The 72,089-nt window shown below is 35.7% G+C and overlaps 3 protein-coding genes across 3 annotated transcripts; 2 read left to right on the top strand and 1 right to left on the bottom strand.

The window, feature by feature from the left end:
* Window positions 1–33,176: 33,176 nt before the first annotated feature.
* On the top strand, window positions 33,177–39,541 carry LOC132617121 (uncharacterized). The gene is made up of 9 exons (XM_060332043.1): window positions 33,177–33,387; window positions 35,345–35,475; window positions 35,568–35,625; window positions 35,721–35,855; window positions 35,998–36,600; window positions 36,678–36,821; window positions 36,894–37,004; window positions 37,512–37,553; window positions 38,648–39,541. Exons 1-9 carry the CDS (start codon window positions 33,307–33,309, stop codon window positions 39,263–39,265), a joined length of 1,923 nt encoding a protein of 640 aa, XP_060188026.1. The 5' UTR covers window positions 33,177–33,306; the 3' UTR covers window positions 39,266–39,541.
* Window positions 39,542–58,612: 19,071 nt separating this feature from the next.
* Window positions 58,613–62,231, top strand: LOC132618338 (heavy metal-associated isoprenylated plant protein 21-like). The gene is made up of 3 exons (XM_060333403.1): window positions 58,613–58,820; window positions 59,012–59,087; window positions 61,624–62,231. Exons 1-3 carry the CDS (start codon window positions 58,746–58,748, stop codon window positions 61,914–61,916), a joined length of 444 nt encoding a protein of 147 aa, XP_060189386.1. The 5' UTR covers window positions 58,613–58,745; the 3' UTR covers window positions 61,917–62,231.
* A 5,226-nt stretch (window positions 62,232–67,457) lies between these two features.
* Window positions 67,458–68,902, bottom strand: LOC132620381 (uncharacterized). The gene is made up of 2 exons (XM_060335044.1): window positions 68,481–68,902; window positions 67,458–68,401 (listed from the first exon to the last, which is right to left on the bottom strand). The coding sequence occupies exons 1-2, from the start codon at window positions 68,631–68,633 to the stop codon at window positions 67,793–67,795; spliced, it is 762 nt and encodes a 253-aa protein (XP_060191027.1). The 5' UTR covers window positions 68,634–68,902; the 3' UTR covers window positions 67,458–67,792.
* Window positions 68,903–72,089: the final 3,187 nt, after the last annotated feature.

Here is a 72,089-nt window from a genome sequence, read left to right as displayed (position 1 = left end):
GTATATAAAGAAAATATTACCCTAACAGCCCATTTTTCCTCCAAACTCAGATTTTAGAGAGAGGAAGTGAGAGAGAAGGGAAATTAGAGAGAGAAAGTAGAAAATCAACCAAGTTTAAGGCCCCGAATGCCAAAGCTCGTAAAGGAAAAAGTGTAGTACAAGTCGTTGTCGTCATTTTAAGCCCAAGATCGGACTTGGGGGTGTTGATTTCGTGGTGACTACCCAAAAGGTAATATTTCTACTCCCCAATCATTTATAGTTATGAATTGATGAATTCTTGGGGTTTGTTGAAGATGATTATATGAACTATGTTAGAATTGTTGGATTGATGACTTGGGATTGTTGTATTCATATGGATTATGAAGAATGATGTTAATTGCATCTAATTGGGATTGTAGAAATGACTAGAAGTAAAAGAATGGGGATTTGGTGAAGAAAACACCATTAATGAGGGTTATAGAGCTTCATGCCCACTAAGTGTTTGATAAAATGCTTAGATGAACAAAACATGGATATTGTTGCTAATATAGAATCCCTATGACTTGTATGCTATAGATTGAAGTTGAAGGTGGTGAAGGACATTGTGATACGCCCAAAAGCGGAAGGTTAAGGTATGTAGAACTTCCATCCACATGTGGGAACTTCTATGTTCTTCCCCATGATCCGTTTAGTAAATTCTATGAGTTCAACTCCTAGGGCATTAAACCCAATGTATTGGTAGCCCGTAATTATGTATGTATGTATGTACATGAATTCCGTATATATGTTCGTTATTGTGTTCCTAAACCTCAATTTCGGACATTAGGAATCCTAGCTTAATCCATGAATCATGAATTCTTCCTCATGTGTTCTCATGATGTTTATATGAAATTGTAAAATGTTATTTTACAAATTACAAGCATGTTTTCAAGTCAACTACAAACGTATGATTATGCATTATGGTATTTCTCATGATCAAGTTTACAAGTTATTTCATGAAAATATGTTTACAAGTCCTTTCGTGAAATCATGATTTCAAGACAAGTACAAGTTAATTCACGAAAGTCATGGGCTTCTTAGCCAACTATATTATTTTCATGTTCGGGAGTTGTAATAATACCGAGAAGGCTCAGATAGCCTGAAACTACGTATGCCAACGTAGGATAAGAATCGCTCCGCCCAGTAGGACGATTCCTTCATATGTTCCCCATTGAGGGATTTGGATCCATTCATGTTATGTTCATGTCTCGTGCCCCGGCAAGGTACGAGATGGCTTAGCTGATCGGGCAGAGATCAGACTCCACGCTCCTCCCCGTGGTGGTTTATGTCGGTATTACAGATTATTACAGATTATTACAGATTATTACAGATTACTATAGACTATCTCATGCTTCCAGTACTCAGTTTCAGTTTTAAATTTCATGATTTTGTACTCATGCTCATGCTCATGTTCATGTCCAAGTTTTCAGTTTCAGTTCTTACTATGTTATTCCATGTTCCATGTTGTTTCTTCCGGTTGCTTTACATACCAGTACATTCAATGTGCTGACGTCCCCTTTTTATTGCCCGGGGGCCTGCATTTCACGATGCAGGTACTAACATACAGGACGACACATCTGCTCAGTAGGACAGCATCCGTATCAGCTTATTGGTGAGCCCCATCTCGTTCGGGGTTTAGTCAACTTTTATCTTATGATTAGTTATGCATCTAAAGGTATGCTGGGGGCCTTGTCCCAGTAAGTATGTTTTTCAGTCAGACTCATGATAGAGGTTTCATAGACTAGAACAGACAGTTATGTCATGTCAGATAATCGAAGTCGCATAGCCATTTTGGCTCACTCATGTTTAAACAAGTACTTTATTAAGTATTATGACTTATTATGTTTTATAAAGGCTCATCATGCATTCACGTTATATTCCGCTTATGTTATGCATCATGATGATTCAGCAAGTCATGTGGTTCGCTCGGTCACATGTAGTCAGGCACCGAGTGCCGTGTTACGTCCAGGCCATGGTTCGGGGCGTGACAAAGCTTGGTATCAGAGCCTAGGTTCAAGTGTCTTAGGGAGTTTATGAAACCGTGTCCAGTGGGGTCACTTTTATATGTGTGTGCGCGCCACACATATAAACAGTTGACCACCAAGACATTTAGGATTGTCTCATTTCTTTCTACTCTAGATCGTGCCATGAATCTTAGAGCAATAAGAAACTTCTCTTCCTCTCGAATTACGTACGTTTCGAATGCGCAGGAGATGAACAGAAAATTCAAGGTCCAAGCAAGGATGTTTACCCATAGGGGGTACAATTGTGCAGTACTTACTGGTAACGAATGAGACTTCAAGTGCTATTGAAAGTGGAATACAATGTAAGTTGCCCGAGAAGGGGTGTAGTGGAATGAATGGTATGTTGAATGATAATGATGTTCTTGAGAAAGGTAAATCATGGAGGATCTCAAGGGAGTGGTGGTAGACGGTTTTCTACCGGAGCTCATCAGGACCCACTCTATCTGCAGTTAAAGATTGAAAGGGAAAATAAACAGGAAAGTGTAACAGGTACAGTTTGAGTTGGACATATGAGGTAAGTTCATCATTTTTTTTATACTGTTATTGAAATTGGGAGCCCTGTGTGGCTACGATATGATATGATATATGTATATATGCTGGCCTTGTGAGGCATTGTTGGTATTCTCTGCGTGCAGGTTTTGGGATAGTAAGAAATACAGAGGAAACTCTGCCAAAATTTTCCTAGAAATAGAAGGAGAATAAGGTATAAGTTCGTAATATGTCTGGAAAAGCCATGTAAATAGTAATGATAAAATTTGACTAAGTTACGAGTGCGGCTAACCTTGAGAAATATAATTTGATTCCCTATTCAGATGAACACCTTGAGTGGGTGACAGTTCGGATACATCCGAATGTGTGTTAGAAACCAAGGGCTTAAGTTAAGTTCAGAGTAGAGTGATTAGTGGAAGAAGAAATCAGCTAAGCCGTAAAAGAGCAAACTACGGAAGAATAACCTTTAAGAGTTGTCAAAAAGGGGTTGTCCTAATATTTACAGTATGAGCAGAGTTAAGTCGTTAAGATGGAGTATGCAAATTATGAATACAGTAGCAACCCATTCATGTAAGTAAATTTAGTTTTTCCCCATGAGGAATTGCTCGGATATGAGTTAAAAAAAAAAAAAAAAATCATCAGTGTTGTAGAGTACAAAGAAATTACAGAAGATAAGGAATGTTAATTGGAATCCCATCAGAAGAGAAGAATTTATAAGTATAAGACGTTAGCCTTGGTCTAAGGGGGAGATGCATAAATCGCCAGTAAGTCCAGCGAGATAATTGAAGACCTGAATGGTTAGTATGAGATATGAAGAACCTCAGTTCAGTTAAGTGGGCATAATGAGATAGTCTCCATAAGGAATATGCCTCATCTTAGAGGAAACCTGAAGTGAGTAGAATGATCGTCGAACGAATCGTGTCAAGTTCAATTACTATCGATTAGGCGATCACACAAAAGCTATGAGATCATGCCCAGTTATGTGTCATAAAGGTAGTGCCATTGCACAAGACTCTAATCTCTAAGGTGCTCGTAAAAGACTTAGCGTACAACCGTACTATGAGTATTTTAGGAAGTATCTCAAAAAAAAAAAAAAATCAAGTATGGGAAGTACAACTCATGATTTAGGAAGACAAGAGAACTAAGGTGAAAGAATTTCAGTACTTCTCCAAGCTAGGAATTCGACTTTCAGACTCTGAAGTGGGTGGAGTTATTGCCCAGAACATGGCATTCCTACTTGGTCATTTAAGTTAGAGAGAAACTGTTTGGTGATTCCTACTTGCTGCAGATGAAAGAGGGGATTCACGAATAGAAAGCCTTAACTTTTGAACAGGAGGGAGATAATGGTACCTTGAGATATCGAGGCAAATTATGCGTTCCAGATGTTGATGGGCTCAGAGAGCGAATCATGTTAGAAGCTCATAGCTCCAGGTATTCCATTTACCCAGGTTCCACTAAGGTGTATCATGATATCAAGGAGTTTACTGGTGGAACGATATGAAGAAGGATGTCGCAGATTTTATGGCTAAGTGCCCGAATTGTCAGCAGGTGAAAGCCGAACACCAGAGGCCTGGTGGCTTGGCTCAGAATGCTGATATTCCTGTATGAAAATGGGAAATGATCAATATGGGCTTTGTATCAGGTCCACCTCATTCAGCTAAGAGGCATGATTTAATTTCGGTGATTGTGAACAGACTTACGAAGTCAGCACACTTCTTGCCAGTTAAGACCACAGATTGAACAAGAAGATTATGCCAAGTCATATGTTAATGAAATTCCAGATTGTATGGGACCCTAGTGTCCATTATTTCAGATTTTGGTGCTCAGTCACAGCGAACTTCTGAAAATCCTTTCAGAAAGGATTTGGGTACGGAGGTGAACCTTAGCACAGCTTTTCATCCTCAGACAAATGGTCAGACAGATACGCTATTCAGATCCCATGTTATGATATTCATGTTAGTTCAATACTCAGATACTTATGTCAGCTTAGTACTCAGGTATCAGTCCAGTACTCACGTATTCATGCCAGCTCAGTATTCAGCTAATCCAGTATTCAGTTAGCTCAGTATTCAGTCAGCCAGTCTTCAGTCAGTTCAATAGACATTCAATTTAGTATCTCAACAGTTTAGTAGTCATGTATTCATTCAGTTCAGTAACCATGTGTCCTTGATTTCGATGGTAATTGGGATGACCACCTGCCTCTTATTGAGTTTACCTACAAAAATAACTACCATGCTAGTATTGGGATGGCTCCATTTGAAGCTCTGTATGGGCGAAGGTGTAGATCACCAATTGGTTGGTTAGAAGTGGGTGAAGCAGAGTTGTTAAGATCAGATTTGGCTTACCAAGTTATAGAGAAAGTCAAGTTGATACAAAAGCGTTTGAAAATGACGCAGAATTTCCAGAAATTTTACACAAATGTGAGATAGAAGAGATTTATGATGAAGCACCAAGAATTGGAGGTATGTAAGCTTTCTTTTCATGCTTTTGGTCGTGTGTGGCCAATTTATAATGCTATTGTGATGTAGCCCTGTGAGGCAATGATATTATGGGCTGTTGTGACAGGTTGGTAGTGTCATATTACAGGGGAAACTCTGGCGAAATTTTTGTAGAATCCCGAACGTTTATCATTCGAGGACGAATGATCCCAAGGGGGAGATATTGTAACACCTCGTAGCTTCGGGCTAAGATTTGTATCATAAGATGGGGGTATAATAAACCCAATTTGAGTAGTGTATAAATGATGTTTGAAACCCAATCAATACATGAGAAGAGTCTTTGGGCAAAGCAAAGTTGAAAACCACTCTACGGGGCATGTTTGCAAGTGAGTTTATAGAAGGTCTTACTTCCAACGACCATAGCCCCATTATTAATTTGGAATTTGGGAAAACTTCCTTGATGAAAGTTGTATCCCTTTGAAATATATTTCCAACGGTATATTATGGGGGTCAAACGGACATCCGTGCAAAGAGTTATGCCCATTTTACTGAAGACTGTTCGTTGGAAATTCTGCCAGCGTAACGTGACGTTACGGACCGTAACACGTGTTACGGGCCGTAACAGTGGACCGTAACGCATCGAAAATTTCCAGAACCTCACTGGAAATTTTCACCAAGATACGGTACCAAGTTACGGTCCGTATCTCGTGTTACGGGACCGTAACAGTGACCGTATCTTGGTCCGTATGTACGTTTCGGGTCACCTGACTTCGGGAGGCCATAACCCTATCGTAAGTTGAGAATTTGGGAAAACTCAAAGAATGACAGTTGTAGATAATTGAAATACCTTTCCAACCATAGGTTGTGGGTTCACAGGAGACGTCGGGATAAGGAGATATGGACGTTTTAAGACAGATAGGTCCCAACCCGTTTTCAAGTTGGGTCAACCCATTTTCCCCTTGGTATATAAAGAAAATATTACCCTAACAGCCCATATTTCCTCCAAAACTCAGATTTTAGAGAGAGGAAGTGAGAGAGAAGGGAAATTAGAGAGAGAAAGTAGAAAATCAACCAAGTTTAAGGCCCCGAATGCCAAAGCTCGTAAAGGAAAAAGTGTAGTACAAGTCGTTGTCGTCATTTTAAGCCCAAGATCGGACTTGGGGGTGTTGATTTCGTGGTGACTACCCAAAAGGTAATATTTCTACTCCCCAATCATTTATAGTTATGAATTGATGAATTCTTGGGGTTTGTTGAAGATGATTATATGAACTATGTTAGAATTGTTGGATTGATGACTTGGGATTGTTGTATTCATATGGATTATGAAGAATGATGTTAATTGCATCTAATTGGGATTGTAGAAATGACTAGAAGTAAAAGAATGGGGATTTGGTGAAGAAAACACCATTAATGAGGGTTATAGAGCTTCATGCCCACTAAGTGTTTGATAAAATGCTTAGATGAACAAAATATGGATATTGTTGCTAATATAGAATCCCTATGACTTGTATGCTATAGATTGAAGTTGAAGGTGGTGAAGGACATTGTGATATGCCCAAAAGCGGAAGGTTAAGGTATGTAGAACTTCCATCCACATGTGGGAACTTCTATGTTCTTCCCCATGATCCGTTTAGTAAATTCTATGAGTTCAACTCCTAGGGCATTAAACCCAATGTATTGGTAGCCCGTAATTATGTATGTATGTATGTACATGAATTTCGTATATATGTTCGTTATTGTGTTCCTAAACCTCAATTTCGGACATTAGGAATCCTAGCTTAATCCATGAATCATGAATTCTTCCTCATGTGTTCTCATGATGTTTATATGAAATTGTAAAATGTTATTTTACAAATTACAAGCATGTTTTCAAGTCAACTACAAACGTATGATTATGCATTATGGTATTTCTCATGATCAAGTTTACAAGTTATTTCATGAAAATATGTTTACAAGTCCTTTCGTGAAATCATGATTTCAAGACAAGTACAAGTTAATTCACGAAAGTCATGGGCTTCTTAGCCAACTATATTATTTTCATGTTCGGGAGTTGTAATAATACCGAGAAGGCTCAGATAGCCTGAAACTACGTATGCCAACGTAGGATAAGAATCGCTCCGCCCAGTAGGACGATTCCTTCATATGTTCCCCATTGAGGGATTTGGATCCATTCATGTTATGTTCATGTCTCGTGCCCCGGCAAGGTACGAGATGGCTTAGCTGATCGGTCAGAGATCAGACTCCACGCTCCTCCCCGTGGTGGTTTATGTCGGTATTACAGATTATTACAGATTATTACAGATTACTATAGACTATCTCATGCTTCCAGTACTCAGTTTCAGTTTTAAATTTCATGATTTTGTACTCATGCTCATGCTCATGTTCATGTCCAAGTTTTCAGTTTCAGTTCTTACTATGTTATTCCATGTTCCATGTTGTTTCTTCCGGTTGCTTTACATACCAGTACATTCAATGTGCTGACGTCCCCTTTTTATTGCCCGGGGGCCTGCATTTCACGATGCAGGTACTAACATACAGGACGACACATCTGCTCAGTAGGACAGCATCCGTATCAGCTTATTGGTGAGCCCCATCTCGTTCGGGGTTTAGTCAACTTTTATCTTATGATTAGTTATGCATCTAAAGGTATGCTGGGGGCCTTGTCCCAGTAAGTATGTTTTTCAGTCAGACTCATGATAGAGGTTTCATAGACTAGAACAGACAGTTATGTCATGTCAGATAATCGAAGTCGCATAGCCATTTTGGCTCACTCATGTTTAAACAAGTACTTTATTAAGTATTATGACTTATTATGTTTTATAAAGGCTCATCATGCATTCACGTTATATTCCGCTTATGTTATGCATCATGATGATTCAGCAAGTCATGTGGTTCGCTCGGTCACATGTAGTCAGGCACCGAGTGCCGTGTTACGTCCAGGCCATGGTTCGGGGCGTGACAGTAGGTTAGCTTGGTTTGTTTTCATTTGATTTAGACTGTAATTCTCTTCCTCATCTTAGTTGCCTTTTCAGTTCTGTGTATTTTAAATCCAATAGTTAGATTAGTTTAAATCTGTATATTAAGCTACTGGTTGTGTAGTATAATTTTCTCTTCTTAGTTCTTTCATTATTTCCTCTTGATTTTGGTATTTAGCTGAAATCTCAGTTTTTGTTCGTTGCTGGCTAAAAATAAGATATGAACTTGGCATGATTAGATTTCGTGAATAAGCATATTTATTGTCTTTAATTCATAAATAAATAAAAAAAAGCAGGCCCGAGTATGGAGATTTTTTACCATTTTTATTACCTGTTTGAGTTGCAATAAAAATAAGGGAATTTGCTTTTGTTATAATCTGTATTAGTTAAAAGAAGAAGCTGATCTTGACTTGTCTTGTCCCTTATTGGTTGCCATCACCCATCTAAATATGTAAAAGTTTGTAATATCCATTCCACATCGATTATATCAGTAAGTTAAAAACATTTGAATGAATAGCATGAGATTGAGATGTTCAGCCTACGTGTTTTCATTATAAACTATTTTTTTCTGTCAAAACCATATATGAATGTGTTATGTTCTAGCCTCTGTGAATGCTATTATTTTTTTTTAAAACCCGAACCTGAGCTTCCTTTATTAATGAAACATGTTTGTGATCATTTTCTTTCACCTCAAGGTACCCCTCTTTTGGGTTCATTCTCCATTTCTCTCAAAGTTAAAGTGTCTATTTGAAAACATTCGACCAAGTACTGCTTCTTTTAGTGTTCTTAATCTGTCCTAATTGCTTCTTTTGTTGTTTATATTTAAATCAGTTTATGTAGGGATAGAGGTTGTTGCTACTTGTGTGATGTTAACTTTCTGTTTACAAGGTATAAAAGAGGTTGGAACAAAAGGGAAATGTCTTTCACCCAATTCTTTTTTTTTTCCTTAAAGAAAGGTTTTGTTTTATTGAAGTTTTGTTACCATTACCATCTGGTATTGTTTGAAAGACCAGTAGCCTTTTCCAGTTTTCATCCTTGAGTGTAATAGCTAGATTATTATATATCACTGTGTATTTAGCATTATTTTGTTGATGACCCTGATGCATGCGTGACTTTCTTGAATATCGTGGTTTTATTTACATATACCAATTTCTTCATCCCCCTCTTCTTTAAATGACTTTGAGATTTTCAAACTCAAAAAAAAAAAATGTTTTGGAGTTGCTGGTGAACTCAAAAAAATCGACTGCTTCTACTTGTCCCCTTCCTACCTGATTTTTCTGTGGCATGGTATACTCTCAAGTATACATGATATATAAACCTTAGTGCACACCCATGTATACACGGGTCGTATATTCGTGCATACCTTTCAAGTACGCCAGGTACGCTGAATATTAGACGCTATCTCATCTGTCCAAGCATGTTTTTTGTAGTTCGCTGCCACTGCCGGACAGACTTCTTTACTTTAGCATATATTGTGTTAGGTAGTTTTTGTGAAATTCATTGCTATTGCTGTGTAGATGGTATTTTCCTTGGTGCATTATATAGCTGTTCTTGGAGGCCCACTGCACAGCTGGGCAAATTTGCGTGCATTATTATGATATAAACGCTCTAATGTTGTTGAAGCAGTAATGTCATATATACCTGTGTATACATGAAGTATACTTAAAATATACATATTATGTATCATTTAATGATCTATTTTTGAGTTTATATTTTACCTTATTCATCGAGTGTATACTGATTCTTTTTTTTTCCATTTTCTTTATGCATGAACATCGCATCCGAGTCCGAGGGACTTGTCTCCTTTTTTCGCATTCGGTGTTAGGCTAAAAGCCCAACGAAATCCCCCTCGCATCAGCTCTGTCCGCGGAAAATAAAATTCTGGGCCGAAGCCCAAACGAAAAAAACAGCAGCAGCAGTCCTTAAAAGAGGCTGGGCCCATTCAGCTTATTGGCTCTTCTATTTTATTTTTTTGCACTTAATTTGTATTGCATGATTAACTCTTTATTTTGTTTTGTTTTCCTAACTTATATGAATTCTAGTAAATTTAGTGGGGTTTAGTTTTAGTCGCGAGTAGTTAATTTAAGGAAGATTAACAATTAATTCCATAAGCTTTATTCTCTTTTTTTCATGTTTTATTTGGAATAATTAATTTGCAAAAAATAGCATGACTATATATCTTAAATAAAGAAAAAAATCATATTTTAATGTTATTATCACATACATTTCAAAAGGTTAATAATATGCAAATATAAACTCAGGTATATTTTATAAACCTCGTTTTCAAGATTCGTTCGACTATATATATATTTTTTTAGCCGAGCAAGGTTAAATAAGTTAGTAAAAAAGAAAAAAAGAAAACTCACTTCTTTTGTATCCTATTTATAAAGATAAGTTTAGATTTTCATCCATATGACATAATTTTATCCAAAGATTCAAATTTGATAAGCCCTTTTCTTGAAAACTATCACATTATATGCAAACCATCACATTTTATACAAATCTTATGTTAAACAACAGTTTATTTAAAAGTTGAGCCATATTTATAAGTTTTCTTTAAATGACAGTTTTATCTTAACAATGCTTGTAAGTTTTATTTCATGCAAATTATCACATTTCCTATAAATCTTATTAAATATTATCTTTCATTTAAGGCTTTATCAATATTTTGATGTCTTATTTAATTTTTAGAATCTTCTTTTACGCACGTTATTATGTTTTCTACAAGTATTATTTCAAACAATATCATTATTACTTCCATTTAAAGTCTTAGCGATATTAATAAGTCCTATTTTAAAAATGGCATTTCAAGTTTTCTTTTATATTATATTTTTGTAAATCTTATTTTCACTAATATTATTTTCCTTTTAAAAATTTTAGCAACACTTGCGAACCATTTTAAAATATAAACATTACATTTACATCTTAATTAATTAACCTAAGTTTGGTCGGATAACCGTAAGTTAACGGATTCTAAAGGATGCCTAACCCCTTCGCTTTAGGATAATATAGAGCCCTTACCTAGAATCATATTGGTTAAGCAGACTATTAATAGAGGTTTAGTTTTAACTTTACCTTAGTTAACATTTAGGTGTCCTAATTCACCGTTAAATTAATTAGGTGGCGACTCCTTAAAACAAAATAAAATAGGAATCACCAATACGTCATACTCTTAATTTAACCCCGGGTTAAAATGGGGTGCGACAGCTTGGCGACTCCGCTGGGGACTTTAGGTTCTTAACCATAACAACTTAGGTTAATAGTTAATTTGTTGGATATTTTGTTTGTTTTTTTTTTTTTTTTTTTGCCTTTATTATTGCTTTTCCTTATATGCTTTTGGTTGTTTTTATTTTATTCCTTATGTAAATTTTCTATGTAATATGTATGTTATTGCTTTCCTTAAATTGGCATTCCGCTCATATTTCTTCCACTCCTGGAAAACTCACACATATTCACACACTTAAAGCGGCTTCGCAGTTTGCGCCCGTGCACTACTAAATTACCCCTTTAGTTGGATTGGTCTTTTGGATTTAGTCGATCGGCGGTGCAGTCGACGGCCACGGACTTTCCACTTCCAAGTTGTCCGCTTGGGGGAGCCTTGTGTCATAGGAAAACCATTCTTAGTCTACCTAGGGTAGAGCGAAACCAAAACCTTGTAAGGACATGCATCATTTTAAACCTAGGAAGCTTAATACCCTTGGTGTATTAAGTTCATTAGTCAACCTTACCAAATGTCCAAATGAGTCTATGACTCTAAGTGACACTACTCACTATCTATGTGCATTATTTGAAGGACAAATATGTGGAATATGTGGACCTAATACTCTATAGATAAATATTTCAAGGAAACTGACATTTTGTTGCAGGTTGCCGTGGAGCATTAATTAATGCCGGAGGTTGAAGACAACCAAAGGAAATTAGTGAAGTTGAAGTATTAGATATCTTAGGTTGATTTTGAGATGTATTATTGGCATGTAATAATTTTTATTCTTGCAAATTACTTTTAGGAGGAGTTGTGGAATGATACATAAAAGACATGTTTGTCCTTCAAATATTCGTTAGGCCTACCTCTGGCATAAAGAGGTCCCTTGCATTATAAAACGCGATGTATTATGTGCAATAATGTGTTTATATGCAATAATATGTCCTTACCGTATACTGACTCATTTTCTTTTTTCTTTTTCTTGTTTTATCTTTTTTCTTTTTAAAATTTATTTTCAAAATAAAAGGTTGACTTGTGCTAAAGGGGAACTGGCGGAGCATCCATATTTCACATGGTCTAGAGCCAAGAAATCAGACTCTGACTCATCACTAATCATCTGGTTAACTAAAAAGACTCGTTCTAAAATGAAGCAAAGTTTGATCAATGCAACCACTTCATCTGAGCCATCTCTTAGTTTACCGATCACGAGTGATCCCACATCTTCTAATGAACCAGAAACACATTTGGAGATCATTGCTCGTCTGGAGCGACGAGTTGCTGAATTAAGTCACATGGTACTTCACAACCGGTCATTTTCTCAAACGCCACCACATATGACTCCATCTCATGGGGTTCGTCAGACTTTGCCTATGCCACCTCCATTCCCAAATTTAGACGAATTTAACCAAGCAAATTATTTTACCACCTCCCAGCCGGTTCGTTCCGAACCCCTCACTCAAAATGCTCCCCTTTTATTTACAGCCACCTCTTCAAAAGCTCAGTTCATACCGCCGACACATGATGTTACCAATACGCATCAAGTTCCACCCATATATACTTACACCACAGCTCCACCCATGACACAAATCCAAGGACAATGTCGCACAGATGTTGATCATTATGTCGAAGTCGAGAACGAGGCACGGTCAGTTAATGACAAAATGATAAACAGAAAGCTCAAAAGTTTGGAAGATGCCATGAGAAGTTTGCGTGGACTGGGTAGTAATCAAAGAGTGAGATATGAAGAATTATGTGCATTCCCTGAGGTAGAATTGCCACCAGGTTACAAGATTCCGAAATTTGAGAAGTTTGATGGGTCGGGAAACCCTTTCTTTCATTTGAAAGTCTATTGTGAAAAGTTGATTGGCGTAGGAAAGAATGAAGGGATAAGAGTCAAACTATTCAATCAAAGTTTGAGTGGGAAAGCCTTGGAATGGTATTCCAAGCAAGATACAACCAAATGACGTACTTGGGATGATTTGGCAAATGCTTTCGTGGATCATTATAAGTTTCATGTTGAGATTGCTCCTGACAGAATTTTGATTACAAAGTTGAAGAAGAAGACGATCGAATAATTCCGAGAATATGCTATACGGTGGAGGGAAGAAGCGTCTAGGGTACACCCACCCATGGAGGAGACAGAAATGGTTAGTTTCTTCATTCAAGCACTAGAACCGGAATACTATGAACGTTTGGTGACAATGGGCGGAAAAACTTTTGCAGAGGTGATCAAAGCTGGGGACATGATCGAGGATGGAATTAAAACAGGAAGAATAACAAGTCTTGCGGCTTTACAGTCTACTAGCAAGTCCTTACAAATTGGTGCTCTCGGAAATGGAAAGAAAAAGGAAAAAGAAGCAGCATCGGTAATGGCTTTGGGAAACACATCATACCGCCATCAACAACCACCACGATACCAGCCTAACGCTCACCACTCACAATATTTCCAATATTCTCCACATCCATACGACCAAGCTTTGTCATCTTACCAACCTCAATCACCACAAATATCCTACCCTGTTTACCACACACAACCAGCACACCGAGCTCCACGACCACCAACATATCCAGCTCCACCATCACAACCTCAGCATCCAAACAATGCACCCGCACCTCGCCCAAATAAACCGTTTCGCAATTTCACACCATTGGGAGAGCCACTGAGCGTTGTTTTTGAAAGGCTGCAAGCTTCAGGCTTAGTATATCCTGTGGAAGGTAGAATTCCAGATCCATTACCCAGAAGCTTTGATCCCACTAAAACATGTGCATATCATTCGGGGGTAAAAGGCCATTCCACTGATCGTTGTTACGCATTGAAGCATAAGGTTGAGGATCTTATTGAAGCAAAACAGATCACGGTCAAACCACCAACACCAAATGTGGTTAACAATCCACTCCCGACCCATGATGGGGCCACGATAAATATGATTGGAATAGATGAAAATGTTGATCACCCAGCCGAATTTATAGTGCCTGTGGATCGTGTGGAGGATCATGATCTTGTAGCCGTTGCTTCTCCGGCTGTAGTGATAAGGGGTTGTGTGCCTGTCGAGATATTAGGAGCTTCATCAACGCCTGTGGAAGTAGTTCAAGCACCAAATCAATTACCAGTGCTCGATACAAAAGCCGTACCATGGAATTATCAACAAACTGTGATGGAATGTCGAGGAAAGGACACGATCACTGACAAGGTTAAGACATCAGGAATGACAAGGTCTGGAAGAGGCTATTCTCCAGAAGAGCTAGTTAGATTGGGGCAAGTTAAGGAAACCAATGTACCTCCCAAAAGGGTCGTGACTGAATTCGAAGCAGAAGAATTTCTAAGGAAGATTAAGGCTAGTGAGTATTCAGTTGTGGATCAGTTGAAAAAGACCAATGCTCAAATTCTTATTCTCTCTTTGCTTTTGAGTTCGGATATGCACAGAAATGCACTGTTGAAGATCTTGAATGAAGCATATGTCCCAAGCGAAACAACTAGTGAGGCGTTAGCTGGGATGATTGAGCGCGTACTTGACAGCCATCGAATCAGCTTCGATAATGAAGAACTGCCGTCAGAAGGATGCATGCATAACAAAGCGCTCTATATAACTGTCAAGTGTCGTAACATGTTTGTGGCTAAAGTATTGATTGATGGAGGTTCTGGACTCAACATCTGTCCATTAGCAAGTCTGAAGAAGATCGGATATAATGTTAGTGAGCTCAAGACCAGTGATATGAATATTCGAGCATTTGATGAGGCTCAAAGGCGCCCTATTGGGGAAATAGAGTTGAAAGTGTTGATTGGCCCTGTTGAATTCATTATGGATTTTCAAGTACTTGATATTTCCACGACATACAACATGCTGTTAGGTAGACCGTGGATTCACCTGGCTGGGGCTGTACCATCTACTTTACACCAAACTGTCAAATTCGAATGGGATCAGCAACAAATATGTATACATGGAGAAGGGGACACGTCTTTCTATCTAGAGCAATCCACCCCGTTCATCGAGGCAGAAGGAGGGTTCGACGGAGCAGCTTACCACGCTTGGGAGGTTGTGAATGTCACTAAGGAGGGTGAAGTGTGTCAAACTCAAGAGTTCAAAAGATCATGCGCCGCAATTATGCTTGCAAAAGAAATGCTGAGAAATGGGTACCAACCTGGATTTGGGCTAGGGAAAACACTAAATGGGCGGGTTGAGCCAGTCGTTCTCCCTACGCAACAGTTTACATTCGGTTTAGGATATGAGCCAACTGAGGAAGAAGTGAAGAAAGCACGAAAGAATAAAAGGAAGGAGATTGCATTGCCAAAACCCATTCCTACCATTGATCAAACTTTCTCAAAACCTTCAGATCTGATTGTTGAAGTTGCCTATGATGACATCGTGGAGGGAGTCAAGAACCTGTTCGTGGAAGATGAAGATGATCATGCTGTGATAATCAAAGACTTTACTGAAATATTGACTTTATGGGCTGCTGAGCCAGGACTTGAGTTGTAAAATCGGACTTCTATCTTAGCCCCGGTTCGCCGGGAGTTTCAGTATTTTAAGTTTAAATTTCCTTTTTGTAGTAGGCCGGAGGCATCAACTAGAACATTTAGTTCCTTTTGTCATGTTACCTCTATGTTTGTTACAGCCTTTTTAAATTAAGATTCTGTCATTTTGTTTGTAACGAACTACGTTTGGCCTGACTTCCTGTTGGATACATAGGCAGCCCATATCGGGTTCGGCCACTCTTTTCAAATCATTTCAGTATCTTGGTTTGTGGCATGAACTACGTTTGGCCTGACTTCCTGTTGGATACGTAGGCAGCCCACATCGGGTTCGGCCACTCTTTTCAAATTATTTCAGTGTCATTATTTTTGTGGGTGGAACTACGTGTGGCCTGATTTCCTTTGGATACGTAGGCAACCCATATCGGGTTCGGCCCTCCCTTTTTATTAAAAAACAAAACTCAAAAGTTCTTATTTTGGTCACGAACTACGTCTGGCCTGATTCCTTTGGGATACGTAGGCAACCCGAGGCGGGTTCGGCCCTTCTATTTTAAAATTTTTAATATTCTCGGTTTGTCCAAACATTTTGGTTCCTATAAAATACATAAGGATTTTTATACAAGATTTTGGTCTTCGCACCGTTTAAATTCATGTGTCTTAGAATCTTGAAACTGGGACAAAGTTTTGAAATCGGTCAAATCACTTTCAAAAATTTTCATTACAACTTTCTCTCTTTTCGATTGTTTAGAACCAAGTACCTCCAGGACTTGAAACTGGGACAAAATTTTGAAGTCGGTCAAATCACTTTAAAAAACTTTCATTATAAGTTCTTACTTTTCAATTGTCCAGAATCAAGCATCCCCAGGACTGAAACTGGGACAATTTTTTAGAAGTAGCATAAAAGTGGTCTTAAATGTTTAACCATTTTAAATAAAAGTCCGTCCATATTTCTAAAATGCGAATAAATTCAAAATCGAGTCTTCCTAATCATTTTGCCGATTAGAGCCACTAAGTATTTCCTTTCGAAGTCATCCAAATTTCATCGCTTTCATTTTCAAAATACACTTTTTATAACTGAAACTCCCCGGCAAAGAAAAATATGTGGTGAGACATCGAAGAACGTGGATGCGACCGAGGCAAGAATCAATTCAAGGGCCAAGTTCCCCGACATGCACAAGTCAATCAATTTTCTTTAAAACTCACAATCTTTCTTTGACGAGACAGGTTTAATCAACATGAATGTGGTTCATATTTGGCTCCTTTTAAATCTTTAATTATGGACGTGATCGAAGAGTTAGCTTTCTTAAAAAAGGCAAATATTCTTCAAGGTGGATGCAAAGTTAGCTTGCGCTAAACGGTGGATGTTGCTCCACTCATCATGAAATCTTGATCGCAACAGTGGACACGAATTTATCTTCTCAACAAAGGTGATGGATGGGGATCCAAATTTCAATTCAGGCACCCACCTCCGAATGCGGGTATTTTATATTTCAGTTCAGGCGCCCACCTCCGAATGCGGGTATCTTATATTTCAGTTCAGGCACCCACCTCAGAATGCGAGTATTTTATATTTCAGTTCAGGCGCCCACCTCCGAATGCGGGTATCTTATATTTCAGTTCAGGCACCCACCTCCGAATGCGGGTATCTTATATTTCAGTTCAGGCACCCACCTCCGAATGCGGGTATTTTATATTTCAGTTCAGGCACCCACCTCCGAATGCGGGTATCTTATATTTCAGTTCAGGCACCCACCTCCGAATGCGGGTATCTTATATTTCAGTTCAGGCACCCACCTCCGAATGCGGGTATCTTATATTTCAGTTCAGGCGCCCACCTTCGAATGCGGGTATCTTATATTTCAGTTCAGGCACCCACCTCCGAATACGGGTATTTTATATTTCAGTTCAGGCGCCCACCTCCGAATGCGGGTATCTTATATTTCAAGTTCAGGCACCCACCTCCGAATGCGGGTATTTTATATTTCAGTTCAGGCACCCACCTCCGAATGCGGGTATCATATATTTCAGTTCAGGCACCCACCTCCGAATGCGGGTATCTTATATTTCAAGTTCAGGCACCCACCTCCGAATGCGGGTATTTCAATTTTCAATTCAGGCGCCCACCTTAGAATGCGGGTATTTCAATGTTCAATTTAGGCACCCACCTTAGAATGCGGGCACCCACCTTAGAATGCGGGTATTTCAATTTTCAATCCAGGCACCCACCTTAGAATGCGGGTATTTCAAATTTCAGTTCAGGCGCCCATCTCCGAATGCGGGTATCTTATTTTTCAGTTCAGGCACCCACCTCTGAATACGGGTATCATATATTTCAGTTCAGGCACCCACCTCCGAATGCGGGTATTTTATATTTCAAGTTCAGGCACCCACCTCCGAATGCGGGTATATCATATATTTTAGTTCAGGCACCCACCTCCGAATGCGGGTATTTTATATTTCAGCTCAAGCACCCACCTCCGAATGCGGGTATCTTATATTTCAAGTTCAGGCACCCATCTCCGAATACGAGTATCATATATTTCAGTTCAGGCACCCACCTCCGAATGCGGGTATCTTATATTTCAAGTTCAGGCACCCACCTCCGAATGCGGGTATTTTATATTTCAGCTCAGGCGCCCACCTCCGAATGCGGGTATCTCATATTTCAGTTCAGGCACCCACTTCCGAATGCGGGTATTTTATATTTCAGTTCAGGCACCCACCTCCAAATGTGGATTCAACTCTCGAAACAGGGGTTGCAAGTGTAACTTCTCCAACCCTGTCTTATTTACACATATATTTAGTTATTGCTAACATTTGTTTCTAGCTGTTGGCTTTGAACAATATCAAAATTGGCATCACACATCAAATCGTGGAATTCTTTCTTCGGCAGCGAACTGGGGCAATTTGTCGGGAAGGATAACCAGACTTCCCGACATGGGTCAAAGATCTACCTCGAACACTCGTCTCTAATCACTAGTATTCTCTTGCATTCTAGAAATTCAATTTTCAAGAATTCTCAAGTTTCTATCATAATACCCAGTGTTATCACAATTCAACACTAGGACAATATTTTGCAAATTTCGCGCCAATCGGGGTTCAGGTGTCGTAATTGTCCCAGAACTACACTCGACCTGATTCTCGTACAACCCAAGATATGTAGGCAACTCAGAGACCGGAGTTCGGTCATAATCCTCTCAAGTTTCCTTTAGCCAGGACAAATAGGCTATTGAGTCAACGTCTTTGCCCGACAATTCTTTCATCATTACCGGGCAAAGAGGGACAAGTTGTTGACACCCAATTTTGTCCCGCCTCTCCTCCAAAATACCTATTTGTGCTTCTAATATTTTTGAGAAAATAAAATAAATATATATTTATATTTTTACTATAATTATTAGCCTCTTGTCAATACCGCCATTGCATTATTCTATCAATTATTATTATTACTATTACCGCATTTTTTATTATTATTATTATTATTTTATTATTATTATTATAATTCACAATTTTATCATTTCGGCATTTTACCGGCTTACGCACATGCATCACATTTATCTTTGCATAATTAAATAATAGTATTTTATTTTACTGTGGATTTTCAAAAAATATTATTGCACGGCTGTTATAACACCATATAATTTTATTACCCGAGTCATAATAATCACATATTTTGTATTAAGCAATATTTTATCACCCTCGGTATATCGTTAATTAAAATGGGTCTTTTATTCAAATTTAGAGGCCAAACTATTTCTTGCACTCAGTCCGTATTTTTGATTTATCGGATCTCAAATCAAAGTCCAATCAACTCATAAATATTTTTTAGCAGTCCATATTTTTTTACCCAAAATTTTTAGACCAGTCCATATTTAAATATATTAGCCCATTCTTTTAATACCCAGTCTAAAATCGACCCAGTCCACAAATGGACCGGGTCCGATCCATTTTATTCAAAATAAGGGAAACCCTAAAGGGTTTCCCCTCATTTTCCTCACCTCTCCGCCGCACCCCCCCTTTCCCTTTCTCCTTCTTCGTCTCTCCCTCTTCTCCGCTCCCTCCCACTATTTCCTGTTCCCCGCCACCCACGCCACTGCCGCTCCCACTTCCCTCTGTTCCCCACTTTCTATTGTCCCCCCGCTTCTCTCTCTCTTCCTCTCAAACGAAAACCCCAATCCACCCTATAAATAATCGGATCTTGAATCGGTTCAAAAAAAAAAAAAAGGATTTTTTGGATTGAGGAAACCCCCCAAGAAATCCCCTGCAAAGTATTTTTTTTTTTTTGCTGTCACAATATCACTTAATATCGATTCGAAAATATCCAACGTTTTTGGTTTATTTTCTATTGGCTGTTTCGAATCCGAGAGGATATCAACTTTGAATTTGTTGGTGTTTCGAGTGTAGATCGGAGACCCGAACCCCACTTCGCTGTACTTGAAGAAGGTCAGTAATCCTCCTTCTCTTTTTGCTTCAGTTCTGTTCTATGTAAATTCATGTAGTTAGATTAGTTTAGTTTAGTTTGGTTCTAATTTGGTACGTTTAGATTGCTGGTTTGTATTCCTTCAGTGTAACTTTCCTTCTAGTCTTAGTATTCTTATTTTCTTTAGTTCTGTGTTTCAAGTAAATTAGTTTAGTTTCATTTTCGTTTTAGGCGTTTAGATTCCTCTTGAACGTTTATTTCATATGATGCAGATGTTTAGGTTCCCTTTCAATCCTATTTTCCAGTTCTGTTATCTTTTAACTCACGTAGGTTAGCTTGGTTTGTTTTCATTTGATTTAGACTGTAATTCTCTTCCTCATCTTAGTTGCCTTTTCAGTTCTGTGTATTTTAAATCCAATAGTTAGATTAGTTTAAATATGTATATTAAGCTACTGGTTGTGTAGTATAATTTTCTCTTCTTAGTTCTTTCATTATTTCCTCTTGATTTTGGTATTTAGCTGAAATCTCAGTTTTTGTTCGTTGCTGGCTAAAAACACGATATGAACTTGGCATGATTAGATTTCGTGAATAAGCATATTTATTGTCTTTAATTCATAAATAAATAAAAAAAAGCAGGCCCGAGTATGGAGATTTTTTACCATTTTTATTACTTGTTTGAGTTGCAATAAAAATAAGGGAATTTGCTTTTGTTATAATCTGTATTAGTTAAAAAGAAGAAGCTGATTTTGACTTGTCTTGTCCCTTATTGGTTGCCATCACCCATCTAAATATGTAAAAGTTTGTAATATCCATTCCACATCGATTATATCAGTAAGTTAAAAACATTTGAATGAATAGCATGAGATTGAGATGTTCAGCCTACGTGTTTTCATTAAAAACTATTTTTTTCTGTCAAAACCATATATGAATGTGTTATGTTCTAGCCTCTGTGAATGCTATTATTTTTTTTTAAAACCCGAACCTGAGCTTCCTTTATTAATGAAACATGTTTGTGATCATTTTCTTTCACCTCAAGGTACCCCTCTTTTAGGTTCATTCTCCATTTCTCTCAAAGTTAAAGTGTCTATTTGAAAACATTCGACCAAGTACTGCTTCTTTTAGTGTTCTTAATTTGTCCTAATTGCTTCTTTTGTTGTTTATATTTAAATCAGTTTATGTAGGGATAGAGGTTGTTGCTACTTGTGTGATGTTAACTTTCTGTTTACAAGGTATAAAAGAGGTTGGAACAAAAGGGAAATGTCTTTCACCCAATTCTTTTTTTTTTCCTTAAAGAAAGGTTTTGTTTTATTGAAGTTTTGTTACCATTACCATCTGGTATTGTTTGAAAGACCAGTAGCCTTTTCCAGTTTTCATCCTTGAGTGTAATAGCTAGATTATTATATATCACTGTGTATTTAGCATTATTTTGTTGATGACCCTGATGCATGCGTGACTTTCTTGAATATCGTGGTTTTATTTACATATACCAATTTCTTCATCCCCCTCTTCTTTAAATGACTTTGAGATTTTCAAACTCAAAAAAAAAATGTTTTGGAGTTGCTGGTGAACTCAAAAAAATCGACTGCTTCTACTTGTCCCCTTCCTACCTGATTTTTCTGTGGCATGGTATACTCTCAAGTATACATGATATATAAACCTTAGTGCACACCCATGTATACACGGGTCGTATATTCGTGCATACCTTTCAAGTACGCCAGGTACGCTGAATATTAGACGCTATCTCATCTGTCCAAGCATGTTTTTTGTAGTTCGCTGCCACTGCCGGACAGACTTCTTTAGTTTAGCATATATTGTGTTAGGTAGTGTTTGTGAAATTCATTGCTATTGCTGTGTAGATGGTATTTGCCTTGGTGCATTATATAGCTGTTCTTGGAGGCCCACTGCACAGCTGGGCAAATTTGCGTGCATTATTATGATATAAACGCTCTAATGTTGTTGAAGCAGTAATGTCATATATACCTGTGTATACATGAAGTATACTTAAAATATACATATTATGTATCATTTAATGATCTATTTTTGAGTTTATATTTTACCTTATTCATCGAGTGTATACTGATTCTTTTTGTTTTCCATTTTCTTTATGCATGAACATCGCATCCGAGCCCGAGGGACTTGTCTCCTTTTTTCGCATTCGGTGTTGGGCTAAAAGCCCAACGAAATCCCCCTCGCATCAGCTCTGTCCGCGGAAAATAAAATTCTGGGCCGAAGCCCAAACGAAAAAAACAGCAGCAGCAGTCCTTAAAAGAGGCTGGGCCCATTCAGCTTATTGGCTCTTCTATTTTATTTTTTTGCACTTAATTTGTATTGCATGATTAACTCTTTATTTTGTTTTGTTTTCCTAACTTAGATGAATTCTAGTAAATTTAGTGGGGTTTAGTTTTAGTCGCGAGTAGTTAATTTAAGGAAGATTAACAATTAATTCCATAAGCTTTATTCTCTTTTTTTCATGTTTTATTTGGAATAATTAATTTGCAAAAAATAGCATGACTATATATCTTAAATAAAGAAAAAATCATATTTTAATGTTATTATCACATACATTTCAAAAGGTTATTAATATGCAAATATAAACTCAGGTATATTTTATAAACCTCGTTTTCAAGATTCGTTCGACTATATATATATATTTTTAGCCGAGCAAGGTTAAATAAGTTAGTAAAAAAGAAAAAAAGAAAACTCACTTCTTTTGTATCCTATTTATAAAGATAAGTTTAGATTTTCATCCATATGACATAATTTTATCCAAAGATTCAAATTTGATAAGCCCTTTTCTTGAAAACTATCACATTATATGCAAACCATCACATGTTATACAAATCTTATGTTAAACAACAGTTTATTTAAAAGTTGAGCCATATTTATAAGTTTTCTTTAAATGACAGTTTTATCTTAACAATGCTTGTAAGTTTTATTTCATGCAAATTATCACATTTCCTATAAATCTTATTAAATATTATCTTTCATTTAAGGCTTCATCAATATTTTGATGTCTCATTTAATTTTTAGAATCTTCTTTTACGCACGTTATTATGTTTTCTACAAGTATTATTTCAAACAATATCATTATTACTTCCATTTAAAGTCTTAGCGATATTAATAAGTCCTATTTTAAAAATGGCATTTCAAGTTTTCTTTTATATTATATTTTTGTAAATCTTATTTTCACTAATATTATTTTCCTTTTAAAAATTTTAGCAACACTTGCGAACCATTTTAAAATATAAACATTACATTTACATCTTAATTAATTAACCTAAGTTTGGTCGGATAACCGTAAGTTAACGGATTCTAAAGGATGCCTAACCCCTTCGCTTTAGGATAATATAGAGCCCTTACCTAGAATCATATTGGTTAAGCAGACTATTAATAGAGGTTTAGTTTTAACTTTACCTTAGTTAACATTTAGGTGTCCTAATTCACCGTTAAATTAATTAGGTGGCGACTCCTTAAAACAAAATAAAATAGGAATCACCAATACGTCATACTCTTAATTTAACCCCCGGTTAAAAAGGGGTGTGACAATGCCAACTTCTCCCAGAAAACACTCAACAACTTTTTTCTTCCTTGGCTCCCTTTTTTTCTTCACATATGCTTTCAAATCTGCCTTAACTATGTTCAGCTCTTCATGAACATCACTTCCATAACCATCCTCATCATTAGAAAGGCCAATATTTTCATTATCTTCAGCATCACTAATCACAATAGCTTTATCTTCCTTTTCACTGGACAACCCAAATTCATCTTCAACTTCATTTATGTCCCCAATAAAATTTTCTATCAGATCTGATTATTGAACCCCTATCATCAATGAGTTCTATTTCATTACCTAAAGGTGCATTGAGACTTCTACCAACCTTGTTGGTAGATTCTTTATTAGATCCACCTACCCCATTACATGTGGTCTTAAAAGATTCACCAGCCTTTAATAAAAACTTCCCCCTTATGACATATATAAATGTCCACAGTACCCCCATTAGCCAACAAATTAGCTAAGACCAACAAATACCCATCTTTCACCAATTTTACCAAATTGCCACCTTCAAAAGATCCAATAAACTTTTTCTCTACATTGGTAACCCCAAAATCCCTACAATAATCATTCAATTTTGGAATATAAAAATGATCTATATCAACATTAAAAGGCATACTCCTTGTTTCCCCCAATATAAACAGGCCCTACTTCACTCACAAGTGTACCGCCAATATGAAACCTTAAATTTATATATTTGTCGGTCATTTTCCTGGAGCAATAGAAATATGCAAAGTTTAATAAGTCAACTATCATAAAAACTGTATCCAAATTCTTATAAAGCACTGATATTTAACATAAATGACAAAAAATAGGAGAAACTAACACTACAAAAGATGGGTAATTTGTGGAAGTTGAAAGTTGCCATTTGTGGAGATTTTAAGCTCTGCTAGCAAATAGCAGAGGCTAAAACCTCCACGAATTGCACTTTGAACCTCCACAAATTACACCCCCCCCCCCCCCCCCCTTTTTAGTGTAAGTTAGTTCTCAAGTAAAATTTAGATTCAGCCGTAATTTAAAAATAAAGAAAATCGTAGGTGAAGAAAGAATACCTAGGTGTAGTCGATTTCTACTCCTTTCAACTCTTTTCAGACGAGACGAATCACAACAACCCTAAATTTTTATACAAAATCTTCAATATTTTGTGACAAGAAGAACCCTAACTTTTTTTTTTTTAGAAAATCGGCAACTAATATGGAATCCACGACGAAATTGGAGCTTAATGGGGGAAAGCAAGACACCAACCACACCGAGACGAGACCACTGTTGGTGAAGAAGAGAATCTCTGGTGAGAATTTTACAAACGACTGAGACCCATTAGATTTTTACAATGACCCGTGTTTTCTAATTTTACCCAAATATATTACCTCTTAATTTTTAACCTTTATTTATCCATGTGGAATTAACTTCTGCCACGATGGAATTATTTATCCACGTGGCACGATTTTTTTTTTTTTAAACCAAAAAAAGAGAGTGGAGTAAGCGTCTAGGTGTGTTTTGCTAACTATCTAGTAATAGTTTGGGTGTGTTTTGCTCACTTCTGATAGTTCAGGTATGAAACACAAAAAAAAGTGACAGTCTAGGTGTGTTTTAAACCCTTCTCTCTTTTGTTAACCATAAAAAGGAAAATTTATTTTTTGCTTTGTGAAATATGGAAATAAAATTGAATGGGGGATATGAGAATTGAATTTTACTTAAATGCTTCACCAGAATTATCTGCAAAAGACATGTTCCTTACAATCTTTTTGTTTTCAAGTATTTTCTGCAAAAGACACATAAAATTGTTCACTTAATATTTTAGTTTTAATTCAAAATAAAGGTTAACTTACTTAATCAAGAAGGAATTAACTTTATTCTTTAATATTTATCCTTATTAAGTGTTGCGTAACCGGATATCAATGTGTCAAGTTCATAGCATGATGCAAATTTTAATTAATGGTAGTTTAGTCAAAATATTTTTTTTAGGAGTCGGATTTTGTTAAGAGGTATACTAAAAGCTAAGTGAACACTTATTTTAAACCGAAGGGAGTAATAATTTTATTTTACAAATAAGTATATAGTAATTTTTATCTCCATGAATTAAGAAAATTGAGTAACTAAAAGCTCCATGAAAAGTCGTAGCCAATTCAATTAATATTGTATTTTCCATGTTACAATTGATGATGTCCAAATCCGCTCCTCTAAGAGAAAGTGTACACGGTCGTATGCAATATAATTTACCCAACTATGAGTCGGGATCGATCCCACAGAGAACAATGTACTGAGTGATTTAAGCAAGTAAGGAATTTTCACTTTCTACGCTAAGCCAAACACTTGATAATATTTTGGTCTTGAGAAAACTATAACTAATGCAAAAATATAAACTTATCTAGAAAACAAGTAAAATGATCAATGGCCACAAGCATGGAAACAAAGGGAACTACGCTCAAGTAACGATCCAATGTATTGCACGATTTTATAACTAAGAACGAGTTTACATTAATAGATAATGATTTCTAAAATCTCATTGAAAGTCTTCCAACCAAATCAATGAATTTCACTCTAAGATTTTCCAAGTCTTAGAGTGTGATATTAGGCACAACCAATTGAATTTCAAGTTAACTTTCCTATTCCTAGCTCAAGTTATTAGATGAGGCTTAAAGCCTCAAATTCTTGTTAACTAATCTTTCTCAACCTCAATTTTCCTCGAAGTAAATGGGCGAGTCCTAGGGTTAGCTAATCCCTTAAGAAACATTAAAAAACAAGATTAATTAAAGAAACAAAGACCCACTTCAATAGAAATAAAAATCATTCAATTCATAAGCATAACAAGAGATTTAATCTAACTTTGCAAATGAATATTTTCATAAACAAGATTAATATGATGGAATAATATTCTACACACTTAGATATACAATTCAAAGCAAGGAATTGAAGAAAGGTTAAGAAATTTCTCATTAAAGTGCTCCAATCTTCTCCTCCAATGGTGTGGTTGATGATGAACCCTAGCTTCCAAGCTTGAAATGTGGCCAAAGATGAAAATAATTTCTTCCAAGTCATGCTCTTATAGCTCCCAAATATTTTCACATCAAAATATGACCAAAATAGCCCCATATTTTCAGATTTGTAAATCTGATCCGTTTTTGCATTTTTAGCTACTTTTTCATTTTCTTCAATTGAGTCTCTCTTGACTTGTTTTCACTAGGTTTCTTTTCTGATCACTTCTAAGTCATGTAAAACCTATAAAATGAAAGAAAACAATATTAAATGCACTATTTTTGTCACGACCCAACCGGAGGGCCATGACGGGCACCCGGAGCTAACCTACCGAGCACCTCTAAACATACATCTCATAATCATTTCCAGGTGGGCCACAAAGTTATCTCATGGCGTCATACTCTGTAAGGGCATATATCACAAGATAACAGCACATCTCTATATAATCATCAATAACTATGTCCATAACACAAGCCAACAAGGCTGCCAAACTATGATACAACAATATGAACTAGTAAGGTTATGGGACATCTAGCTACATACATCTGTCTACGAGCCTCTATATAGAATACAGGAATTCATAAGGACAGGGCAGGACTCCGCCATGCCTAAGTATATACACAAAAGAGTGATACCAATAGACTGTAGCTCCGAGGCAAATGGAGCGCTCCTGAGACTCCACTGACGAAGCTCCTAAGGATCAGACTCGTCTCCCTACTTTCCTGCGGGCATGAACGCAGTGTCCACAAGAAAGGACGTCAGTACGAACAATGTTCTGAGTATGTAAGGCATGAGTAACAACATAATGAAAGTATGAAGATAACATAATATAAAAGAGATCAACCTGTGCCTCTGAATGCCTTTTTAAGGCGGATGTCATGCATGCTTAACTTTTTAAAAAAACTTTTTCATATATACATATATATAGTATCCTGCCCAGCCATTGAGGCTCGGTATTATATATATATATTATCATGCCCGGCTACTAAGGATCGGTATTATATATTTAGTATCATGCCCGGCCACTAAGGCACGATAATACATATAGAGTATCATGCCCGACCATTAAGGCTCGGTATTATATAAATTACATATATAAATACTTATAGCATGCATGAGAGCCTAATGAAACATTTTCACTCTATCAGAGTGACGTAAGGTCGGTAACCTCCAATTTATATTATGGAACAATCATCATCGCTATATCTCACCTTGAAGGAACAATTACCATAAGGTGAGATCAACAACAATGAATAAAATCAAGAAAATCATGAAATAAGCTCAATAATCTCACAATAGCATCAAAACCATAAGCTTTGGAATCTCTAGAAATGGGATCATCATCATCATTATCATCATAAAAAACATCTATCTTTAGCATCACAAGAACTTTGAGAATCATGAACTTCTAGCTTTTTGGGAATAAGGATATTATGGAAGTCATGTATGGGTTCATAAGAAGAGAATCATGCCTTTAGAAAGAAAGGGATTTAGCCTTAACATACCTTTTTGGTATCCTTAACTACTTAACGCTTATCCTCCTAATCTCGTAAATCTATATTCAAGAGAATTCATACTATTGTTAGGCTTATCGTCATATGCTTGTCTTAAGCCTTCAAATTAAATCCTTTTAGAATCTGCCGAAATTCGGGCAGCATCTTCTCTGTTTATATCCCTATCCCGAAATCACAATACCAACAACCAACAACAACAAAAACAGCAAAAACAACACTAACATTAACAACATCATCCTCAGTACCAATATACTCCATAAAACATCACACACGATGTTTACCCGATTTCTCAATCAACTAATTCATTATGTGACTATTTAATAGCTCTATCTTCGTAAGTAAACCTAAATCAATGTCAATAAGGAGAGATTCATACCTTGTTCTCACTAGAGCAGCAATATCTTCAGTATTCACCTTGAATCCAAGCCAAGATCCACCGCAATACGATACTATAATCACAACTATACGCTATCCGAACCTAAATCCTGAGATTTCACTTGATTTGAGCTATAATTTTATGGGTGGAATTTAGGGGAATATTCCAGAGGGTTCGGGATAGTTGTAAGGGGTGGATGAGTGAAAACGAAGGGTAAATCCCCTTTTTATCTTCGTTTGGAGTCGGTTTGCACCGACTTAATATTTGCTCTGCGCGTTCGCGCAGCCTTGGGGCGCGTTCGAGCAGAGTTGCTCAGTGCTCCCCTACGCATTCGCGCCACTCCCAGGCGCGTTCGCGCAGGGTTAATCCCTGCTCTGACAGTTCATCTTGAAATGCTCATAACGTTTGATTCCGATGTAGGATCAACGCGCAGTTTGTTGCGTTGGAAACTAGACTTCCTGAACTTCAATTTGAGCTTTTGTTTCACTTCAAAACTCCTGATATACTAGGAGATATTCCTTTCTCAAGTTAGACCAAAATTATCGTATGAAACCTTGCCCCTCCTTTTTCCAAAGTTCCAACAAACTTAATTCTCTTAATTCACTTGTTCTCCAATCCTTCCGTAACTCAGAAAACATGAATTTAAACACTCATAAACACAAGTTAAACATGTCCAACCTCATATATCCTTGAAATCCCGGTGCCCAAAATTAAGACAGCTAACATACGACGAATCTTAATGTAGAAAATTACAAGGTGTAACAATTTTCTCAATCAAACAAGTCAAAAGTCTAAGATTAAAGAATAGATAAGTTGGAAAATACCAACTTATCAACAATCCATTTTTAAATTGCAATAAAAAATGCTATATGATCTAATGTATATACAATAATATTATAAAGAATTTTACATTATCACTAAATTTTAATTTGTGATAGCACGTTAGTTACAATTTTTATTAGATTACCGATTAACTTTATCAAGAAATTTTATCTAATAATTAAATTAATTGTGTAAATATTTTTCACATCATTAGTGTAGTTAATATAGAAGATTTCTATCTAAATGTATAACAATCAGACTAGCTTATAAGTACTTTTTGGATTAACTATGTGATTGGTAAACACCAAAAGTATTTACAATCCAAACTAATAACATATTTGGCTAAATTTTTAAACGAGCTTATTTTTAAGAGTGTTTTTCAAAAAGGTACTTTTGGTGAGAGGTAGCTTGTGTTTGACTAATTATTTTGAAAAATACTTTTGAGCAGTAATTAGCTCCCGTTTGGCCATAGATTTTGAAGTTGAAACTTTAACTTGAAAATATGAGTTTTTGAAGTTGTGATTTTTGAAACTTGAAGTTGTGTTTGGACATGCATTTTACTTGAAAAAAATCAAAGTTTTGTGAACGGAGTTCCAAAAACCTAATAACTGGTCTAGACTAGTTTTTGGAACTTGATTTATTTTTTTAAGACAGATTTTCAAAATCTACGACCAAACAGATATTTGAAGATAAATTGTCAAAACCTAATCCAAAATTTATGGCTACACGCTAGCTTAGTGTTTGACAAAGCTATTAAAAAATGAATTTCTCAAAAGTGTTTTTCAAAAAAGTATTTTTGAAGAAAAACTATTTTTCTTAGCTTCTGAAAAATAACTTATGCTACTCTGTAGAATCACTTTTTTCTAAAAGTTTGGTCAAACACTAAGATAGCATTCTTTTGAAATCTAATACTCTCTGACCAAATTTAAGTGTCTTAGTTTAACTGAGCATGGAGTTTAATAAACAAAGGGACAATTGTGAATCTTATGCTGTTAAATTAAAGATGTACGTATTCCTTTAAATCTTGTTCCCCCAAATATAATCTGGCCCTACCTCACTCACAAATATACCACCAATATGAAACCTCAAAATCCTTATAAAGCACTAATGTTTAACATAAATGACAAAAAATAGGAGAAACTAAGTCGTTCTCGAGTAAAATTCAGATTCAACCCTAATTTATAAATAAAGAAATTCGTGGGTGAAGAAATAATACCTGTGTTTAGTCGATTTCTACTCCTTTCAACTCTTTTCAGACGAGACGAATCACAACAACCCTAAATTTTTATACAAAATCTATAATATTTGTGACAAGAAGAACCCTAACTTTTTTTTAATAGAAAATCGGCAACTAAAATGGAATTCACGACGAAATTGGAGCTTAATGGGGGAAAGCAAGACACCAACCACAATAGAGACGAGACCACTGTCGGAGAAGAAGAGAATCTCTGGTGAGAATTTTACAAACTACTGTGACCCATTAAATTTTTACAATGACCTGTGTTTTCTAATTTTACCCAAATATATTACCACTTAAATTTTAATCTTTATTTATCTATGTGGAATTAACTTCTGCCACAATGGAACTATTTATCCACGTGGCACGATTTTTTAAACCAAAAAAGAGAGTGCAGTACACGCACCATGCAGTCAGCGTCTAGGTGTGTTTTGCTAACTACACCATGCAGTCAGCGTCTAGGTGTATTTTGCTCACTTCTGATAGTTCAGGTATGAAATACAAAAAAAAAAGTGATAGTTTAGGTGTGTTTCAAACCCATATCTCTTTTCTTAACTATAAAAAGGAAAAATTATTTTTTGCTTTGTCAAATATAGAAATAAAATTGAATGGGGGGATATGAGATTTGAATTTTACTTAAATGCTTCACAAGAATTATCTGCACAAGACCTGTTCCTTACAATGTTTTTGTTTTCAAGTATTTTCTGCAAAACACACATAAAAGTGTTCACTTAATATTTTAGTTTTGATTCAAAATAAGGGTTAACTTACTTAATTAACAAGAAATTAACTTTTATTCTTTAATATTTATCCTTATTAGCTACGTAACCGGATATCAATATGTCAAGTTCATAGCATGGTGCAAATTTTAATTAATGGTAGTTTAGTTAAAATACTTTTTTTCTAGGAGTCGGATTTTGTTAAGAGGTGTACTAAAAGCTAAGCGAACACTTATTTTAAATCGAAGGGAGTAATAATTTTATTTTACAAATAAGTATATAGTAAAGTTTATCTCCATGAATTAAGAAAATTGAGTAACTAAAAGCTCCATGAAAAGTCGTAGCCAATTCAATTAATATTATATTTTCCATGTTACAATCCATTTTTAAATTGCAATGAAAAATGCTACATGATCTAATGTATATACAATAAGATTATAAAGAATTTTTACATTATCACTAAATTTTAATTTGTGATAGCATGTTAGTTACAATTTTTATTAGATTACCGATTAACTTTATCAAGAAGTTTTATCTAATAATTAAATTAATTGTGTAAATATTTTTCACATCGTTAGTGCATTTAATATAGAAGATGTCTATCTAAATGGATAACAATTAAACTAGCTTATAAGTACTTTTTGGATTAGCTATGTGATTGATAAACACCAAAATTGTTTACAATCCAAACTAATAACATATTTGGCTAAACTTTTAAAATGAGCTTATTTTTAAGAGTGTTTTCCAAAAAGGTAATTTTGGTGAGAGATAGCTTGTGTTTAACTAATCAATTTGAAAAAAAATTTTGAGCAGTAATTAGCTCCCGTTTGGCCATTGATTTTGAAGTTGAAACTTGAACTTGAAAATTTGAGTTTTTGAAGTTGTGATTTTTGGAACTTGAAGTTATGCTTAGACATGCATTTTACTTGGAAATTGTGTTTGGACATGTATTTTACTTGGAAAAAATTGAAGTTTTGTTAGTGGAGTTCAAAAAACCTAATAACGGGTATAGACCAGTTTTTGGAACTTCAAACGTTTTTTAAGAAAAATTTCAAATTTATGGCCAAACAGATATTTGAAGATATATTTTTTAAAACCTAATCCAAAATTTATGGCTACACGCTAGCTTAGTGTTTGACAAAGCTATTAAAAAAATGAATTTCTCAAAAGTGTTTTTCAAAAAAGTATTTTTGAAGAAAAACTATTTTTCTTAGCTTCTGAAAACAACTTATGCTACTATGTAGAATCACTTTTTTCTAAAAGTTTGGTCAAACACTAAGATAACATTCTTTTGAAATCTAATAGTCTCTGACCAAATTTAAGTGTCTTAGTCTAACTGAACATGTAGTTTAAGAAACAAAGGGATAATTGTGAATCTTATGCTGTTAAATTAAAGATGTATGTTTTCCTTCAAATCTTGTTTGTCTTAAACTTGCTATGTCTAATATTAGAATTATCAACTTATTAAATATAAAAAAAGTCACTCTTTTTAGAACAACTAAAAAAAACTAAGATTCATTTTTTTTATTATTATAAGGGGTAGGAGAAGAAAAAATAGGAGAGGGGATTACAATGTGGGCTCTAACCAATAAGTACATTTGAATTGGGACGGAGTGACTAAGAGCCCGTTTGGATTGACTTATAAGTTGTTTTCAGCTTTTTTGAGTGTTTGACTGGCTAGCTTAAAGTCATTTTATGCTTAAAATAAGCTCAAAAATATAATTGGGCCGTTTGACTTAACTTATAAACCAAAAAAAATAAGTTAGGCTATCTCAATTTTTTTTTTTTTTAGCTTATAAGCTGCTTAAAATAAGCCCATCCAAACAGGCTCTAAAACAGAAAACGTCACCACGTGAACTAATGGGAGAGAGCAATATGGTACTATGACAATGCAGGTTCGTACAACAAAGAAACGGGCTAAACCGGTTCCCCAATTGTACCCAAAACTAAAAAATTAATCAAACGTAAAGAACCAAAAGGTACAACCCTAATCAGCACAAAAAAGAAATGCTGAACGCCTGAATTTCCCGGAGATAAAAAATTATCTGTTCGGACGGAATTTTCGTGTAATCGAGATGGTCGATGTTGAGGCTTCTCCACCACCTGATATCAATGACAAAGTGATAGCCTCTCCTCCTCATCACGCAATCTCAATGGTTCTAATTCTCTATTTCATTTTCATTTTTGTCTTGTTTTTTTTAACCTCATTTTGTTGTTTTATTAATAATTTTGAGTGCAGTATCCACTTATTATTCATTAATGCTTTCATGATCATTTGGTGTGTCTGTGTTTCTATGTGTGTTTGTAAATACTCACCCGTTTCAATTTGTTTGTCTTACTTTTCTATTTTAGTAATGTTTCTTTCCTTTTCTGACAACTCTTTAATTTCAACATGTTTAAGACTACAAGAATTAAAGGACATTTCCTTTGATTTCATCTTGCTTTTTGGCTTGTTTTGTACCTTATTTTGTTGCTTTATCACGATTTTTTTTTTTGTTGTCGGCGAAGTGAAGCATCAAAGCGTTCATGATCATTTGGTTCTCATTCAGTTTCTTGCTGCCTCATTGTGCGTGTGTTTCTATGTGTGTGTGTGTGTGTTTTTTTTTTTTTTTTTTTTTTTTTTTTGTGTGTGCGCGCGCGTGTGTGTTTGAGTTAAATAGCTGTTCAGCTTTAGCATGCATTCTCGACATGGTTGAGGGTTGAGGCTTCTCTACCATCTGATCTCAACGACAAAGTGATAGCCTCTCCTCCTCACCACGCAATCTCAATGGTTCCATTTCTCACATTTCCTTCGATTTTGTCTTGTTTTTTTTACCTCATTTTGTTGTTTTACCATGAATTTTGTTTTCTCTGAAGTGCAGCATCCACTTGTTATTCATCATAGCTTTCATGTTCTTTCAGTTTCTCGCTGTGTGTGTTTGTGTTGTTGCTGTTCAGATTTAGCATGCACTAGCAAAATCAGAATGGATTACTTTGTCTTGAGAACTAGATGGAAAAGCATTATATAACTTCAATGTACTAGAATTAGAGAAGAAGGTATTACTCATTGAAGCAGGACATGAAAATCTTATACTTTTGTTTAGCGATATGCGCCTAAAAGTATGATTGTCTAGGTTTTCTGTCGCGAAGTTTTTGACTTGTCAAAGTACTAGTGGGATTCTGAAGAGACTGAGGATATCTACCATGTAAAAATGATAACATTGTCTTTAAAGTAAGTAGCTTTATACCATCAGTGTAGATATCAGCTGTTTTGTATTGGACTATCAGCATATTTCACTCATTACATGGTCTAATCGCATGTCATTCACAAAACAAATGCACTGTTAATTAACGAAATTGGCAGTATGAAGAAGAAATGAGGATTCAGAATATCACACATTGATTGATCAAATAGATATTCAACAATGAAAAGAAAGATCAATTCTTTGGGATCCTTCCTTTTTTCACACGGAACGAAAAGGATAGAATCAAAACTATGCATGAGACTTTTATCTCAAATGGCTCCTAAGTGATAAAAGAAAGAAGGACCCATTTTCTTTCTTTTTTGATAACCTTCCTAGCGTATGTATAAGACCGAATCCATTCAATTTCTGAAAAGGATTACTAGTCCTCAACTTTTCGAGAAATCCATTCTATTGAATCTGACTCATAGTGATCATTTATCAAAGAATGACTATAGTTATCAAATGATTGAACAACCGGGAGCAATTTACTTACCATACTTAGTTGACATTCATAAAAAGCATCTAAACTAACCTTGAGGAGTTGCTGAATCTTTACGACATTAGCAGTATGAAGAAGCCTGACAGTTAGGAGTTGCTGAATCTGTATGCATAATACTGCAACCAGCCTGCAGATACGTTTTCAACTGATGCTGTAGTCGGGAGCATCATAGCATATAAAACGATTACATTTTTTATATGTGATGAATTTGTTCATTTGTTTTACAGTCAAAAGAGTTCATTTTTCTGAATCTATTTGCTTTGTATCATCTTCGTGATTTCACTTGTTTGTAACATTGTTGGCCTTATGGAGTTCTAGCATACATGTTTTTGTGTCTTTTTAAATGTGGACGGGTATTATAGGTAACTGAATCCGGTCTTTAATTTTAAGGTGCCTAGTGAAGGAGAATGCGCAACGGGAAAGAGGAAGGATCAAGGTATTGGTGAACCTGAAGGGAGCAGAAAAAAGAAGAAAAAACAAGTTGCCACTCCTCGTCCTGCTTGCTCTTGGGTGCACTTCAGGTGACATGTTTATTTTAGTAAATACCTCATCTTTATAACCTGTTTATCTATTTTCCAATCATGTCTGCTAACACTGAAAATATTGTTTTCAGCCGTGACTTTATTAAAGAGTATAGTGCTACACATCCTGAATCTTCAGGCCTGAAAGCTGTAAGAATCTATTTCTATATTTTCACTATGAGATTCATTAGCTTTCACCTGTTTGTTACACACAAGCATGTTAGTATGAGCGCATTACTTTTCAGGCCACAAAGGCAGCATCAGATGCATGGAAGGTGATGGGTGCTGAGGAGAAGGCAAAGTACACTACTCGTGCCCGTGAAGTGTGGGATAAGTACCTGAGCGCAACACCTGCCCGTGCCCCTAAGCCACGAAGACAGGTTAAACCCAACCCCCCCCCCCCCCCCCCCCCCAGAACACACACCAAGGTTTTCTTTATTTGATGATCAAACTGGTTATGCTAAGAATGTTTAATATCTTTGACTCCTTATGTTCAACTTTATTGATGGATTACTTATGCAGACCAAACTAGTCACAAGGTGCTCCCCTGGTCGTCTGCTTAATGTCTTACAACGGCTCACACCTGACCAGAAGGAGGCTGTAAAGAGCATGGGGTTTGGTAGCATCCTCGGCCTCAGATGTCGGACTCTTCGAAGAAGCTTGTGTCTTTGGCTATTGGAGAGGTTCAATACTGTAAGACGCAGCTTGGAAATCTGTGGTGAGAGGATACCTTTAACTCCAAGGGATGTGGAACTTGTAATGGGCTTGCCTTCCAGTGGGAAAGATGTGGTGAACTCAGGGTCTGATGAATTGATTTTAGAATTACGTAAAAGATATAATGCCACCAATCGTGGGATTTCTGTCCGTCTTCTGGAGGAACGACTTGCAGCTCCAGAAGCTGGGGAGGATTTCAAAAGGTCGTTCGTGCTTTATGTAATGGGCACTCTTTTGTGCCCAACTGCAAGGCTTGACGTAAGCCCTTCTTTCCTCCATTTTTTGACAAATATGGATGTACTCCATCAATATAATTGGGGAAAGTTCTTGCTTGACCGGCTAGTGCGGGAGATTTCTCGTTTTCGTCAAGGGAAGCAACGTGCAGTTGGGGGCTGTCTTTTGTTTCTCCAGGTGACTGTGAATGATGTGATTTACCCATTTCTTTTTTATTTAATTAGTGCTTAATTTGATCTTTCATTGGTTTGCAGCTCTTTTACTATGAGAGTGTTGCTGTTGGAGCAGCATATGAATCAGCCCCTGTAGCTTTTCCGTGCCTATTCTCATGGGGTGAGGAGGAGATAAGTGAGAGAGAAAAGCAAGAGAAGGAACTTGGTGGTTATGGCTCAGGGGAGGTACATTCCAATTTTCTTATTTATTAAACCAACATTGTTCTCATATTATTCTAGTTTTATTCTCTCGTGCAGGTAGTCTGCATGGAGAGAGGACTTGGTATGGGTTCATTGGGATACAAAGCCCAAATTGATAGTATGCCGCTGAGAGCAGTGGAACCAATGCAAGAGCTTTCTCATGCACAGGTATAGGAGGGGTGTGGTTAAGTAATTTGTTGTTCTCATGTTAAGTAACCAGTTAGTCTTATAATCTTAGTTACCAAATTAATGTCTCGTATGTACTCTGATGTCCTGATATAAATCTATAAGGGTCACATACCAGTTTATTGATGGAAATAAAAGCTAAATACTAGGTCTCTCATCTTCTTAATAAATCAAATTAAGAACCCTGCGGAAAATCTATGACGGAAGAAAAGAAAGTACGTTCAGAGTAAGATCGACATGGAGCTGATAAAACAAAGAGAAGGTTATCAGAAGATAGCGAGGTGTATGCTTGCCTCAGCATTCTTACAAATTGCAATAGTTTTTTCCTTTATTCCTTGTTTTGGGAAGTCGGATGAGGAGTTTTGCGCCGGGGTGGGGGGGGGGGGGGGGGGGGGGGGGGGGGATACCTTGGCCCTCAACTCCAGGTAGCCATGTCTCTGCTTTTTTGTTATATTATAGATGTCTTGGTGACTTTGATCTACTTGGCAGGACATGGAAGATCAAGAGTGTGAGGATACCTTCACAGAACAGGTGATCTGCCATCTAATTCTGCTCTCTACTAATTAAATTGTTTTACCTTGAACTGAGACCAGGAAGGAGCACGGCTATTATTGTTTTGGCACAGGACTAGCTTCTATGAGCCAGAAGCAAATGATCTTGAGACGCTATTAGATTGTTTGGTTGATGCCTTGCTTAAATAATAGATTGAGTGACTAATCAGGGTAAATGATGAATAATATATCACAAACTAAAATTTAGTTATGCTAAACCCAAATACATATAAAGGGCAGCCCGGTGCACTAAGCTCCCGCTATGCGCGGGGTCCGGGGAAGGGCCGGACCACAAGAGTCTATTGTACGCAGCCTTACCTTGCATTTCTGCAAGAGGCTGTTTCCACGGCTCGAACCTGTGACCTCCTGGTCACATGGCAGCAACTAAACCCAAATACATATGTGGATTTTATTTTAGCAGCAATACCCTAATTGCTCTGGTATTTGGTATGCTTCCAGAATGCTTTTATTGATGCCTGAGTTGAATTGTGAAAATGATCTTCTGCTGCTACTGCATTTCATGGCAGATAAGATGCTTTAATGCCGTAATATCTTTTGTTTCAAATCTATTGACACTTCCTAGAACTATACATACGTTGTATTCTGAGCCTGATAATGAATTACAGCGTTATGTATGCATTTATTTTCGGGAACCTGATGTAATGAATCGTTTTAAATTTACTTTTAAGGATCTTAGAACCTTAGAGTCTTCCGCATTTGTCTCTTTTTTTTCTTCTTCTTCTGTTTGATAAATTACTCCCTCCATCCCTAATTTATGTGAAAGTGTTTGACCGTGCACAGAGTGTAAGAGAAAAAGAAGACTTTTGAAACTTGAGGTCTAAAATAAGCCGTAGAAATGTCTGTGACTTTAAACAGTTCATTAAGGGTAAAATGAGAAGTCTGAAGTTAAACTGTTACTAAATATGGAAAAATGTCATTCTTTTTGGAACTGACTATAAAGGAAAGAGTGTCACATAAATTAAGACTCAAGGAGAAGTATCATTTATGGTACAAGTTATTTGAATTATTCTCTTGGAATTGTTGATCAAAATGATTTGCTGGTGCCCCCTTTAGGAACATGCACACCCAGATAGAATCAAGGGGAATGTTGCTTGTGCAGAGATTGAAGTAGCTGCTGGTTCAGGAGAAGTACCTTGTGGAAACATCAACTATGGATGCACAGAAATTATTGATTACTCAAAGAAAAGAGATCACGAAGAGGCCTGTCCCTATGCACCTTGCACATGCCCTCTCCAGAACTGCAATGTTGTTGATTCCTCCAAAGAAATCTCATTGCATTTCAGTAATAAGCACTGGGATTCAGGGAGGCGCTTCCAGTATGATTCCCCGTTGCGTGTCTCGTTGAGCAAGAAGGAAACTTTCCTTGTTTTACAAGCAGAAAAAGACGGGGTCCTCTTTCTTCTTTCCAAGGGAACACAAAGTATAGGGCATACTGTTGTGATTACTTGTATCGGTCCAAGGTCATCAAAGGAAGGCTTCTTGTATGATGTAGTATCAGAAAAGGGAAACAGCTCACTGAGATTGAAATCATTTGCTCATAGTTTTCCAGGTAGAGTTGAAGGTTTACCCCCAGTGGATTTTCTTCTAGTTCCTTTTACTTATCTGGGCTCATCCGGGCAGCTAGATTTAGAGATTTGTATAAGGAGCTCGACAGATCCTGGATCAGAGTGAGCTCGGTAGATGTAATATCATAGCTTTATTTGTATCATTGTATGGAGAACGTAGGAATATGTGATTAATCAGCCTGTTTAGAAAATCAAACTTGCTGCTCAGGGCAAGTGCGCGTTTATTTATAACCGGAAGAAAGGAGAAGCTGCAGGAAAATTATTGATCCTATTTTTGTCCATAGAACATTACAATTTACAACTTTGCTGTTGGGGAGGGGGCACCCTTGTTATTGTACTGCCCTTTGGGAGTATTCTAATTTCTATGTTAGTGTCTTGGCCATTGGTGTTTGTCTCTAATCTTGAACCAAGGCATTGGAAATTTTTTGTATGCTTTTGCAGTATAACAGTGAGAAGTGCTTGTGGGCAAAATCATGAGAAAGTTAGCCTTAGGTGAGTAGGATTTATTTCATTAAGCTCGTGGAGAAGCAAGCTTATCCTTGCCCTGACCGGCAGCTATTAGGTTTTCTCATCTCTGCTAAGCTTTTCCTGATCTTTGGTAAAAACTTGTTTCAAGTATAGTTTGGAGGGTGAACCTCAACCCAACAATAAGGATGCAACTTAGGTCAACTAGCATAAAGATAATATGTGTTACATTTCTCAATTTTATCAAAACAAGATCATAATGACAACTAATGGTGGTGGTGGATAATAACGGTGTTTGGTGATACATAATAGTGATTGATGGTGGTGATTGTTGGTAGCAGTGGTTGGTGGTGATAATTGTAAATGGTGGCTAGTGGTAGTGATGACTAATTGTAGCATCGGCAGTGTTGGTGGTTGTAGCTAAGGATGGTGGTGACAGCAGTAGTTGATAATGGCGGGCGAGAGCGGTAGCGATAACAGATCTATTCAAACTCATTAAGTGGTTCAAACTTAGAAAACAAATGGATTTGATGACCAAAATCTGAATAATTAAGATGTAGACTTTCATTCAACGTAAGCAAATGACGCCTGAATTGATTAAAAGCACAAGTCAAAGATCCTGGATTTACTTGCTGCCTGTATTGCCTAAATCCCTGCGTAGTAGTAAGCTCTAAAAATCCTTGTTCTCCATTACCTTTTTTTTTGGGTGTAAAATCTGGTGTTGGTTAAATCAGCATCTAATATTAACTGTCAGGCTGTGGATGCTACAGCACGATTGCACGAAGCATGTTCTCCTTCATCACCGGAATATTTTTAGTGCTTCTGGAAAAAAGTGAACAGTGAGGAAAACGTACCTGTACTATCTGTACTGAAAAGACTTAAAAATTGCATGACATGTGTTCTTAGTTCTTACACTCATCTTTTGTACTTACGATTATTTAATAAGTATTCCCAATGAAATATATAGTTAATAGTTTGATTTGGTGCAATGTGCATGTTTCTTTTTGTTAAATTGGTGGGACTCGCTAAAACTAGAGCCATGTTAGGTTGACATGTCTTAAATGCTCGCGGGATATCTCGGGATTAACTTTGAGATAAAATTTATATTTTGTTTGATTGAAGGTTTAAATTTATCTTAGGATAAATTTATACCTTCAACCAAACAAGGTATAAATTTTATCCCAAACTTAGTCTTGGATAACTCATCTTATCCCATCAAGCTTGTTATTATTTCCTCCATTCCATAATAAGTGATTTTTTAGGCTCATGCACAACCCTTAAGAAATTGCTCACTCCTAAAAAATTAAGAGCGTTTTTACTAACTTACCCCTAGTCAAGTTTTACTACTTTTTTTTTTTATTTTTTAAAAAAGGTAGTTAATGAATCTTGACTACTTAAATAAAGATAATCTTGAAAAAATCTACCCAAAATCTTCTTAAAATCTTAAAGCACCACTTATTTTGAAAAAAACTGAAAAGCCTAAAAAACCACTTATTATGGAATGTTGGGAGTATTTTATACCACATCCCAGGTGGAATAAATTAGTCCAGGGATTATAATCCCAGGACTATAATACTGAGATAACTTAGTCCGCGTACCAAACGACACCTCTGAGCAGTAAGTGGGACACTATGATATTGAAGAAGATAAAGGAGATGAGCTCAAATATGTCATCGAACTATCCGAAATGACTCATTCATGCTGCTTGTTAGTAGTTGGGTCTATTTATGCCATTGTCGTGGTTGAAATTGGCTCATTCATGCCACTAACAGTGGAGGATCAGAATTTTTATTCATGGGTTTGAAAAAAACAACAAACGCTAAATATAAAAAATAATATCGTCAATGAGAATCGAACCGAGGACGCTAGAGAAAATTTTGAACACCCTGGATCGCTTGAGCTAACCTTTTGCATTTGTTCAGGGTAATCAAAAGTTAATATATGTACATAAATATAAAAAATCTACCCTATATATACACTGTAATTTTTTGCGAGGTTGTTGGGGTGAACACCCTCGGCATCTGCCCCTAGCCACTAACCGTTAATAACTCAAATGGCTGGTTTTTACAATACCGAAAAATACGCATGGCCTCCAATTAGATGTCCACGTCACTAACCGGTCCCACAAAATTAAAACCCATCCCAAATTCAGAGAGTAAATATCTCAAAAGGTCACTCAACTTTGAGTAATTATGTGGCAAAATCACTAAACTTTGTTACATATCAATAAAATCACTCAACTTTAGCCTTTACTCTCATAAAATCACTCAACTAAATGTGTCATCAAAGAAATTTGACATGGCAATATTAATCAATTTTGTTATGCCATGTAGACATGGACCCCACAAATAAAATAAAATAAAATAAAATAAATTCGTATTTTAATTTTGGATATACATTTCAGTTTTTCTAAAATTTAATGTATAAAAATTAATTCACTACTTTAGATACTTTACGTGAGAGCTAAGTTGTTAAATTTCAATTGATTCATTGAAAACACTAATGCCAACAGATTTATTTGTAACCTTAGTTCCAACGTATATTAACTAAAAAAATTGTTATATATATTTTTTTTTTGATAAAAAAAAATTGTTGTTGCTTACAAAAGGAAAGGGTCCAACCGGTCCTATGTGGCCTCTTCCTTTCAGCCAGGCCAATAATAACATTCGCGTGTTTCTATATATTCTTTAATTATGATTAATTAATATGTATTTTTATTTTATTTATTTCTTAATTATAATAAAACTCATACATATTGATTTGTTGTAAATATATTGTATGAGTAAGTCTTATCTATTAAATAGATATTCGTAAACAAAGTAGAAAGATAAGAAAATAGAGACGAAAAGAAAGATTGTAGAAGCTAAAAAGAAGGACAGTGCAATAAATAAATAAGAACATAATTTCAAGAAAAAGAATAAGAGCACACATAAAAATAACGTAGAAACAACAAAGAAAATGAATTTTAAATAAAGGGTTGGTGGGTGATTTTTTTTTTTTTTTTTAAATTAAAGCCCCAAGGGGGCAGATTTTATTAAAATTAAAAAGCAAAGGGTTCAATGTAACAAAAAAGCAAAACAAAAGTACAGAAGTGCAAAAAGTAAATTAATATATGTATGATTTAGGAAAGTTGATCCTAAATCCCTAAAAGTGTGCCATCTCTTCCTCTTTGATGTCATGGACCTGAAAAGTTCCACCATTGTCCATGGCTGCTCTCCGGCTCCAACCTCTTCTTCGTCTAGATCGGTAATCTTCTGCTCCTCCTTAGTCCTTTCTTCTTTTTGTATGACTGTTAAGCTGCTCATAATTGAGGTATTAAAATATGATTTTTTTAATTGGTGAGGTCCATGTCTACATGACATAAAAAATTAATTAATATTGTCATGTCATATTTTTTTGATGACATATTTAGTTGAGTGATTTTATGAGAGTAAAGGCCAAAGTTGAATGATTTTAGGGGAAGTTACATAAATATAAGTATATAAGTAAAATATTTCATAATCTACAACTATTAACTAAATTACATAATCTACATTATATACTCTATATTTAGGGTATATGTATAATTTTATACCATAAATAAAAAAATGTTGCTATGAATAAAAGGCTAATAATAAGGAATTTCCTATATTTGTGATAACCAAATTAAATACATATCAAAACACATTAATTACTTTTTTAAACATCCTAATATACTCAGCTAGCATTAATCCATAAAATAGTATACTATTGTTTATATGATATATATTATACAATTTCTTGAACAAGTATATATATTCTTGTACTTATATATACGTATATTTCACTATTATATACTGTATAAAATTTTATTTTTTATGTATATTAATTAGTATATACTATATATAAAATAATTTCTTACGTATATTAAACAAAAAGTATTTTATTTACATATATCTTTGACCACATATATTACTTGTATATATTAGGCATATATTGTTTATTATATTAAATATATACAAATATAAATTTATTTGAGTTAATTTTCCCATTTCATATAAGAGAGAAAAAAATTGAATAATAAATATGTTATGGCAGAAAGGAAGGCAAGTTTAATGGGATGGGAATTAAGATCCTATTTTAGTGGTAATCCATAAGTAATTATATTATTCTATCTATATATTGTATATTGTATACTTTATATGTTATTGTAGAGTACAATTGGTTGGCACATAGAGTAATGTATTCATATATTAGGTATATCACAATATTATATACTATATGCACAAATAATATTATTATATTATGTACTCTATATAATATACAAACTTAAATATAATAATTTCTACTATTATATTCACAAACATTTTGTTATCATCTTTTCAGCTTAATATACCAATTTGAATATACCATATACTTTCTAAGGTATATTTTCATGTACATGTCTTATACCATATTTCCATATATCATATCTTTTCATGTACTTTTCTTAATATTAATATATTCAAATAATTTCTTTTAGTCACAAACAAAAAATTGAATCATCATCAAGTGAAATTAAAAAAAGAAGAATAAAAAGGAGGAAACGAAAGAAAAAAAAAAAGTCTTTTTAAAACGGTAGATAGAATATGGTATTTGAAGTTGATTTTGTTATATTTATTTGGAAAATTACATTCTAATGATTTTGAAAGAAAGAGAAGTAAAAAATGGATATGCATTAATGGTAGTAACTTCTAAAATTAAGTATTATTGATATTTTAGGAATGTAAAAAGTTATATTTTTGTAATTAAGAAGTTAAAGTTTTGAATAAGTTGTATTTATGTAATTTTTTGAAAGTAGTTGTAATCTTTTTAATTACCATTTGAAAAAGTTGTATTTGTGTAACTTTCTCATAATTTTATTGATATGTAGCAAAATTCAATGACTTTGCTAAATAATTTCTCAAAGTTTAGTGACCTTTTAAGATATTTATTCCAAATCCAGAACCCGAGCCATTCCATTTTAACCCAAACTCCAATCTTATTTCCCGAATTGACAGAATACAATCCCAACTTTACTTCTTCCTTTCTCCTCTTCTCTGGATGATTTGGAACAGACCCAGGAGTAATTTCAAAGCCCCATTATTCAGATAATTCGTATATCAACTTAAGTTTATGACTTTCCAATGCAAGGACTTAAAATATTCCATCTTTTAGGATTTTCGATTTTTCTTCTTTTTTCGGGTGTTAAACAGAAATGTTGTTGTTACATATACTCAAAGGCAAATTAGGACACCGATTAACCATTATTTATCATGGAAGGCAAATCAAAATGATAACTTTATAAGTGTAAATATTCAAAATAAAATCCATCGTTAAAAGTAAAGGGAAAAGAGATTTCTATTTTTCCTGCTGAGGGAGGAAAGCGAAAACTTACAGTTCGATTTCGCCGGAGAAAGGAACAAGTAACATTGGGGTTAGGGATTTGACTTTCGGTTAAAAGGTAACGGGTCAGATTAATTTAATTTGGGATGAGTTTTAATTTGTGGGACTGGTTACTGACGTGAACCTCTAATTGAAGGCCACGTGTATTTTTTAGTATTGTAAAAACTAGCTGTTTGAGTTGTTAACGGTAAGTGGCATGAATGAGTCATTTTGATCACGACAATGACATAAATAAACCCAACTATTAACGAGTGACATAAATGAGCTAATTTGGATAGTTCGATGGCATATATATATATTGAGCCTTTTCCCTTAAATTTATTGTATTTTTAGAATTTGGAGTACAGATCTATTATTTGATCATCTAAAGAACTTTTACACATAAATTTATATTACTCATTGAAAGTATTGAATCCGTATCCAATATCTCAATGCTGCATCCGCCTCGATATTGTCTCTGATTTCTTAAATGCATCTTGCATGTAAATCCTAAGGAGTCATGCCCATCCTCTGATGAAAAAGCCAAAGAACTTCATAACAAGGCAATCTCATATAAAAGTTTTTCAGTCTAGATTCAGGGGCAGATCCAATGCTATGGTACTCGATTACATTCAAATTCAGTATTTTTGACATAAATTATAGTGAAATTTTATATAAAAATTCACAAAATTTAATAATATTAAATTCTAATTCATTATTTTAAAAGTATAACGAGTTCTATGTTATGAACCTAAAAATTCCAATTCATAAGTTAAAATCTTAAATTCGCATATCTGAGCTAGCTTTTAGGTTTGTGCAGTGGCCACGTCGTCTTTCCCTTTGATGGACGGGCCCACTGTCACCATTTTTTAATTATTTTCTTACTGTGTTTCTCCACCTCATCTATACGATCTTTTTCAAGGTACTAAAGTAGTATATTAAATGATAAAGAATTGATTTAAAAAATGGAAAGAGGAGGATTCTTGGACCATTCGTGTATAATGGGCATGCACTTTATTTTCTGAAATACGTAATTGAGGTTCATATTCACCCTACGTGTACTTGTTTTCTCTAAGGATATGTGAAACTTTATTGCTTATCAATGAAGCAGAATCTAAAAGTGGAGTTGGGTTTGGTGTGGCCGGCGGCGGGGGGTGGGGGTGGGGGGGGGGGGTGGGGGTAAGGTACCGAAAATATGTAGTTTGTCCTTGGTAGTTTAGGTTGGATTTACTTCATATATATTAATACTGTAGACAGTAGGGTACGCAGGATTTTTTACGAGCAGTGTCGACATCTAAAGAAATAAATAAAATTATATACCAACATTATATTCATAAAAAAAAATTGAAGAAATGAATCCTAGTTAGGCTGGTCTATATTATCCTGGACAAGAAGTCGGAAGTTCGAACCTCCACTCACAACATTTACTTTTTAGGGTGAGGCACTTTGGAAAAATGCAAAAATTAATATGGAAAATGCACTTGCTAGGCTCGAACTCAGGTGGATTCTTGCATTAGCGAGGAAACTAACCAGCAATCCAGAAGCTACTGCATCCATGGGGTGTCATTTATTGTTATGTAGTTGAAATTCTATTTTTTCAGATTATATACATACATATATTTTTTTTTAAAAAGTCGATGAAGCGGTGTCGGATGACACCCCTTCACACAGGGTGCGTCCGCCACTGACTGTAGAGATTTTTGAGTGAATATGTTATTAAAAAAAAACCTTAGATTATCACCTATGTAAGTATTAAGGGGTCCTTTGGTTCACTTACTAGTTATGTGGAGATCAGAATCCAGAGATTGTTTTTGTAATTATTCATAATGAAAGGATTATTATGTTGTAATAATTAATAATAAATTGATTGTCTTACATGAATTATTTTCTTTAAAAGTATTTTTCATTTACATAGTTTAATAGCATATCACTATATTGTTAATATATATGTTCTCATTGTATATTCTATCCCACATAGCTTAATACAATACCGCCATCTAAATGCTGCACTAACTACACGGCTAAATTTTTTTCTTACGCGATCAATCAAATACGTACTATATTATCTTATGCGGTTATTAATGCTGAGATTAACTATTACAATACCCCAACCAAAGGACTGCTAAGTAGTTAATGCAGCTAACTAATACTGAAATGAATCATTTGTACAGAGGCGGAGCCAGGATTCGAAGCTTGTGGGTTCGGAGTTTTAATTCTTTAAAGTTACTGGGTTCTTAATTAATAATTTGTACATATTTGACAAAATTTTTAATACAAATTTATGATTCAGATAAAACCTCTGGGTTCGGACGAACCCACATCCGAAGGGCTGGCTCCGCCCCTGCATTTGTATACATAAAAATCAGCTCCGAGAATTGAAAGTCACTTTTGGCAGGAAACATTTTACCCTTAAAGTGGATTTTTCGGTACGAATTCGAATTAATTAGATCCCAAACTAAAGCGAGTATTGATCACCGGATAAAAAATAACAAAAAAAATTAATAATTTTAGTATGATTTATCGTCTTAGTGTTTGCTCTGTTAGCTTTTGCATGGCACTTGATCATTGATTCATTTCGATCCCAACATAATTAAAAGAAATTGGACGTTGTACGTAGTCAAAAAGTATAAACTATCCACATATAGCGTAAAAAAATAGTTGATGCCAAGAAATGGGAGCCAACCATCAAATGTCTTCAGCGCACATGATGGTGTTTTATTCTAAACGCAGAGTTCGTGTCATATAATTTCTTAATTGGTTTTTTACTTTCCATTTGTACCTTTTTCCTTTTTCAGGAACAATTTAATTCGGACCACTGAATAAGGTGATAAATCAAGGAATATTCCCAGCTGCAGGGAATGATGGTAATTCTAAAACTGCGTTGAAATCGGAATTTTAATGCTCGTTAGGTTCTTTTTCTTTTAGTTTATACTGGCTTAGAATATTCATATTTCAGCTTTTGGCTGGCTATCATCAGTAGGTACCAGTGCTAATAGACCTTAGATTTGGCGATGAATCATGTTAATTTGTGGGGTGATGGGGTTATTTGTGGGGGTGATGAGGGGTGTCTCTATTACATAGAATCAATTTGGATTCATGTCGGGGCATTCGACTACAGAAGCCATTCATCCCGTAAGAAGATTGATGGAGCAGTATAGGAAAAGGAAGAGGGACTTACATATGATATGCATTGACTTAGAAAAAGCCATATGACAAGGTCCCCCGGGGGGGGGGGGGGGGGGGGTTGTTCTATGGAGATGTTTGGAGGATGGGGGTGTACTTGTAGCTTATATTAAGCGCTTAAGGACATGTATGATGGGGCCAAAACCTGGGTGAGGGTAGTGAGAGGATACTCGGAGCACTTCCCAGTCATCAGTGACGGAGCCACATAGACGAACCCTCTCGGCGAAAAAAAATACTGTTTTTACAAGGTTAAAATTATTTTTTATGTATATATAGTAGATGTTGAACCCCTTTAGGCTTCTTCGTATGTTTACTTTTTTATATTTTGAATCCCCTCGGCGGAAATCCTGGCTCCGCCACTGTAAGGGACAGGGATCCCAGAGTTACTCAGGTCATCAGGTTCAACAGACTATGCCAGCTTCGGTTGGAGGCTCATCTAGAGTCGTTCAGTACTCTATTAGCCAGGCGGGGGGCTCTTAGTCCCGAATTCCAGATCAGGGAGGTTTTTCAACTTCTTCGGTGTCAGTTCAGAGGCCCACTCTTGATCATGCCTGCTTTGAGTGTGGCAAGCAGGGGCACAGCAAGAGGTTTTGTCCTAGATTAAGGTAGAGTAACTAGAGTGGTCAGTTTTAAGCTCCCAGGCCCCCAATTGCTCCGATTAGAGGAGGGGGATCTTTTGGTGGGAACCGTGCTCAGACTGGGCGAGGTGGTCACACGACATGTAGAGGTGGCGCTCAGCCCAACAGGGGCGGCTATCAGTCTAGTAGGGGTGGTGCTCAGACAGTTCAGGGGGACCATGGAGGTTCTTAGGCTAGTGGTGGGCGTGCCCATTGTTATGCCATACCAGGCAAGCTAGAGGCCAAAGGCTCAAATTCAGTGATCACAGGTACTATCTCAGTTTGTCACCGGCAGGCTTCTGCACTATTTGATCTGGGCTCCATATTTTCGTATGTGTCTACTTACTTTTCTAGGGCTTTTTATGCGACTTGTGACTTGCTTAATATTCCTATTCTTGTGTCTACTCTGATCGGAGATTCTGTTGTTATAGGTAATGTGTTTCAATCTTGCACTGTTACAATTATGAGTTATGGTACCTAGGTAGACTTAATAATTTTAGACATGGTAGATTTCGTTGTTATTCTGGGTATGAGTTGGCTATCTCCCTACCATGCGATCCTAGACTGTCACGCTAAAATCGTCACTTTAGCTATGCCTGAGATACCTAGACTTGAGTGGAAAGGAAACCTTAATCCCTCCCCAAAGAAAATTATCTCTTATGTTCATGCTAAGAAACTCGTTGAGAGAGGGTGTTTGGCTTCTTTGGTACATATTCGTGATACTGATGCTGAATTCAACCACTTGAGTCAGTTCCTGTAGTTTGTGAGTTCGCAGAGGTGTTTCTTGCGGACTTACCCGGTATGCCACTAAATCGTGATATTGATTTATGCATTGACTTAGAGCCAGGGACTCACCCTATTTCTATCCCTCCATATCGTATGGTTCCAGCAGAGTTGAGGGAATTGAAAGAACAACTTCAGGACCTTCTCAGTAAGGGTTTTATTCATCCGAGTGTCTCTTTGTGGGGGCGCTTCTGTGCTTTTTGTGAAAAATAAGGATGGGAATATGCGGATATGCATTGATTACCGCCAGTTAAATAAAGTCACTATACGAAATAAATATCATATTCCTCACATTGATGTGTTTCACCAGCTTTAGGGAGCATGTGTGTTCTCTAAAATTGATTTGAGATCGGGCTACCATCAGTTAAAGATTCGGGCTGAGGATATCCCTAAGAGAGCTTTCCGAACTAGATACAGGCATTAAGAATTTCTTGTCATGTCTTTCGGGCTCACTAATGCCCCTGCTGCTTTTATGGATTTTATGAATCGAATTTTTAAGCCATTCGTAGATTCTTTTGTTATTGTATTTATTAATGATATATTGATTTATTCAAAGAGCAGGGAAGATCATGAAAAATAACTGAGAGTTGTCCTTGGATTATTGAGGGATAGGGAGTTATATGCTAAATTCCCTAAGTGTGAATTTTGGCTTGATTCAGTGTCCTTCTTGGGGCATGTGGTTTCGAAAGAGGGGATTATGGTTGATCCCACAAAGATTGAGGCCGTCAGAGATTAGGCTAGGCCCACATCAGCGACAAAATCCCCAGCTTCGTGGGTTTAGCTAGTTACTACCGTCAGTTTGTGAAGGGGTTTGCTTCCATTGTATCACACTTGACCTGTTTGACGTAGAAAGAGGTACCTTTTTAGTGGTCCTATGAGTGTGAAGAGAGCTTTCAAAAGCTCAACACTTTGTTAAACACAACGCCGATTCTTGCCTTGTTCGTGGAGAGTAAAGATTTTGTGGTTTATTGTGAAGCTTCTCGTTCGGGGTTGGGTGCTGTGTTGATGCAGGATAAGAGAGTGATTGCCTATGTTTCTAGGCAATTGAAGATTCATGAAAAAGAATTATCCTACTCATGACTTAGAATTGACAGCAGTGGTATTTGCATTGAAGATTTGGATGCACTATCTTTATGGTGTCCATTGTGAAATATTCACTGATCATCATAGCCTGCAACACATGTTTACTTAGCGGGATTTAAACTCTAGGCAACGGAGATGGATGGAATTGTTGAAGGATTATGATATTACTATTTTATATCATCCTGGCAAGGCAAACGTAGTGGCGGATGCCTTGAGCAGGAAGTCAGCTAGTATGAGCAGCTTGGGTCGTTTGATCACTTCAGAGCGTCCGTTGGCCATGGAGGTTTAGACTCTGGCTAACAGTTTGGTGCGACTTGATTTATCCGATTCTAGCAGAGTGTTGTCTTTTATTAAGGCGAGGTCATCTCTTCTAGATCAGATTAAGGCAAAACAATATGATGATTCGGGTTTATGCAAAATTCGGGACAAGGTAATGAGTGGTGAGGCCAAGGAGGCCATGATTGATGAAGAGGGAGTGTTGAGAATTAAGGGGCACGTGTGCGTTCCTTGAGTGGGTAACTTGATTCAGACGATTTTAGAGGAGTCCCACAGTTCTAGATATTTTATTCATCCTGGTGCTACGAAGATGTACCGTGATCTGAGACAACATTACTGGTGGGCTAGGATGAAGCGTGATATAGCTGATTATGTTTCCAAGTGTTTAAATTGTCATCAGGTTAAGTACGAACACCAAAGACCCAGTGGTACTCTTTAGAGGATACCTATTCTTGAATAGAAGTCGGAGAGGATAGCCATGGATTTTGTGGTGGGTCTTCCAAAGACCTTGGGTAAGTTTGATTCGATCTAGGTCGTTGTCGACCGGTTGACTAAGTCTGCACATTTTATTCCTATCCAGCTTACGTATAATGCCAAGAAGTTAGCCAAGATCTACATTCGGGAGATTGTTAGACTGCATGGAGTTTCTATTTCCATCATATCCGATAGGGTCAAGACGTTTACATCGCGGGTTTAGAAGTATTTTGCATTTGGAATTGGGTACTAAGTTGGACCTAAGTAGAGTTTTCCACCCCCAGATAGATGGTCAGTCCGAGCGGACGATTCAGGTCCTTGAAGACATGCTTTGTGCGTATGTGATTGATTTCGGTGGCCATTGAGACTGGTTTTTACCATCAGCGGAGTTCTCTTATAATAATAGTTATCATTCGAGTATTGATATGGCTCTGTTTTAGGCACTTTATGGGAGGAAGTATAGATCACCTATTGGGTGGTTTGATGCGTTTGAGGTAAGACTTTGGGGCACTGATATGTTGAGAGAGTCTCTAGATAAGGTCAAAGTGATTCAAGAAAAGCTCTTAGCAACTCATAGTAGGCAGAATGAGTATGCGGATCGAATGGTCCGGGATCTTGAGTTTATGTTGGGGGGAACAAGTATTGTTGAAGGTCCTACCCATGAAGGGTGTGATAAGATTTGGGAAGAAAGGTAAGCTTAGTCCTAGATATATTGGCCCGTTTAAGAATCTCGATCGTGTAGGGGAGGTCGTATGAGTTAGCTTTACCCCTAAGTTTGTCCGGTGTTCATCCGGTGTTTTATGTCTATGCTGAAAAAGTATCATTGTGATGGGTCCTATATCATTCGTTCGAATTCAGTGTTTTTAGATGAGAATTTGTCCAATGAGGAAGAGCCTGTTGCTATATTAGATAGAGAGGTGCGTCAGTTGAGGTTAAAATAAATCGCGACAGTTAAGGTCCAGTGGAAGAATTATCCCGTTGAGGAAGCCACTTGGGAGACCGAATTCGATATGCGTAATAAGTATCCCTATATTTTCGCTGAGTCAGGTACCTTTTCCATTGTTTCCTTCCCTCTTGTTCGTTCGGGGACAAACAGTTGTTCAATTGGTATCTGATGTAACGACCCGCTTGGTCGTTATGCTTGTTTTGACCTTTCTACCCTTGCTAGTACTTTTCCGAGGTTAGAAATGAGCGGACCTAAATAATTTGGTCGTGTCGTATGTTGTGGTTTGTGACTTATAAGTGACTCTATGATGTGTTTTTAACTTGGTTTGTTGGTAGCTTAGGTTCATAGGGCCTTAGAATGATTTTGAGAGACTAAGTATAAAAAGTGGTGAAATTTAAAGCTCACTGGTCAAAAAGCCTCGTTGCAGCAAATAATCTTTGCTGCAGCTAGATCTTTGCAGCGAAAAAAGGGTTTGCTGCAAAGAAGGACGGGATTTTCCCAGGGTTCGATGCAGCGAAGAGCCCGTTGTAGCAAAACCATGGTCGCTGCAACGAAGGTCAATTAAGTTTAATGACGAGTTTAAGTAGTTATTTCGTACCCACACTTCCCATAAGCCCAAACACAGTTCCCAAGAGCATAGAGGCGACTTTTTAAGGCAAGGGCACCATTCTCCATCAAAGGTAAGCCTTAATCACTAACTTTCTTCGCCTAATGTTCTTATTCGCTTCTTGTTTCAATTAAAGAACCTTTAATGGGAATTGAAGGGTAGAACACAAATACCAAGAAAGCCCTAGAATATTAATGCGTATTGTTTATTATTTTTTAATGTTGTTTAATCATCTAAGAGTAGAAATTATCACTTCATAGCATGAGAATTTGGTATTCAATAATGGAAATTGTTTGTTGAGACCTAGGGTTCCAATAAAAATGGGAACTTTGGTTAAAACCAGATTGATAGGTCTGAATTGATTATAGAACCCATAAATTGAGTTATTACTCCATTACTTACTTAAGCATTATGATTTCTAGACTTTGATGCATGCAAAGAACTGAACGTAAAGTATATCTGCACAAACCGTTGCAGGTCCATTGACTCAGCCGGATCCTAGAGATGTGTGTTTTTGTTCATGTAGGATCTCAAGAATTGTGTGGGCCTTAAAATAGAGTCATTGGTTTTTAATTTATTTTTCCCGACGTTCATGTTTATTTTTTTCTTAAAAATCAAATAAGTTTGATTTGCATACACTTATTATAGAATGTTTGTGTCCACTCTTACTGTGAATGTTTATTGTACATTCTTATTATGAAATGCTTCTAGTGCATTCTTTGATTCTATTGAAAAGTATGTCGGGTATACAGAGATCAACCTTCTCACACAGGTGACCGCCTCCATCACTGTAGGTGTTGATGGGAGATGAGACGAGATCTTAAGAAAATTATCATAAAGATAATTTGAGAGCACGTGGCTTAAAGATCTTTAGTGTCACACAAGTAATGACAAAGGTTATTACAATATTTTGATGATGAAGATAAGTTTAACCTAATCTACTTTGAGAGGCCAGATGTGAGTTCACGTTTATTGAGTAGATCAAGGAACTCAGTTCAGATGCATATGGTGTCTGAATATCATATGTACAACATTATCTTATGAGATAGAGACATACGTTCCATAGGAAAGGAGAAAATGTTGTAGCACATGTTTCATACCATGTGTGCAGATGTCGACCAAAAAGGGTTAACATGAGTTTTATCTCGACTTATTATTGTGTGAGACCTTATTGAGTACCCTCACGACTCCGATCAGTTACTCGAAGTTGGTTCGATGTTCGCTATCTTAGCATGTTACCAAATGACCATGAGAGATTCGGTTTGACAGATCATGACTAGAAAAGTGAGTTAGATACAAGTTGAGAGACCCGTGAGAAGGGGAAGATCATTAATGAAATCTCATTTAGTTTGTATTTGCGGGTACCAGTTATGACTTATGGCCAGCAGGGGCGGAGCTGGCATATTAATGGGGGGTTCGGCCGAACCCAGTAACTTTGGTTTAAATTCTGTATTTTTCTTGAAAAATTCATTGAATATGTATAAATTATTAAGTTAGAACCCAGTAACTTAAATGAATTACAATCCGGAACCCATAAGCTTCGAATTCTGGCACCGCCTCTGCAGTTATGGGTCATAATTGTGAACACAAAAAACTATGATGCATGAGATCAAAGTGTGATGTTGAGCATATTTGTTATGATCTACTTGATTTTTATGACGACAACGAGAGACTATATATTCCTAACAGGTGTATAGCAAAGTTGAATGATGCAAGAGAGATTTCCTTACCTCGAAGGAGCTTGAGCACTCCCTTATGTGTGAGTGGGAGATGTTGGAAAGTATTATTGAGTCGGGTCCACCCATAAGGGGTGCTAGATGACCCATGAGCCCATTAAATATTCCTCCACATTAAACCCTAGATCTAGCCTATATAAACACTATTATGAGCGTTTAAGAAAAGTTAATCTATCATATGGAAACGGCTAGGGTTTACACATAATATCTATCTCTGCATTAGAAGGGATATCTAGGTTGTGAAACATGGGGATTCATCCGCTTTGTGAGGATTCCCGACGACCGGTAACACGAGTCGTGGTTTCTCAAGATCCGCTTCCGCAATGGAGAAACCCGTAAATCTCCTAACTAGTATTTACGCATCAAATACTCAATGCCATATGGGAATTTCTAGAAAAAAGATATTGTAACTAACTAAACAACAAAATTTCCAAATTCTTCACAACCCGCAACATTATTATGATAAGACCGAAATCTAAATTACTAAAATAATCTAAATTACTAAAATACTAGTCCAAGAATGAAGTATATGGAGGTCACAGTTTCCCAACCTGAAACCGCCCCGTCTCTAGAGACCTAGCCAAAATTTAAAATTTACCGATTTTAAACTATCATAGGCCATAGCTCATCTTAATTTTTACGTTTGAAATTAAATATTTATACATATATATGAGTTTTCTAATATAAACATGATCTAAATAAAAGTTATTGGGTTCATTTGAACCTGCACCTAGTACTATACCTCTCCACTTCTCGTCTCGCCTTAACATTTTTAAGAAAAGTGTTTTAACCCCGTCTAGAGCAGGAGCTAGAGGGGCGAAAACGGGTTCATTTGACCCTCTTTGCCAAAAAATCACGTTGTATATACAAGGTCAACTTTTTTCGATATTATACATATATATTAGTTGACATGTGAACCCCCTTCAAAGTGGCTGATCCAAGATTTAAACTCTACAGAGTCAACATTTATGGTTTTTAGTATTGTATCGATTGTATTTTTAAAATTATTGATTTAGACCTACCATTTATTATATTTTAATAATTTTTTACACAAATTTATGCTCTACGTGTAAAATATTGGGTCTAGATGAACGCGTAGCTAGGTAGGAACAAGGGTGTTCACCCGAACCATCTTTTGCGGAAAATTACACCGTATATACAAGGTTAAAATATATTTTTTATGTATATATAATATATGTTGAATACACCCCTTTGCTTCTTCGTGTGTTTACTTTTTCATATTTTAAATACCCTCAGTGAATCCTGGCTCCCCCGCTAGCCCCGCTCCACCCCACCCAATAGGCTTCAATCTGCCCTGGCCACCCTATTGCCATCCCTAAATTCAGAAGTACTAGAATATACTCTGTACCTGCCAGGATGGATGTATTGGAATTGTATAATTTCAACTTATGGAAGCATTTTTACCATACCATGCATGGCAGAGAAAGGCATCAAGCCATCGTGCCTCTGCCGCCTGTGAAGTAAACATGCCAAAATGGAGAAGACCAAAATACAGCTGCATGCCTTTTTGGTTCTTATTGAGTCAACTAATTAAAGGGTTTACGAATTTTGAATGTCCGCTCCAATTGATCTACACTTTTTCAGAGAGTGGAAATTCTTCTTTTTAACGCTTTCCGCTCTTTTATTCTGTTCATTTCATTTTTCTAGCTAGCTGGGCTGAACTAATTCGAGATCGAGACATACACTACTAAAAACAGAAGTTTTTCCCATCAACATTCAGTGGGAAATTTGTGCTATAAAATATAATTTTTCACTTCATTTTCATCGAACCAGTTCATGAGAAAATGCATGGTGGAAATCGGGTTCTTATTTAAACACTGATAAACTTCATAATTTTTTCGTGTGAAAAAACTACTAATTAGATTTTTTTTCCCACCGACATTCAATAAGAATAGTCACTGAACATTTTTTAGTCGTAAAATAGTAATTTTTTAGTAGTGGTAATTCCATTTACTCAAGAAGTTGTAAGGATATACTATTCATAACTAGGGAAAAAAGAAGCAAATTGGAGAGTATGTACGTTCGTCTTGTACTTTGCTAGTGTTCTTCACCCCCACAACCCCCCTACCCTAAAACAAGGAAAAAAAGAAAAACACACCAGGCAAAATCGAGAAATAATGTAGTTTGTATAATTAAATGAACTTTCAGCTACTCATGCATGAATATATATGTTACTCTCCAAGTCACAATTGATTACAAACACTTAGTCCGTTCCATTTTATGTCTTAATTTGACTCGACATAAATTTTAAGAATATCAATAAATCTTTTGAATCTCGTGGTTTAAACTAAATGTGTATCACAATATCAAAAGTACTTTTAAAATCTTATGATCTCAAACATTACATATTATTCATATAAGAGATTTTCGCTGAGGGTAATTAAAAAGTAAACTAAGAGCCCGTTTGGATTGGCTTATAAGTTGGCTTATAAGCTGTTTTCAGCTTTTTTGAGTGTTTGGCTGGCCAGCTTAAAGTCATTTTATGCTTAAAATAAGCTCAAAAAAATAATTGGACCCATTTGACTTAGTTTATCTAAAGCAGCTTATAAGCTGAAAACAGCTTATAAGCCAAAAAAAATAAGTTGGACTACCCCAACTTATTTTTTTCAGCTTATAAGCTGCAAACAGCTTTAAGCTGTAAGCCAATCCAAACGGGCTCTAAGATACATATATATTCAAACGGACGGAGTACATTCTTTTTCTTAAAAGTGGTCCACGGAGAACAAAAAGATTAATATTCGTTTTATATTTTCTCTTAAAAGTGGTCCTAGAACAAAACATAAGAAGATTGATATTCTTTAGCAATTTTTCTTATTAGTGGAGCTGGAAGTGTATTTAGTCATAATCTGACGTAAAATGAAGGGGGAAAAAAAGACTCAATTTCTCCGTCGATCTTTCGCGCACAAAGATATGGTCAACCTACAAAAGATGCCAATAATTGTCATCATTGTCTAATAATTGATAAATAAACAATCTAGGGGCAAAGCCACACTTATTGAACAAAAGAAAATAAAAAAAAAATGAAAGCAAACACAAAAGCACTTTACAGTAATTCCCAATCAACTTATCCATATATAAATAAACAAATGCTTAGGAAATATGCAAAACATCATAATGGTATAGGGGGCATAATTGCACTTTATTGGACACTTAATTTCTTTAATCAAACTTTAAAAAGAATATGACACTATTTTCTCATACACAAAGTGTACGTTCTTTCCTGTATTTAATATTCTCGTACATAAAAGTTTAACTTTTATATACTAACAATGTAAATAAAATTTAATTTATACTATTAGATTATAAAAAATAACTATATATAATTAATAAGTGAGATTAATAACTCAAAAGATAGAATTTAAATTATATATAGTAATGGCGTAAAGATTTTTTTACACCACTTATACTCTCAGTGTAATAATTACTATCATGTTATCATGTCATATTTATTTGTCACAGCAGATAACTTATTTTATTACCAAGATTATGAATCTCGTATTTTAAGGAGGCTTATCTGCAAATATTTTTTGAACGGCCTGATATTATCACTTACGGTGCATATAGCTCAATATCCAAATTATATAACAGTACCATTTCACTAGATTATCAATTAATGCGTATCATAAAAAATTCTATGTGATTAATTACGTTATAAGTGATTTGATTGTGTAAATAATTTTTACACCACCATATATAAAACTTAAACTTTGAAAAAATAAGATAATACTAACATACTACGTAATGGTAATAACATGTCAGTGTAAAATTCTTTATATAGAACATAAGCTTCAAAAGTATAAAACACTTTGAACATGCTACATAGTGTTAAATTAAATCGATAATATAAGAATTCTTTAGATGTATGTATACAAACTAAATCCTACTATAAATACCAAGCAGGCCGCGCTCTAGCAATCAATCATATCATTGTGTCATATTCTCACTCACTCACCCACCTTCTTTCTTTCAAACTCCCCTCTTGCTCATATTTATTTCTTTGTCTTCTTCCTTTCATTAAACTAGGAGAATCTATCATGGGTGTTTTGGAGTACATAGCAAATTTTTGTACAATCACAACCAGCACAAACAATAAGAAGAAATCAATGCAGGTACTATTTCGCTTTAATACACTCTTAATTTGTCCTCCAAATTAAAGCTGCTAATTTCCTAGTCGAATACATGATGTTCAACAAGACTTCAATTTCTCAGGCTCTCTTTTTTCTCTATGTTTTTTTTTTTTACCAGTTTATATAATAAGTTTGTCGTATTGAGAATTTATGATTTTTTTCATGGCATGCAGACCGTTGAAATAAAAGTGAAAATGGATTGTGATGGATGTGAAAGAAGGGTAAAGAATTCCGTGAAGCACATGAAAGGTTCGTCCAATTACTTCTCTTCTCCTCCTTCAAATAAAGAAACTATCTTCTTGAAGTTGTCAAAAGTTTTATTAGGGGAAATATCAGTAAATTTTATTATAACATTTGAACTATGATCTTTCGATTGGACATTTGAATACATGACGCATGAAATGTTCCTATTAAATACTTTCAGCTAAAATTCTGAAAATGTTTTTGCGCGTGTTTTCAAGCACTCATTACGTAGTTTAGTTAATCACTTAAAATATGTCACCTCCTGTAATTGTATGCATTAGCCTCAATAAGCCGTTAAACCTTAGACTTGTTCTAATTTGGGCTGAAGTGTATAATTAAAAGAATGTGACATATTTGATGTAGTTAACTCATCTATGTAATTAGACATTTGACAAACACGCAAAAACTTTTTTAAAATTTGAGTTGGAAGTGTCTAATGAGAATATTTTATCATGTCTTCTAGTGCTCGGTTAGAGCATACCGTGCTTCGAATGTCTAAATAAAATTTATTGACAAGTTTGAAGAGTCGTCGATGTGTTTCTCCTTTTTATTAATTCAAAATGCAGTTGGACCAATGAAACAAGTTTGTGCGAAACGTATTTGTGGAATAAATGGTCAACCAAGAAAAAAAAAAGAAGATAAATTTAAAAGCTACTCCCTTTGGTCTCAAATGATTTGCATGGTTCTTAAAAATATTTGTCTCAAATTATTTGTGTCTTAGAAGTTCAAGGCATAATTAATTATTTTTCTCCATTCTATCCTTAGTAGAATTTTGTCATTAATGAAGATGACACATAAATAGAATAAATATTTAATAGAGAGAGATTATAATTTAAATATAAATAAAGGTAAAGTTAGTCGAATACCCCTCCTAATTAATACTCCCCCTCTCAAACTATTTGCTGCTTTTTTGTTTTACACACCCCTTAAGAGATCCTTCCTTCCGGTTCAAAATGAGTATCCACTTAGCCATTTGCACACCCCGTAAGAAAATATTAACTCCAAGACATAAATAGGCAATTTGACTAAACTACCCCTAATTATATAGGTATTGAGATTTGGTCACTTAACACTTAATAAGGGCAAATCTGAAAAAATAATGTAAATTCTTTCTTGATTTGACAAGTGGACACTCTTTTTAAACCAAAAAAATAAATGCTAAGTGAATAGTCTTTTTTAACCGGAGGGAGTATTGATTGGGAGGGATATTTGACTAGTTTTACCCTTATTTATATGTAAGTTATAATCTCTCTCCATTAAATGTTTACTCTATTTATGTGTCATCTCCATTAATGATAAAATTCTAATAAGAGGGTGTTTGAATTGACTTTTTAAAAGCAGCTTATAAGCTAAAAATTAAAAATCATAAGTTGGAATACCCAACTTTTGACTTTTGGCTTATTTTTGTACCTTTTTAACCTAAAAATAAGTGCTTAAAAACATTTTTTGTTATACTCAAACGCCTCAAAAAGTATAAAAAGGCTTAAAAGCCAATAAGCAATTAAACTAAGTCAATCAAACACCCTTTAAGGGTAAAATGGGAAAAAAATAATTAATTGTGTCTTGAACTCCTAAAATAACAAATAATTTGAGATAACTTTTTTTTAGTAATCACGACAAATAATTTGAGACGGAAGGAGTGTTTCTTAAGGATCGTGCAAAATAAAAAAGCAACGAATAATTTTAGACGGAGGGAGTGTTTCATAAGGATTGTGCAAAATAAAAAAGCGACTAATTATTTGAGGCAGAGGGAGTAACTAACTAAACTTGTACTTATGGAAATGTTACTTTTTCATGTGAAATAGTCAACTGTATATATCATCTTTAATGAACTGTTACTTATTCTGTGTTTTGGCATCTGCCTTTTTTTTACACCAAGCACATGTAGAGGCAGCTACTCCACCTTTTAGGGAGAGAAAAACCACACTTTTCACCATTTTATTCAAAAATAACTTGAAAATGTGCACTAACATGGTGAGTTCCTATTAACACATTGTAAATTTGTAATGTAAATTCTTTTGTGATAATAGATGCCAACTTAGTACAAATATGTATGTATATAGAGGCGGATTCAACACTTAAATTTTATGTGTTTTGGATTTGATGTTTATGGGTTTTGAGGTTTATTACATGTACTTATTCAATGGATTTCTCAACAACTATATGGGATTTGGACAAAAGTTATTGGATCCACTCGTACTTGTTATGCTAGCTCTCCCCGTGTATGTAACAGTGTCAATCAGAATAATAAACATGTTGCAGAAGGTTACTTGTACCATAGACTAGTAGCTAACTTCACTGTTTATGAGTTCTTACCTTTAATTACGTTAATTTAAGTTACATACAATGATAGTATAATGAACTTTTTTGCACCATTATTACAATATAATATATTACTTACCATTTATACTAAGTTACCAATCAATGCTACTAAATAGAATTGTTGTAATTACCTTTGAAATGACCTGATTATGTAAATATTTTTTTATAGTGCGGAGAACTTAAACTCTAATTACATTTAGTTTCGTTGGAATCATTTCAGGTGTAAAATCAGTGGAAGTGATCAGAAAGCAGAGTAAAGTGATAGTAAATGGTTTTGTTGATCCAAACAGAGTGTTGAACAAAATAAAGAGTACTGGAAAAAGAGCAGAATTTTGGCCATATGTACCTTATAATGTGGTATATTATCCACATGCCCCTCAAGCCTATGACAAAAGGGCACCTGCTGGTATGGTTAAAAATGTGCCACAAGCATTTCTTGCCCCAAATGCTACTGAAGAAAAATTTGCTCAGCTCTTCAGTGATGACAATCCAAGTGCTTGTTCCATTATGTGAGAAAAGTAAGATCGGCAGAGTCATGATTTGAAGTTTATGGGTTCTGAAGTGTCACTGAACCCGTAACTGCCTTAGTTACTGGATTTATACATTAATACAATAAATTTTCTAATGCAAATATAGAGTCTAAGCAAAAGATACTGAAATCATATGAACCTGTAAGCAGTACTCTACCTCCGCCCCCATATTGTTACACACATTGAGAGAGTCAATGTTAGCTGCCAACTTCGTGGGGTGAATCCCCAGAAGGGTGGCTGCTTTGAGCAAGAATAATAATAACAACAACAACAATTGTCACTTAGTATTTTCATTTAATGAGGTTTCCCCTTCTTTTTTCTTTTTTGGGCTTTTTGGCCCTATAAGTATAGCAAGAAGATTTTATAAATGTAGCTATCTTAAGATCAAACTGAGTTAAAGAGAGCACGTAATTGACCAGGGGAAGAGTAAATTAATGAAATGAGCACAATGATTTCTTGTTCCTTTCGAAATGCAGGTTTTTAAGTCTCCTTTGAGTTGCTATTACAGCTTAAAATACATTGTTAGTGTAAATTCTTTTACATAGCCAGTGTGTAGAAATTAAATCCTTTTAAGTGATACAATAACAAAAATGAATCCTTATGTTTTTATGTAGTTCAAAGTGGTTTCTTAAATATACTACTGATCAGTTTTAGAGCTTGTTTGGATGGACTTATTGTAAATGCTTTAAGCTAAAATAGCTTTTAAGTATTTTTATAGTATTTGAGTAAGATAAAAAAAATGCTTTAAACACTTGTTTTTAAGCCAAAAGTAACAAAAATAAGCCAAAAAACATAAGTTAGGATTCCTAAGTTATGACTTAAACTCATAAATCATAAGTCCATCCAAACAGACTCTTAATCTTCTACTTTTGACAAAAATGAACACTTTTAAGTCTCCTAACAAACTCTAGCCGTTTGATTTAACATAAAATGTGAAAAAAAATGTTATTTAACTAGAACTATCACAAAAGTTCCATCAAATCCCAGAAATTGCAACATTAGAAACTATACCATACATCAAAAATTGGTAATTTTTTTTTTATCAAAGGCTGTCCACCACAATTCAAAAATACAAAAAAAGAAATAGCAGACACGCACTACAAAACTGCACCTCCAAAGTGCATTCATGTTAAATTTTCACAGTTCAGTTTAATTCTAACAATCAGAGTTTGTTAAATATCCAATTAGACCAAAAATTCTCACTTATAATAAATTTAAAGGATAAAAGCTATTCAAGAATATATTTAACAAACCACTTTGAACCAATCCCAAACATAAGAAACTGTTCTTGTCATTTCCTCCCTTCTAAGCTTTATGTTTAAGCAATTCCGATTAAAAAGCAGTTTCCAGTGAAGACACTTTATGAGGTAAACATACAGATACATTTCTGAATAAAAAAGTGACCTAGATTTAATGGCAAAGCCAGAATTTTGAATTTTAAAAAAGATAGTTTATTGGGTTCTAAATATATTATTTATAAATATCAATGATATTTGTAATATAAATATAATACTTTGACCAAAACTACTTAATTATGTTGAATCGATGACTTTCTCTCTAGCTCCGCGCTGGCCCTAGTTAGTTAGAAAGAATAAAGGGCTGGCTTGCTTTAGACATGGGCATTGGAATGATAGGTCCATCTGGAATTGTAAGTGCAAATAATGTTGTATGTACACTATTATGTGCCTAATATTCCCATGTGATAATAATGTGGACATAGTATAAACCATATATTATATGGGTCAAAGGCAGCGAGTGGCTTTAGCACTGGACCGAGCTAAATTTTTATTTTGATTCCACTCGACTTGGAAAGAAACAGGCTCGGATTACTCTGTTTAACTTCGGTCAAAGCTCAATTAGGCTTGGCTATGTAGGTTAGAGTTACGCTTTAATTGGCTTGATTGGTTCAATCGAGTCGTGCAAACATTATTTCAAGAAAAAATGCATCCTTCATGTGTTTGCAACAAATTTTTTGATATGCTAAAAATAAATTGCAATCACAAATAAATATGAAAAAACGGATATTTTATTAATGAATATTGCGGGTACAAATCTGTTTATTCCCTTGATTATTTCTCCTAGAAAATGTAGGATGACCTCCTTGGAATGCATTTGATGCCTTGATCTCTTTGTGAATATCCTAGGAATTTATGGGATTTTCGAGATGTCTCTTGAAGGGAATGTGTCCCTTTATATAGGCATGATATGGGATTTAGGGTAGAGTAGCCTCCAAGAAACCCTAACAGATATTGTTAGGGGTTTTGTCCTGATTTTCTTACCAAATTTGAATTTTATTTTTCCCTTGAAGGAAAGTCAAAGTATTACCATAATTGCTTTTACTTTTTCTGAAAGGAAAATATAATTCTCTTCCATATTTGGCTGATTCTTATCTTAGAGGAAAAGTTTTGGTACATCTATAAATTGAAGACATTCTTCCCACAACTAGAACACAGTAGCATCAATGTAGTCTCTAAAAGAGTCTTGTTTAGGGGAAGATGTTTCTCTCAATAGTTTTTAATGCTTTCTTTAAATTAGGGTTTTTAATATGTAGGTCAGTTGACCAAATCATATTACAATATTATACTTTTTAGTATATTTTATTTGTTGTCCGATTTATTGCGATCAAAGTTTGCAAATTATTAGCTTCCGCATAACGACCTGTTATTTCGATCCCAACAGATATTGGGCTCGTCTTGTAGAGGCCCACAAAATTTGGATGTCTACACCTTGCATCAAGTATTAAAGGTTCATTTAGTTGGCTGCATAGGTAAAAGCAATCCAGTAAGAAGTTCGGCACAAGAAATACAATGTCTTATTGGTTTCACAAGAAAAATGATAACTAATGCAATACTTGGTTGGCGGATTTAGTTCGCCATTGCTAATTGATACTCGCATATTAGAATTTATATATTATATTTTTTGTTATAAATGTAACACAACTATTTATATATTAGCATTGGACGAGTAAGAGTATTTAAAGACAATAATATTCTTAGACTATGCAGCCCCCGCATCACAATTCCTAGATTGTTCGTCACCACTTAATAACTCACATTATTGTTCACCAAATAAACAATTTCTACATTATACATTCTACACAATTAGTTCGTAAAATTATGTTTGTGAAAGTAAGCACAAGATTTAAACTTGAAAAAGAAAGTTGAAGTCATTATTTGAAAGTGTAACTTAAGTGAATTTCAAATCTTCAACTTTCACAAACAAAATTTGATTGAACTTTCCAAATACAACTATATTTTTTCCAATTTGATCAAGTAATTTTGTCCAAGTTGAACATAATATTTGTCCAAACGGACCCAATGAATTAGTGGTTCACAATTCACATCTTGCTAGCTTGATTGTGGTCCTAAAAAAGGTGTAAAATGATTCTTTTCTTTGTTCCAAAGCAGAGGCCATGTGTAGAAGAATGTCAAATCACCCAAAAAAGAAATGGAGAAAATAGAATAAAAAAGAAAAAGGCTAAAGGGAGAATGAGGAAGAAGATAGATTCAAATTGAAGACATGAAGACATAACTTTGCAGGACTTTGCCATTGTGGTGATAGAATCCTATTCTTGAAACAAAATAGGTCGAATTTATAGCTTTTAAGTGCTTTAAGATTACAAAAGGAGATTATATTACCAAGCTTAGTTGTCAGTTTACAGCTAATGATGCTCTTATTATCAACAATCTTAGATTACCTTTATACTCTTTATTACCAACTTATCAAACCAAAGTTAGTAGCTACTGCATTTTTGTTCTATATCACTTCTTTTAAATTTTTGCGTACTTTTTAAGAAAAATATATATTTAATATTCTTAATTATAGAATATTTTTCTGAATTATCAATTATTATTTCTTAAACTTCTCACTTAATTAATATTCAATTAATTGGGCCAGTAAGGGTAATTTGAAAGACAGTAATTAATGCACATACCTATTGTTTATCTACATTTTTTTTTTTGCGGATTGCCCTTCAAAGGCACGGGTCTTTAATTTTTGCCGTTCGCCTAATACCCCAAGGTTCTGGGTTCGAATCCCAGCTCAGTAAAAAAAAGAAGGAATTTTGCAAGACAGATGTTTGGATTCGCTAGGCAAAGTTTTGCATGCAAACCTCTACCTCAGGCAAACTCTGCCTTGAGGTAGAGTTTGCATTCAAAACTCTGCCTGAGGCCTAACTTTGCTACTAAATTCTGTCTTGCGATTTTATTTTATTTTTGACTGAGCTGAGGTTCGAACCCCAAACCTTGTGGTATTAGGCGAAGGGAAAAAATTAAAGACTAGTGCCTTTGAAGGGTAATCGTGCAAATGACCATTTATTAGGCTAAAAATACCCTTGGACTATTTGGCATCCCTAGTGGAATGTAATAAAGAAAGGGGTGGGTCATGAGTCATGGGTCGTGGGTCATGGGTCAGGTAGAAGGAAAAGATATGGTGGGTGGGATTTTAATTTCAACCAATAAGGAGGCGCCACGTAATAAATAATAATAAAAAATAATAAAAAGGAGAGGCTTGTTAAGTTTAAGGGTATAAGTGAGCCAAAATAGATGGATGAAGGGTATTATTAGCCCAATAGATGAATGAAGAATATATTTAAATCTTTTGGGATAGTCCAAGAACATTTTTGTACCTTTTCCGTATTTTGTGTGCTCCTGTTAAACCTACAACATTTTTTTTCAAATATCCTTCTCATGCATATATCATTGGCATGATTGACAACACATGTTGGTAGCACAAGATATGAGCCTAAGACTTTTCTAACCCAAAAATAAAATTTTGGAACCAAACTAACCCATTAAAAAATAAGAACCTAACTAGCCTTTACGCACAGATTATGTGCGCAAAAGGACAAAAGTGTAGCGTGAAGTGCCTCCCCCCCCCCCCCCCCCCCCCAAAAAAAAAAAAAACCCAACCTTTATTCTTTGGAAATCAAACTCAAAATTAAGCTTTTTTCCATACTTTGACCGAAAATTAGTGACGTTTCAAAACACCGGAATATAAATATTTTATATAGAACTTAATATTTTTTTCGTGTACAATAATATCGACTCATTGCATCAAGTATGTATATACATTTAGATCGTCGTTTTAGAGGTTGTAAAGTGCTCCGAAGTAAGTTTGAAAACTTGTTATACATATACATTTAGATCGTCGTTATAGGGTTCTAATTAATATAGGACGTCGCACGAGTTATTATTAATCGACAATAAATACTAAAATAACTAATTATCATTAAAAAAAAAATAATACCCAAAAATATATATAATATTAACATAAAATGTACATTTTATTTACAAATATACAATCTCCTAAGGCCTAAGGATCCTCCTAACCCCACCACCCTCACTATCATCAGGATCTTCTCTCCTCCTCTTAATGACAGGATGATTTATGACATGATCATTATTTCTTCCCTTCTTCAGGCCCTGAGTGAAAATATGCTTCCCGTGGGAGACGGTGGTGGGCTCCACCTAAGTAGCCTCAGTGATGCCTCAGGAGATGACTCAATCGGAGGAGACTGGACCACAGGAGCAGAAGAATGAACCTAAAATAACATATAAACAATTTAGTTTAGATTTATCATAAACTAAACATGAAATAACATATAAACAATTATTTAATAAATTATTTCTTTGTAAAAAAAAACAAAACTGTGTGTCGACGGCCTCCTGATATGGCTGGTCAGAGGGCTCCTTAGCTGGCTCCTCAACGGTCTCCTGAGCGCTACCCGGAGCTGTAGCTAGAGGTGGAGACCGGTCAATCTGAACAGGCGGAGACGGGTCCACAGGCGCAGAAGAATGAACCTATAATACATTTAAATAATTTAGTTTAGATTAATAAAATAATTAATTAATACATTATTTATTGTAAAAAAAAAAAAACATGTGTATCGACGGGCTCCTGAGATGGCATGTGAGAGGGCTCCTGAGCGGCCCGCGGAGCCGGAGATGCAGATAGTGTCATAGGCCTGGCTGTAGGATGAAGAAAGTAGTCATCGAAAATAATATCCAAGTCTATGTCCTCATCTCCGCCTCCCATATGTAGATCACTAACTGGCACCTGTGAAAATGATGACCAAGGATCATAATATGGGACTATCTCTGGCGTATATCCAGGTCTCTGTGATGTCGACGGCCTGGAAGAAGAAGTCGACGGGATATCTGTAGCTGACGGAGCCTGACGGGCTATATCGTCAGGCTCATCTACTAGACCTCTGCCAGCCCGACCACCTCTGCTAGCCAGATCACCTCTGCTTGCCCGACCACCTCTATTAGCCCGACCACCTCTATCAGCCCTACCACCCTCAGGAACACCCTCTGGTACATCCTCATTTACACAATGCCACTCCTGTGCCCGTGTCATACCAGTGTCGGTAAGATGAACTATCCGTGCTGCATATGCCGCTATCCCGGGGTCGGTGGACTCCGTAAGGGGAATGCTCTCATAGTGTATCATCAGAGTCATCCGTAGCTGTATATATTTGCAAATTTTAAGAATTGAATAAATTCGTAAAGTAATACATAATAAGACGACAATTGAATAAACTTACCAGCGCCTCATACGCTCCTGAGAGTGATGCATATCCTCGGCAATCAGGACGCGGCGTCGAGGGGTTGGCAATCAAGGAGCGAGTGATATGCATGTACCACGTCATGTACTCATGGACCGGAGTGTCATGTCCGACCGCCGCTAGAGTCGTCATCCTCGCGTTCCATGCATCGACTTCCTAGTGCATACGTTCCCGCCATGCCGCACTGTAGATTGAATGCTCGTCCCTGGTGTAGTGGGTGTGCTTCCAACGTGTAGCCGCAGGTATGTTCTGTACATGCCCAAACTGTCGTAATACACGGTCGGGTGCGTGATGCTCAACGATGTTCATATGGATCAATGGACACCGTGCAGTCCACATGTACTCACCAGCCCTACAAAACGCCGGCAGCTGACCCAAAATCTGATCATACGGCGTCCATAGGAAAGCCTATAAAAGGAATTCAACTAGTTAACAATAAAAGACTAACAAAAATAACAAACTAATGTTAAATCAAAAAAACTTACCTCGGGTGCCGTCATACGGTCTAACTGATCCCTAAACGGGAGAATGACATGGTGCTTCTCCACACCTCTGGTACGGCCTCGCGACCATCTCCGCGCGTATGGCATATCCTCAGCAACATAGTCATCGGGAGGGTGAGCAGCTATGGGCTGAAAAGGTCTCAACCTAGTCCACACCAATATCTGTCATAGTCATCAAAAAAATTATTTATCAGTCGTCGTTTCGAAAAAATATATTTAGTGTTTTATCTACACACACTTAAATATATTACCTGAAGAAAAGGGCTAAATGCAGCGATCTCAAGCCTCTCGCCCATAGAGGCTCGATCAAATCCTCTGTACATGTAAGCCAGGACAGCAGCGCCCCAACTATAACATCCCAGCTGGTCTAGGTCTTCAATAAAGAGCAGATACCTAATGCTCATATCCGCAACCGACGTATTCGGGAGCATGATGCCCCCGAATATGATGAGAAGATATAAGCGAGCACATCAGTCAACATCAGCCTGAGGCGTCGCCTTGTCAATCGGACCCTGCAGATCTACGAGGCGCAAGTGAGCATGGAGGGAGGACCGCAACAACCGACTCCGTCCATGCATATCCCTCTGCAGAGGCTTGAAACTAGTGAGCCTAGTCAACTCCTGGCGATACGACAGCATCTCCGGAGGCTCCACTCTATACAATGCCTGTCCATCAATCTGTAGACCATAAATCACCTCGACATCCTGCAGGGTGATGGTAGCCTCGCCAGTGCGGAGATGAAATGTATGGGTCTCCGGTCACTAGCGCTCAATCATGGCCGTCACTAGAGCCCTATCGTGCACAAGCTGACCAACCTCGATGCACCGGTAGATACCGCCCCGATGTAGTATATCTATGACACGGGGATGTGGGGGAATAACCTCTAGAATATCCCATGCTGACTCCCCCGAACGGGTACAGACCACTCTACTAGAGGATACCGGTGCATCCCATACATACTGTGGGACCTATGCTCATGCTGTAGATAAAGTACCTCTCTGTTGTCGAAGGGTCCCGGCTCCATGGTGGTGTCCTATCTATTTTAGGCATTTTAAATTAATCATTAATACATGAAGTAAGGATTAAAGTGATATATTTTTTACGCATTTTAAATTAATCATTATTTTTTTAATTAATATCTAATACGTAGTATTAGTTATGTAATCTTTTACAGAGAAATTATACAAAGGATTGAATCCTAAACTAAGGATTTTCAATTTCTAATTGGCAAATAAATAAATTAACAATTAAAGATATAAATATTAATAATTAACAAATCAAAAAATTAACAATTAGCATATAATTAATAAATAAACAATTAACTAACTAATCAAATAAAAAATAATAATTAGCATGTAATTATTAAATAAACAATTAACTAACTAATCAAATTATTAACAAATAAACAATTGGCTTAACAAAAACTAAATAAATAATTAGCTAGTCTAACAATTGAAATAATTAATCTAACAATTACCAAATCCTAAATACACAATTAACAAATTAAAAACAAATAAAAAAATAAAAAAATTAGTTAGCATATAATTAATAAATAAACAATTAATTAACTAATCAAATAATTAACACATAAACAATTGGCTTAACAAAAACTAAATAAATAATTAGCTAGTCTAACAATTGAAATACTAATCTAACAACTACCAAATACTAAATAAACAATTAACAAATTAACAACAAATAAACAAATAAAAAAATTAAAAAAAATGAAAAAACGGGTTGAAAACAGCCCTTTAGCGCACAAAAAAAGTGCGTAAAAGTTTTTTTTTTTGTCCATATTTGCACAATAGTAATGCTTAGGTTAATAATGTAATAGAAAAATCGTAATAAAATACCTAGATTGAAGCTTTGATTTTGAGTTTTTGAATTGAATTATACGCCGCTTTATTGCGAAGAAACTTATTCCTAGACTTCAATATACCAAAAATATTGACTTTTGGGTTGGAAATCAACAAGAAAACGATGTTTTTGATCACGTGGGACCTCGGAAAGGGACCTTTAATGGCTGATTTTCATTTTTTTTTAATTAGGGGGACCAGTGGGGAAGAAGAAGGGCCTGATATATTTTACGTCTTTTACGCACAGATTCTGTGTGTAAAAGGACTTAAGTGTAAAACTACACTTTGGCCCTTTTACGCATATAATCTGTGCGTAAAGGCTATTTACGTTCTTCTTTTTTTAATGGGTTATTTTGGTTCCAAAAATTTATTTTTGGGTTACAAAAGTCTTGGGCCCCAGAAGATTCTCATGAGCCTGTAGCTATCGAGATTTTAAAGCATCTGATGGAAACTTGGAGGAATTGAAATAACAATACAAAAGAAATTTATCAAATCAAAGAGAAAAGAGGTAAGAGGCTTTAATAAATCATGCATAATAGCTAAGTTCATTAATCTCACCAACGTTCAAATGTTGATGTACTTTTCACCAACTTTCAATTACATTTCAATTCTCACCAACTTTTAATTATTGATGTACTTCTCATCAAATTCCAATTGTTGATGCATTTCTCATCAAATTCTATTACCTTTTTTTAACCCACTTTTGACTACAAAATTTATTTTGACATTAATTAAATAAACAAATAAAATATTAAACTCTAAACAATTTGAGTTTCATACTCCAACTCTACGTTAGTCTTCCAACAAACAGTTTACCAAAACGACAAATAATATGATATGAAAGTAGCATCATGGCTTCGACAAAAAAAATATCAATGGGTTTGCGTGGAAGCTATTCTTTTTTCATTGATTTATGTGTCTCCTAATATTGTTACTACTTGTATTTCCTGAAAAAGTTCAATATGTTTCTGGTTAATTATAAATTATTCTTTACTAAATTTTGGAAAGGGAACAATTACCCTTTTTATATCGTTCTTTTTCCTTGAAGGTATGCATGAACTAGAAATTCTTATCAAATAGGAGTGTAGGGGAACTATGTATTTTTTGTTAATTTCATCAACTGAAACCAAGATATGATGCAACTAAGAGAATAGAAAGAGATTGAGAGAAGATATTTTCATTCTCATATGAATTGAATGATTCAGTACAAAGAGAAAGGAATAACTGTC

The sequence above is a fragment of the Lycium barbarum genome, chromosome 11, assembly GCF_019175385.1.
Source record: "Lycium barbarum isolate Lr01 chromosome 11, ASM1917538v2, whole genome shotgun sequence".
Lineage (NCBI taxonomy): Eukaryota > Viridiplantae > Streptophyta > Magnoliopsida > Solanales > Solanaceae > Lycium > Lycium barbarum.
Note: the sequence above shows the minus strand (reverse complement) of the source record. Positions and strands in the feature narration are given on the sequence as shown.

What these genes read in the sequence shown, in the direction of transcription:
- LOC132617121 (XM_060332043.1), top strand. Translation starts at nt 33,307, where the DNA reads ATGGTCGATGTTGAGGCTTCTCCACCACCTGATATCAATGACAAAGTG. An exon ending in CTCATCACGCAATCTCAATG is followed by an intron (nt 33,388 to 35,344) that starts GTTCTAATTCTC and finishes TTTAATTTTAAG; the next exon opens with GTGCCTAGTGAAGGAGAATG. An exon ending in TGCTCTTGGGTGCACTTCAG is followed by an intron (nt 35,476 to 35,567) that starts GTGACATGTTTA and finishes TATTGTTTTCAG; the next exon opens with CCGTGACTTTATTAAAGAGT.
- LOC132618338 (XM_060333403.1), top strand. Translation starts at nt 58,746, where the DNA reads ATGGGTGTTTTGGAGTACATAGCAAATTTTTGTACAATCACAACCAGC. An exon ending in ATAAGAAGAAATCAATGCAG is followed by an intron (nt 58,821 to 59,011) that starts GTACTATTTCGC and finishes CATGGCATGCAG; the next exon opens with ACCGTTGAAATAAAAGTGAA. An exon ending in TTCCGTGAAGCACATGAAAG is followed by an intron (nt 59,088 to 61,623) that starts GTTCGTCCAATT and finishes GAATCATTTCAG; the next exon opens with GTGTAAAATCAGTGGAAGTG.
- LOC132620381 (XM_060335044.1), bottom strand. Translation starts at nt 68,633, where the DNA reads ATGACGACTCTAGCGGCGGTCGGACATGACACTCCGGTCCATGAGTAC. An exon ending in CAGGAGCGTATGAGGCGCTG is followed by an intron (nt 68,402 to 68,480) that starts GTAAGTTTATTC and finishes AAATATATACAG; the next exon opens with CTACGGATGACTCTGATGAT.